At 39.5% G+C, this 71,436-nt stretch overlaps 5 protein-coding genes across 7 annotated transcripts in view; 3 read left to right on the plus strand and 2 right to left on the minus strand.

Moving 5' to 3' along the window:
* Positions 1 to 7,711: 7,711 nt before the first annotated feature.
* rtn4rl2a (reticulon 4 receptor-like 2 a) lies at positions 7,712 to 13,569 on the plus strand. The gene is made up of 3 exons (XM_066679283.1): positions 7,712 to 7,847; positions 8,918 to 9,144; positions 9,681 to 13,569. The coding sequence occupies exons 1-3, from the start codon at positions 7,799 to 7,801 to the stop codon at positions 10,770 to 10,772; spliced, it is 1,368 nt and encodes a 455-aa protein (XP_066535380.1). The 5' UTR covers positions 7,712 to 7,798; the 3' UTR covers positions 10,773 to 13,569.
* Positions 13,570 to 30,839: 17,270 nt separating this feature from the next.
* Positions 30,840 to 53,299, plus strand: zdhhc5a (zinc finger DHHC-type palmitoyltransferase 5a). Of its 2 annotated transcripts, none has more exons than XR_010804039.1 (12): positions 30,840 to 31,183; positions 35,133 to 37,117; positions 38,288 to 38,409; positions 39,524 to 39,681; positions 39,976 to 40,148; positions 40,353 to 40,455; positions 41,016 to 41,107; positions 41,890 to 42,016; positions 43,808 to 43,925; positions 44,569 to 44,681; positions 47,611 to 48,632; positions 51,414 to 51,535. XR_010804039.1 is itself a non-coding variant. In XM_066678617.1 (12 exons), the coding sequence occupies exons 2-12, from the start codon at positions 36,963 to 36,965 to the stop codon at positions 51,643 to 51,645; spliced, it is 2,319 nt and encodes a 772-aa protein (XP_066534714.1). In that variant the 5' UTR covers positions 30,840 to 31,183; positions 35,133 to 36,962; the 3' UTR covers positions 51,646 to 53,299. The 2 variants fall into 2 exon arrangements, 1 of the variants encoding a protein (XP_066534714.1); XM_066678617.1 differs by having other exon boundaries at positions 47,611 to 48,536; positions 51,414 to 53,299.
* Positions 53,300 to 54,118: 819 nt separating this feature from the next.
* tmx2b (thioredoxin-related transmembrane protein 2b) lies at positions 54,119 to 61,505 on the minus strand. The gene is made up of 8 exons (XM_066679070.1): positions 61,213 to 61,505; positions 59,078 to 59,138; positions 57,898 to 58,011; positions 57,298 to 57,374; positions 56,852 to 56,958; positions 55,868 to 55,933; positions 55,637 to 55,766; positions 54,119 to 55,261 (listed from the first exon to the last, which is right to left on the minus strand). Exons 1-8 carry the CDS (start codon positions 61,399 to 61,401, stop codon positions 55,085 to 55,087), a joined length of 921 nt encoding a protein of 306 aa, XP_066535167.1. The 5' UTR covers positions 61,402 to 61,505; the 3' UTR covers positions 54,119 to 55,084.
* A 1,530-nt stretch (positions 61,506 to 63,035) lies between these two features.
* Positions 63,036 to 66,917, plus strand: med19b (mediator complex subunit 19b). The gene is made up of 6 exons (XM_066679122.1): positions 63,036 to 63,351; positions 63,778 to 63,900; positions 64,172 to 64,305; positions 65,563 to 65,659; positions 65,782 to 65,876; positions 66,185 to 66,917. Exons 1-6 carry the CDS (start codon positions 63,141 to 63,143, stop codon positions 66,248 to 66,250), a joined length of 726 nt encoding a protein of 241 aa, XP_066535219.1. The 5' UTR covers positions 63,036 to 63,140; the 3' UTR covers positions 66,251 to 66,917.
* A 1,109-nt stretch (positions 66,918 to 68,026) lies between these two features.
* Positions 68,027 to 71,436, minus strand: part of slc43a1b (solute carrier family 43 member 1b) — a 16,913-nt gene continuing 13,503 nt past the window's right edge. For both annotated transcript variants that reach the window (XM_066679120.1, XM_066679121.1), the window contains exons 9-15: positions 71,363 to 71,436; positions 70,361 to 70,396; positions 70,131 to 70,263; positions 69,903 to 70,023; positions 69,741 to 69,814; positions 69,449 to 69,572; positions 68,027 to 69,321 (exon numbers count right to left, since the gene is read on the minus strand). The exon at positions 71,363 to 71,436 is cut by the window's right edge and continues 73 nt beyond it. In XM_066679120.1, coding sequence (XP_066535217.1) covers positions 69,115 to 69,321; positions 69,449 to 69,572; positions 69,741 to 69,814; positions 69,903 to 70,023; positions 70,131 to 70,263; positions 70,361 to 70,396; positions 71,363 to 71,436 — 769 coding nt within the window. In that variant the 3' untranslated portion in view covers positions 68,027 to 69,114. The remainder of the gene's footprint in view (positions 69,322 to 69,448; positions 69,573 to 69,740; positions 69,815 to 69,902; positions 70,024 to 70,130; positions 70,264 to 70,360; positions 70,397 to 71,362) is intronic.

Here is a 71,436-nt window from a genome sequence, read left to right on the forward strand (position 1 = left end):
TTTCTTCATCCAGATTCACAAAAAGTCTTAAAAGTGCTGATGCATTACAGTTTGGCCCGCCCAGTCATATGACTGCTAATTCATTGATATAATTCAGGCAGAATATGAGAAACCGTATGCTACAGGGTACTAAACGATGGATTTAGGGTCAAATAGTAAAACCGTCTGACACTGATGTTTAGACAAAATGTTACAGTATACAGATTGAAATATACTTGAAAGCATATATTTATTGATGCTGTTGTTCACAAAGTAGAGGAAAGTAGTTTCCATTCTAGAGAAACTTATCCTGTGTCGGAAATGGCTCTATATTAATTAATTAATTCATTCATTCATTCATTAATTCATTCATTATCTATAACCACTTATCCAGTTCAGGGTCGCGGTGGGTCCAGAGCCTACCTGGAATCATTGGGCGCAAGGCGGGAATACACCCTGGAGGGGGCGGCTCTATATTCACTATTTCCTATATTATTCACTATATAATTCACTATTATAGGGAACTGAATTCCAGGTAGTGAATGATTTTGCACACTACATCAAACAACACACTGGATTATGGGTAATCTGATATCTGCTAGTGTACATGGATTGTACACTACTCTTTGCAGTGCATTGTGGGATTGTTTGAGTTCACTGAAAATTGTCCACTATGTTTTCAGACACTACTACAAAATGGCGGAGACTAAAATAGTGCACTATATAGTGAATAGGGCAGAGAGACACAGCATTAGAGTTAGAATTGTTCATATGGTTATGGATTTTAAATGGTAGCCCCCACACAGAAAACTAAGACTCAACGCGGATCCATCGTTTTTTAGTCTTCATTGGAGCAAAGAAATAAAGAGTAGTACGGCTGAATACATAGAGTTCTAGTGAATGTACAGTAGTCTATAAAACCTTGTTAACAGTGTGCTAAATATGGTGTGTTAATTAAAAGGCAGGTGAATAATGAGCAGTATAAAGAAAAACACAGTGTCAAAATGTAATTTTTTTGTGTGAACGTGAGAAATTTTGCCACAAGCAGACAGCTACATGGGAGGTAAATAAGACACCCCCCCCCTTAAGGCTGGATATTCAGGGTGGGTGGAAGAGTCACACATCACCAGCACCAGGTCACACAGGAATTGCAGTTGTTCAGCTTGTAAAGAATCATACTGGTGATTAGTAATTGTACACAATAACATTTGAATGAAATTAGAACAGCATAACCTAAAATGGTGAACCAGAAAGGTAGCACAGACCCCTGAGGTAACAGCACTCTTCTGCTTAACAGTTAACAAAGTGAATGCATGAGAGCAGGGGACAACAGCACAGACCTCTGCTTCGCATTGCCACAAGTGTAAAGAGGTAGTAGGATGGTAGTAAGTCTCTACAAGCCTTTTTTCCTCAGAATGCTCTGAGCTCTTTAAATCCTAATCAACGAATTTTAAACAATTTGGAAATAATCAGTAGAGCTCTCCTTCAGACTAAGTCTCAGTTTAATTTCTTAATTCATTTTTCTGTTGGCTGTGGTGTTATTCCTGAATGAACGTTTCACTCAAAAAAATATGTATTATTCATTTCAGATATGAGATTTCATGTCTGGGTTCCCTCAGCTGGATGTGAGTTGAACTAAGCTGGAAGAAGCTAACTTTGCCACAGCCCCGCATCCTACACATCAAAGCCTCTCGCCCCTCATTTCATTTCATTTTCTCATTCATTTTCCCTTATTCCCACAAACGTTCTCTGTGCATCATGCATACGTATACGAGTGATCAGGAACTCTGGGAATGCAGTATGTTTTTAAAAAATAAAAAATACTCACCGCCCGACTACTGGCAAACATGGACATCGGTATGTGCTGGTCATGAAATTTTAAAAGCTTTTCTTGCTATAACAATGTCTGAAGTTTACTGTTCTGTAGACTCCTTCCCTCAAGCAAAACTGAGGTCTGAGGGTCTGCAGCAAGAACTTTCCCAACTACTTTAGGGAATTGAAATTCCCTTCAGTGTGGTGGCAGGGATTCCTCAGAGGCCAAGTGCAAGAGTGACTTTTTTATTGAAACTGAAAGAAGAGGTTAGATTTCATTTATTGCTCATTCTATTTTATTAATTTCTGGGGAGTCGCTAAATGCTAAGATTGCTTGGCGTATACATTCTAGCCATCTGAAAACTACAGTATTATATTTAACAAATGTTGGATCCAATAATAACAGTAATAATAACCCCTTATGTTTCTAATGTGCTTTTCAAAAGCTCATTTACAAAATTAGTACCAGAATAAAGAACAACAAAAGAGAAACATGGAACAGTGGTGGTGAAAGCAGGCTCCCTCAGCTAGCCTGGCAGACTAGCTGAGGTGATTACAGGAAGCTAGCTAGCTAACAAACTGGGCAGTGAGGTTAAAAACAGGCTCGTTCAGGCAACAAACACAGCAGATAGCAATGGTGAAAGCCAAGAAACCACACTCAGGTATTGAAAGATTCAAAATAAAACAGAAAAGTCTAGACGAAATGTATTTTGCTAAATTCCTGAAGATCTTGGCCACTGGCACTCCACTAGAACAAAATCTGACTTCTGTACTCTGAAGTCTCTCATAAATTCAAAGATTACCAGCGCAAGGCTTACAGTGTCAATGGGTTATTTCTGTTGCCTTCGCTGCACTGCTTTCAATCACCCCACAGTCTGAAATGTCCAAATAGATTTTCTGGATGTTTCTTTTACATATCTGCCACATGTCAGCTCTAATTGATGTTACTGCACTGTTTTGCAGATCTCTGCGCTGACCCGTAACTGACCAAATGAATATAAAGCGTGGCTGTGAAAAATGTTCTAATGTAATAACAAATATGCTCCATTTAGGGAGGCTTTATCCCTCCTACACATTTAAACTCACCGCCCAAAACCATCCACTTCATCTGAAGTTTTATATGCATTTATATTATTACTTTTATTTTATTATTTTTTACTGTATTCATTTCTTTGTGGCTGTGTCACATTGTATCAGTATTGATACATATTCACATATATTACATAGCTTTTTCTTATTAATTTACACATTATTGATGTTTATTGTGTAACAGCATTCATTTAAGGCTCAATTGATTGATTGATTGATTGATTGATGTATTAATAAAGTTGTTAATTATATATTTTTATAAAACAGTTTGTGGGATTTTTTTATTTGCTAATTTATTTATTGTTTTTTTCTAATTAGTCCTGGAAATACATTTGTCTTTAAAAACTTAATGTTTATTTCACTACACATTACACAACACATTTTAAATCTTTATTTTAAATGGAGAAAATGTCCAACATTACATACAAACCTTATCTAATATAGTTTAATAGGGAGTTGTATTATATTATATAGCACTTTTTTAAAGTAAGAGGCCATCTTTAATAGTTTTATATCCAGCCAGAAATGGCTATTATGTAACAGTTATTGATTGATTTGCATGAAATAAGTATTAATATGTATTTAACATAAAATTACACAAATATTTTAATAAACTATACATCACCTTATTCAGTATTTACTGTGTTCACCCTTTGCATTTTACAGCTTCCATTCTTTTTGGGAGAATGCTTTCAGTTTTCAAACCCACAAGCATATTTGTCCAATCCCACAATGTTCAGTCTTAGATGTTGGTTGAATTTTCTGCTACTTTCACTTAAAAGACGTTGAGGTCTGGGCTCTGCTCCATCAGTCCATTGATCACCGAGAACACCAGTGCAATCATTCTTTGTTAGATTTTTGTCTGTTGACTGTCATTAACAGGTTCTTGAAAATGCCCCATCCTTTCAGACCCATAGGAATGATTTGTCTTGTCACAGTGGAACAAAGTGTCTGAAGTGAGAATGGCATTTGTCCTGTTGATCTGATGGTGATCAACTACCAAGTCTTGCATGATTGTTAGGAGTCCCATTCTTTTGACTGGAAGAGAACTGAAGCATGGTCTGTGCATACCTCAGAGTAAAGTACGTCTGCTGTTCGTTGGTTTCTGAAAACTTTGACATGGAGACATTTATTTCTCCAGATTAAAATCATTTAGTCTTTCAAGTATCTTCATTTTTTGGCCTGCCTGTGTGCCTTTTGAAATCCCTGATCGTGCTTTTAACCACCCTGCCTCATTTATTATCACTCACAAGTTCATACACTCGTTACTCCTTCTCATCCTCCGTCTTCATTCACTTTTGATCCATTTGCTCTCTCTCTCTCTCTCTCTCCTTCTCTCCCTCTCTGTCATACCGTCCTCCGTAACCTCACTCGATATGTTTCTATCCCTTTTCTCTTCCTCTCCAACACAGTTCTGGCATCAGCAATGTCAGCCATAGCATGCCTCTGGCCTGGTGATGATACATGCACACACTCATACACATATACACATATACAAAACAACTCCCAGCTGGTTGGTTGGTGTAGGTGGAGCGGGGAAAGCCTGTTTGTCCAGTCATGCAGAGTTGGTGTGGAGGTGGAGAGGGAGAGGGACAGAGAAGGAAAGAGAGAAGGAGAGAGAGAAAGAGAAAGGGAGAGAGAGTGAGAGATGTGGTGTCCAGAACATGAAAGCGAACGGAGGCGGTGTTGAATAACAACATGGACATCCTCAGGCTCTTCATACTCTCCGCCCGTCTGTCTGTCTGTCTCCCTGTCTCTCTCACTCTATGTATTTCTGTCTAATCTCTGAAGGAACTTTAACCATATTTGATCAAGCAAAGCAATTTCTTCTATAACAACCTTTCTCTATAAGGACTGTTTGGTTCAGCATTTAGCGCTAAGGGCTCTACCTAAGGGCTGTAGGTGACCCTAGATGTTCACTTCTAGATTTCCATATAAATGAATAATTTTACGGTAGATTTATGGTAATTAATAAATAATAAGCCTGAAGGATAATGCACTAAAAAGTACTTGCCATTATAATAGACATTTATAATGGAACAAACTCATTGTACATTTGGATATAATATATATATATATATATATTATCTCTGGGTAATAAGGAATACTTTAAATGTCCCTGAACAAGCTGAAAGCTCCAGGCTTCAATTCCCCATCTTGATTATATATTTCTTTCCAGTTTATTGAGTAGTAATGTTAATACACTGAATTATACTGTACTGCATTTTACAATCATTCCCTGTAATTCTATAACATTAAAATCACAGTTAAAGTCAGTAAAACATAGAGGTGGTCATAGTGTAATAGTTGATATATATATATATATAGTACATATTATATTATGGCAAGCCAAACAGGACATATTTAATAAACTGTGATATATATGGAATGAACACATATACAGTACCAGTCAAAATTGTGGACATCTTCTCATTAGTCATTGGTGGGATAGAACTGTTCACTGTATAGAACGGTGTACCAGCCCCTACCTCTGCACAACCATAGGTATGGTCTCAAACACATTAAGAAGTCGAGCAGGTCTACAAATTAAACCTTGATGAGACGAGGCCACAGCTGTTCACTGAAAACAGCGTATCGAAGATCATTCCATATATATTAAAGTTCATTAAATATTTCCTGTTTGGCTTGCCATTATATATATATATATTATAATTATTTTAATTCATCACCTATTAATTTACTCTAGTCTATTTAAAAATAATACACCAAATTACATTTTAGTGAGAATGTGTCTCTGATACAGATGTGCAGTGTGTGATTAAGTATGTAGTTGTATGAGGAGCTATAGCTACAGTATGAATAAAGTTTATAAGTATGTCTGACGGTGCTTATAATAAGAGGTGGAGTCAATAAATTAGTAAATGAGTTCAGGACACTCGTAGGACCACCAAAGACACGTATGATTTGGGTTATGGATGTGCACAACCCACAGCAGTGACACTGATGTGGTAGTGTTGTGTTATGTGTATTGCACTGGTACAAGTGGATATGACACAGCAGTTCTGCTGCCCTGTTAGGATCCAGACAATGGAAGAACATGGTGAAAGGGGACTAACAGAGCAACAAATGGACTGTCTGTAATTGTTGAAATATAAAGTGCTCTTGTGTGGAGCTGGAAGATTGGACAAGGACATGGTCATTATGTTATGGTTGATCGCTGTGAATTATTAATAATGCCATATATATATATATATATAAACCCCACCATAATACACATTTGTCCCAATGTATATCCAAGCAGAATGAATGGAAATTACTTTTTCCAAGTCCCATTCAAAATGTCCCTCTTCCAAACTGTCCCAAATCTCATATTTCCCAGTAACACATGCCATGACAGTTATCCTCTACAGTCCTTTCCTATCCCACATTACCTCACACACCTCTCGTATCTAATGCCTCATAAACCCTGAAACTTCTTGTGAACATGCAACCTTATAAGGTTCCTTATCATGTTTCCTGATCTATGAAATTTGAAATGTGTAAAACTATCTTGACTCAGGTTTCTATTGTGTTATAATCACATCCCATTGTCACCCACTCTATCTGTTGTTTTCTCTCGGTGGGTCCGCAGGAAAGCGCTCCTAAACGCGCGCGAGCTAAAAAACCGGAGCCGCGCGCACGCTCCTGCTGCCTCGTGCTCCGTTCATCTCCTCCTCGCCGTGTAGTCATTACCGGGCGCCGTGCCTGCTCCCCCTCCTCACTCAATAAACTGCCCCCCACCGGCCCCTCCCAGCTCCGTTCATCTCTCCCGTGCGTCTCCGTCTTCGTCACCAATCCAAGCGCGCGGCGCCACTTCCCTCTGGCCTTATCTTAGTTTAACCCATCCCACTGGCCACGCCCCCTTTCCCTCACCGCTACACACACCAGCTTCAGAGAACATACTGGATGATACAGCCATGTTATTACTGAAAAGTCCAGTCACAAATAAAAGATTTGTGTATTTTCTAAGTGAACAAATACGCAGTAAAGTTCCCTGTGACGGTTTTAATTATTTGGTTTCCAATATGTAAATTCAGCAACTACATAGAACACGTGTGTTAAATGTGTAGAATGTTTCATTCATTTCTCGTCTGTAACTGCTCCATTGAGGGTTATGGTGGGTCACCAGCCTACTGGGAACCAATGGTTTCAAGGAAATACAACCTCCAGGTCAGGGTGCCAGTCCCCACTCACACCTGTGGATAACTTCACACAGCAGCCCACCTACTGCCATGTTTATTTAGACTGTGAGGAAAACGGACCTACTGGAGGAATCTCAGATGGGGCAAGCACACCAAACCCTTCAGAGTCTCTTCATAACCCTGGAGCTGTGAGGCAGGGACACCACCTGTAGCGCCTTATTTCATTTTGCTCCCTGTACCGAATGTCTAAGCTACTAGTTTTCCCAAGAAATTCAACAAAGCAAGTTGCCCAAACTTTTGCACATCATATAACTCTCAACCCTAATAAGCCTCAGACGTGAAGGGATTCCGAGCCTCCCAGTGTGGCCCATTTTCAGCTGCCCACTGTAGATATGCCTTCAAAATGGGCAGAAGGAAACACAGTGTGACTGCATAGGCTCATCCACTTCCCTCTAGCCTTTTCTTTGGCTAAAACCATCCCAGTGTCCACGCCCCTTCTCCCAAATCCTGCGCACGTGCTCCGCCCTCTCTCCATTGCCCCGCCTCCTTCCGTTTGACGCCCTCGCGCGAGCCCGTGACCCGGCTGATGACGTAGGAGATTCCGTGGTGCCCACTGCCGTAGGCGCGCGCCTCGCCGCGGGTATAAACAGGCGCCCGGCACGAGCAACCGGCACACACTCACTCACTCACTCTCAGATCCAGCTCGAGAACCAGAGCATCAGCGGAGATAGCAGGAAACAACTCGCCTCCTAACTCGCTCTCGGCTTTGGTTCGGCATGGACACGTCTTCGGTTACGCGGAGCTCCTTTACGCACAGCTTCAAGAGTGAGTACCTGCCTTTGTGCATCTTTTCCATGGGACTTCCAGTGTCCTTTCTCTGAAAACTATAAGACAAGCCAGTGTCTGCTTAATGTAGTCACTGCAGCTCAGTCTAAAGCTTGCTGGAGAACTTAAAAACGCACCAAGTGTTTGAGTCTTGAGCTGATGGTGCTTTAGTAGTCATTTGCTTTGTACTTAACTTTAAAATGAAACATTTCTTGTGGATGGCTAAGTTGGTGGAAGTTGAATCTTTCCCTTTTTAAATTCAAAGGTCTGGTTCTTCTTGTTGACTTTGAGGTAGAAGTCTTTCACTTAGTCTTTACCATACTTCATTGATGCCTTAGTCTTTACAGTTTAAATAGTGTTTAATGGCAATGTCTACGCTAAAGTAAGTGCACATGTATTCAAGCTGTGTAAATGTAGCCTCAGAGGAAAACACTTGTCTTCCCTGAAGATACACTACATTAGGATTCCAACAGAAATGTGAATATTTTTTAATTTTATAGAAAACTTAAATAAAACCTTCAGTTGAAAGAAGTAAAAGATTATAACTTAAAAATACAAAATTATAATAGACTATTATACTGTAATGTTCCCTACTCAAAGGCACTTAAACATACCACCAAGTGCACCACCACAATAGTGTGATTTTTCTGAGTGTAACAGCATTTGTCTTGTTTATTTTAGAAGAAATACACAACTGAAATTGTAATACAAAATATCTCTTGAAGTGCCTTCTCTTAAACTGTTTGGGAACTGAACTGAAGCCGTTCTAAAGAGAATATTTGATGGTGATTTGTAAATGTTGTCACAGTGTGTAAATCAGTGTAAAGTCAGGGCAATGTGGCAGATAATATACTCTTGGCTCTTGCTGTGGAAAAGCTATTTATAAATGCTAACGTGATGCAGCTTGTCTAATGTGACTACACTGAATTGATAATCATTAATGAGAATGAAATGAGCACTGCCTGGTGATTGCTATTTTAGCCTTAGCTGCGCTACCTTGTAATTGCTGTGCTGAGAGATTCTGTAGCAGATTCAGAGATTCAATGTTTGCTCTGTGTTTGCTCTGGCAGGTGCTCTGACACTCTGGCTGATTATGTGGCTGCTGGTGGTGAAGCCGTCGCCTGTGCAGGCCTGTCCTCATCTGTGCGTGTGCTACCCGTCTCCAATGACTGTGAGCTGCCAGGCGCAGAACTTCAGCTCCGTGCCCACCGGCGTGCCCTATGATTCCCAACGCGTCTTTCTGCAGAACAACCGCATCACCGAACTGAGAGTGGGATCTTTTGGCTTTGGGACTCAGGTACGTTTATGTGTATTTGTGACACACACACACACACAGATAGAGACATAGACACAGAGAGATGGAAAAGATGTTTAAATGTGGTTTAATAAGCAACATATTGAATATAGAGTCATATGCAATAATTTGAAATCTAATTACATTTTGTTGAGAGAAAATTATTTAATGCCTCCCTTAAAGGGGAACAGATTTGCATATTCCATTACATATTAATTTCTGATTTTAGTGCATAATCTGTGCTTATATACTATATAATATAATTAAACTATGCCCAGATGTTTGCAAATGACACATTTCACTGAGTACATCTGTTGGTCTGTATCTGGATCTAATTCTCACCTTCTCTTTTGTCATCGCCTCCTCTTTTTCTCACATTTTCTACTTTACATACCACCAAACTCCCTTTTCTCACCTCACCCTCCTCATTTTCCTTCTTTCCCTCTTGCCTTCTTTTATTTCTTTATTCTTTTAACCCTCTGCTGCCCTACTTCTCCTCTCCTCCATTCCCTTCTTCATTCCACTATTCAAAAATCCAGGTCCTGTGGCTGTTTTCGAACAACATCACCTGGATTGAGGCTGGTGCCTTCAGTGAGCTGCGTGACCTGGAGGAGCTGGACCTGGGTGACAACCCTCACCTGCGTCGCCTGGAGGGCGGAGCTTTCCGCGGCCTTGAGAAGCTGCAGAGTCTGCACATGCACCGCTGCCGCCTGGCCGCCCTCCCCCACGACATCTTCCACAAGCTCTACAGCCTGCAGTTCCTCTACCTGCAGGAGAACCAGCTCCACTTCCTCCAGGACGACCTGTTCGCAGATCTCATCAACCTCAGCCAGCTCTTCCTGCACGGCAACCGCATCCGCACGCTCTCCGAGAACGTGTTCCGTGGCCTGGTCAACCTGGACCGCCTGCTCGTGCACGACAACCGCATCAGACAGGTCAACCGCCGCGCCTTCCGCGACCTGGGCCGTCTCACCATGCTCTTCCTCTTCAACAACTCTCTGGCTGAGCTGCCCGGTCAGGCCATGCGCGATGTGGAGTCCATCCAGTTCCTGCGCCTTAACAACAACCCCTGGTCCTGTGGCTGTGAGGCTCGTCCTCTCTGGGAGTTCTTCAGGGCCAACCGTGTCTCCAGCTCTGAGCTGCTGTGTGCTTCTCCTGCTCCCAGACGCGGCCTGGATCTGCGCTTCCTCCGTGAGATGGACTTCGCCCTCTGCCCCCTGCCTGACCCCGGCTCCCTGGCCGGAACTACCACCACCACCTTCAGCACCAAGACCCGCTGGTGGTTCTCCAAGCACAAGCCTGTCAGCTCCACCAAGGGCATCTTCGAGAAGAGCTCTGAAACGGTGAAGGCCCATCCCTACTCTGGCAAACCCTCTATCACGTCCACGTCTACGAAATACGAGCTGGGTGAAGAAGAGGCGCTGCTCCCCAAGCTGGACCCAGAAGAGTACTGGGCCAACTACGGCAACGAGGACGCAGGCATCACTTCCCTACGCTGCTTCGAGCTGGAGTGCCCTCCTGACATTGACACCCTTCCACCCTTCTCTTCTTCCTCTCACTCCTATCCCTCCAGTCTGTTGCTGCTCACCATGTCCATTCTGACTGTCTGTGTCCATCTCCTCTTCGGCTGAACATTCATGTTTTGTGAGGGAACTTAGTCCCTCCTTTCTTTTTTTCCCCTCTATGGAGGAGAGAAAAAAACCCCAGTTTACTTAACCTAACTCTCACATACCTGATTCCTGTTTGACTTCCGCCTTACCTGTATCTCTGTTCTGTTCAGTTTGAGCCTCTAGCACCTCCACGCAGCTAGAGGGCACTACACTGATCTAGGATACAGTAGGGGAAGCAGGGAATAAAGGGCAGGTTACTGCAGTGCAGGCCATTATCACAATGGAAGGGAATGATAGCTAATACCAGAGGGCTTGGTTAGTCAACAGGTACACTGTCCTCCTTCCTTGTGGAAACGTTTACTTAAATCATGTATTATACAGTCCGTATGGACTGCGGATATATGGTTCCATCTTAGGTTTATGTACAACATTTGTATACTTTTGCCTTTTTGGCTATTACTAGTGCTACTTTGGCTAATGTAACCGCTGCTTGTGTTGGTCCCATGACTAGAACTGTCTTTATAATTGCAGCTAATAATACTGTTACTCAAAGTGCTGCAATCAGCACTGTTCATAGTAAACTTGTTAGATAGACATGACCTCTAACACTATAATCTCACCGGCCATAACAGTTCTTCAGAGTATCAATGGATAGTCTGTCCAACATTATCCGTTATATAGCACATATCAAATAGGATCAAGTGGTTCAGGGCAACAGACAGATGGAATGTGAAAGCAGAGAGCAAAACTGTGACGAGTGACAGAGAAATAGACAAAGAGGAGGATGAAAGTGGTGTCTGAAAGGGAGAGAGAGAGAGAGCGAGATGAGAAAAGGGTGAGAGAACATGACAGAGAGTGAGAGAGAGAGGGAGAACGCGAAGGAGGCCAAGAGAAGATGCAGACGAGAGAAATAAGACAGCAATCGTGAGACATGTCTTTGTGTTCTCATGCTCATCGATCAGCAATGACATCATCACTCACCTCTTGTAAATACACCATGATATCACCAAGAGGAGAGCTGTACATAGAGTGAATTCTGTGTGTTCTGAGTGACGTTCCTGTGAGTGATATCTTTTGTGTTGTGAGTGAATGGCAAGGTTAAACAACCAGTCTGAGTGCGTCAATGAACTTGCTTTTTTTTTTTTTTTCTTTTTAGACTTTGTCATGGTCATGCTTCACTTCTGTCACCGTTTAGAAATAGACTTTCAAACAAGAATTTTGTTTTTGCTTTCTGGTTTTTCAAATATAAACACATTTGATTACCAACTTGCTCACTGTGAGACTCTCTTTTCAAGCTCTTTAATGTCTTAGAGCTTCAAAACCCAACTCAAATGAACTCAATTGTACATCAACTTTACCTGGGAGCATCAAACCAAGACAACAACCTTAGTGCTCCTCTGAAGAGGGGACCACCCACTTAACCCAGAAACTGAGCCCTCCAATCAATGGCCGACAAATCTGAACTTGGAGCAGTTCACAAGACAAGGCAATAAGGGAAAGCAGATGAAAATACTACAGAAAGTGGCAATAGAGTTTTGACTTAGACCGACAGTCTGAGACCCAACTCACCCTTTCCAGCAAGGTTGGATAGCAATGGACACCAAAACTCATGGACTGACAGAGGGACTGTGTAACTGTATTGACATTAGTAGGACGACAGATGACTAATAAACTGACTAATTAACTGACCTATAACACATGGAATGAGAAGGGACACTGTTATGACTAACAGGCCAAACAGTGCTGAAGAGTGCTGATTGGTGGAACAATATGCTGTGCAGATCTGGGACTGGCGAACCATCTTAACAGTGCTCTTGTAGGGGTGATGGTGAATATGCTGACAGTATTTCTTCTCCTTCCACTCCCGTTTTCTTTTTTTTCTTGGGAACAGATTTACATCTTATCTCCTCTCCCTATTCGGCTTTGCTGATTACTCTCTATTCCTCACACACTCTCCTACTCCCTGCTCTCTGCGTGAAAAGGAGTTATCAGACATTAGAGTGTGATAAAGAGAGAGAAGACAAGAAAACACAGGGTTTGAGGGGGTTGCTAGTAGTAGAGAAGTGGAGTAGTGCAGAAATGGAACAGTAAAGGTGGGAAGGGCAAGGACGGAGAGAGAGAGAGAGTGGGAGCAGAAGGCAGGGGCGGATGGGTGGATGTGGGTGGCAGAGAGAAAGATAGAGGATTCAGAGATTACAGAAAGAAACGCTCAAGGGAGGACAGAAAGAGATGGATTCCAATGAGAAAAGTCCATTTCCTGTGGCCTTTCATGCTGAGAGTGAAAAGCTGAGGGAGGTGAGCAAAGGAAAAAAGATTGAGCGTGAGGGAAGAGAGATTTTGTTTTCTTAATTTCTGACACGAAAGCCTCAAACTGATGTTTCCAATACAGCTGGATTATTGTACTTTAAGTTCATTTATTTAAACTTTCATTTGAGCAATAGTCTCTTGTATCTGCACCTGGGAAGCCAATGTTTTCTTCTTTTGTTGCAGGATGTATAAGTGTTGCCATGACAAAGTTAGTCCCATTGTATGCTTTAAGGTCTCTGTGTGTGTGTGTGTGTGTGTGTGTGTGTCTGAATCAAGAGGCAGCCAAAAAGGGTAAGGTCAAACTGCAAAAAGGTGCTCTCGAGTGACCATATTTGTGAGGTTGCTCACAGATGACCAAAGCTTAGTTATACCTTTATACCCAATGTGTATGTTGCAGTATGTTGTATGCCTGTGTATGTGTGTGTGTGTGTGGGTGTGTCTTTGTGAGAACCAATGAATGCTAACGTATGAGGAATGAGATGTCAAACACCCTGTCATTTCAGAAAAAGAAATAAATGGATATTATTGGTTTTCAATAACTTTTAGTGTGGGAGTCTCTTTTCTCAATCTGGACACCATCCAGCACCCAAAGGCACTTGAGTGAATTTCTGTCTCTTTGTGTTTCACACAATCACTCCAACACTGATCTGAAGCGAGGTAGTCGATGTTTTTGATACCTTCACAGGGACTACAAAGATGCTCATAGTGTCAGAAACAACAAAAACTTGCTCTCTTTCTCTCACTCTCTCTATCTCTGTAAGTTACACCAGATGGCACTCCCTGAAAGAGCAGCTAAATGACAAGGCCAAGTTTCAATCTCCCACCATGTGCCAAGCTGAGCTGTCTTTCACACACACACACATATACACACACACACAAAGACGTCAGAAGTTCTCAAGGGAGGCTCAAGTTGCCTTTCTCTATATCCCTCAGTCAACACTGCGCAAATGCAGACGATTTGCAGACATTTTGACAAGCTGTGTGCAGCCATTCTGCACCGGTGCTTAACGTTCAAGCAGCTCATCTAGAGAATACAGCCTCCTGCAATGGCTCTCTTTTTTGACAGCTGTCTGATGTGTACCTAAAAAGTGATCAAAAATAATTCAAGGATATCACAACAAAGCTAGACATCTTTCCATGGTGGTCCATAAGAGACCATCCTGCCCTTCTACTATTAACCAATCTGCTTAATCTACATATTCTACTCATGGTATGAATAATGTATATGTGTGTGCTTATTCCTAGACTCGCTTTGAAAAATGCATGACATCAGCTAGCACTCGCCGGATTGGCTACTGTATAAGTGCGCAAAACAGTGCCCCCTCACTAGCCCACTCACCATCTGTAGGCCTGTTGGCTGATAGCCATGCCACTCAACAGTGAGACACAATGGCTTGGCTGGCAGAGAAGGAGGGGCCAGGACCCTGCCATCATCACCACAAGCTGATGGATGATGAATATTAATCAAGGGTGAGTCACTGGCTGAATGAATGAATGGAGTGAGGAGGGGAGAAAGTGAGAAAAGGGGAGGGAGAGAGGGGTGATGATGATCTTATTTTGGGCGCGGAAGTTTGAGCTCGTCAATGTGAGCTGTTTGAAAGATGTGGAGCTTCGCCCCCATGTGAAACATACGCGCATGGGTTGCGTTGTTGTTTCCACACAATAAGATCAGCAGGACTTCACAGATATGTGTGTCACTGCAGTTAATGAGCTCACATAGTGTGTATGTTGGCTTTATATGGGGCTGATAAGTTCACTTGTACTGATAACTACAACTTTTACAGTACAGCGCATTGGGGGTTGGTGTGGGTGGGTGGTGGTCCAACCCTCCTCCAAAATTACATAGTGTAATTTTGGACCCTGCACCCCCCAAAACAATTACATAGTGTAATTTTTTGCAGTGCTGAGCTCAGAGTAGTAGCATAACAGAAGTAGCATATTAGCATAATAACCTATTCTCCCTTTTTAAGCTGTAATATTAAGGCAAAAATATTACATAGTGTAAAGGAATACTAGGTAAGGTTTGACTATTTTGCTTCTGGGGCTCCCTCTAGTGTAATTTAATTTTAAAACTGTTTACTGAAATAAATGGGGAGGGTTTTCTCCAAGAGTTACATAGTGCAGTTTCTGCAGTTCTGAGCCCAGAGTAACAAAAACAGATGCTCTTTTCTCATTAGTACAGCTCAGTGGAGCATCACAATTATTTTGAAGTTGTAACTTTAAGGTAAAAATATGATGTAGTTAAACTTTTAAAGTTTAAACCTTTAAAGTTAACTTCTGAACAACTATGTACTCTGGAATGTTGGTTCGAATAGCTGTATTAACACCTTTGCCAAGTATTCGAATAACATTTATGATCCAGAACTAATCTGTACAACATCTGTACCTGACCTCAGTAATGCTCTTATGCCATCAAATTCTTACAGGAATGTTCAAGCAACTACTGTAAAGCCTTCCCAGACTGCAGCAAAGGAATGTTTAACCCCTGCTGCATGCGCAGGTGTATGTGATATTCCTAACTACACTTTAATAAGAATAATGCAAGGTACTGAAGGCTCCACTCTGTACAGACATACCTTAAGGCGTTTGTTGTTCAAGGTTTCATAGATACATACATAGATAAGGGTATAAATAATCAAACACACAGCCAGTTCATTGCTTGCTGCTGCTGACTTCATCCTGCTGTGTTTGGACGTTAGCATCATTTAGTCATATTTTAAAATCCCTGTCTACGGTACAGATTCAAATTCCTCTTTCTAACACATTCTCTCTGTTTCGCACCCTCCCTCCTTTTGCGCTCTCTATCTGCTTTACGTCATCATTGTCGCTCTCAACATCTATTTCTCTCTGCTTCTGTTGGCTCCCACTTTTTTGTCCACCTTTTATCTCTCTCTCTCTCTCTCTCTCTATCGATCCATCTTTCTGCATCTCTCCTGCTCTCTCTCTCTCTCTCTCTCTCTCTCTCTCTCTCTCTCCAGTTGACTTTTTTTTTAAACTTTTATTCTTTTGTGATGCTTTGTTGCATAGTGCATTACAGTATGACATCTGTTATTAAAGGGGACAAGAGAGGTTTCTGCTGTCTTTCTCACTGTATCTCTGCCTTTGTTTTCAGGGCTTTAATTATATGTGTTCAAAGCAGAATGGAGGGACTGCAGTGCCTTTTTTTTTTTAAAGCCACGAGTCCACATCGATCTGTTTTTGAGCACCTCTGCTTTTGATCACTTTCTCATTATGTGCTGCCTTGCATTTGCCTGTCTGATGCAGAAACACTGCTGACAGAGGGGGAGAGAGAGAGAGAGAGAGAGAGAGAGAGAGAGAGAAAGACCATATTTGAGTGGGTGTTATACAAAAAAAAATGTTCAAAATTGTACCAAAAATGTGACTATATATTTCTTCCCGTTTTTCCTCCATTGGACACACAGGCCTTATCTCCCTATTTCTTCTGTTTAATCCACCTCTAAATTTGACATTGACCAAAATACACTGCACCAACCTGGTGGAAGAAAGGGGTCCACACAAAAAAAAACAGAAACAACATGGGAAAGGAGAGAGAGAGAGAGAGAGAGAGAGAGAGAGAGAGAGAGAGAGAGAGAGAGAGAGAGAGAGAGAGAGATTGGAAAAAAGAAACAGTAGCAGCTGAGCGATGGACTGAAGTAGATGAAGAGAGGGAGAGGAGGAGTGAAAAGAGAAGTGAGAATCTTGAGTCACATTCTTGGAAGGCTTAATTGGTGCAAACATTTGGAGAGCTTATGAAGTGCCAGGGCTGGAGTTGCGCGCACACACACACACACACACACACACGCATTTGTACAAGATAACACATTCTCTGTGCATTCCACTTGTCCTGCAGAGAGGCAGACGGTTTAAAACGGGGTGCGTCATCACTCGTCATTGGAGCAAAGGAGATTTCACGTGGCTCTACCACTCGTGCACCTTACGCACACACTCTCGCTCACACACACACACTGTGAGAAGGTGTAGGGCATTCATAAGAGACCCAGACTTCAGAAATGCAACTCCTACTGAGCAGTGCACCACAGAGTGTTGTTATTCAATACTGGTACCATCAGCCAAGAAAGAATAAACATAGTGCAAACCAATCAGATATCAGTGATGGATATTGATCCACAGCATGCAAGATTGTTGCATGTGGAGCTGATTAGATCTGACCGTGACTTATCTTATAGATTTAATAAACCCATATAATGGGTCTAATCTAGCATGTAAACAAGACTCCCCAGTTCCTACAGTCCATGCATTATTTATTAACTGAGCTGCAAAAACAGCTTACTATGAATTCACTGTTGTTGGGATATTCTAAAAAACGAATGCATTTGCAAGCTTCTGCAAATACAGCTTGCAGCAATTTACTTCACTCTGAAGTTATAAGGTTTCAGCTTGGACTGCTTTTTTAAATGAGACTTGATACAAAACAACCAGTTGGAAGGGACATATACATTTGTGAATACCAGAGAAGTTGGAGATAAAAAATATTTGTAGTACATTATCTGACATAAATGTCCTAATTTAACCTCAGAAGAACAAAAATAGAAGATAAACTTATAACATATTCCCGTTAATATATACTAACATTATACTTTATTTTTGCATTAATTTTCTATTGGGGCGGCACGTTGGTGCAGCAGGTAGTGTTGCAGTCACACAGCTCCAGGGGGCTAAAGGTTGTGGGTTCGATTCCCGCTCCGGGTGACTGTCTGTGAGGAGTGTGGTGTGTTCTCCCTGTGTTCGCGTGGGTTCCCTCCGGGTGCTCCGGTTTCCTCCCACAGTCCAAAAACACACGTTGGTAGGTGGATTGGTGACTCAAAAGTGTGTCTGTTTTGCCCTGTGAAGGACTGGCGCCCCCTCCAGGGTGTATTCCCGCCTTGCGCCCAATGATTCCAGGTAGGTTCTGGACCCACCGCGACCCTGAACTGGATAAGCGCTTACAGATAATGAATGAATAATTTTCAATTGTATGAGCTATAGCTAATTCTAATGATCAGACTAATTTGTGTATAGCTTATATATAGAATTTTTTATGATCTTGGCACATGCAATAATTAACCTTCAGTATGCTAATGCCTGTTTGTTTAGTGCACTCTGAATGTCCCGAGCAATCGATATTCTTATAATTATAACAATAAGACCATTCACATAGCCCACAAATGCATAGAAAACCTTCTGTCACTCCATGAGGGAGACCGAGGTTCAGTTCCCTGCCAGGGCAGGCACAATATGCTATACCAATAATATCCCATGGACAAGACTCCTAACATTGCATTCGTCTATATTTGTTATTTAATCACATCAATTACTGAAGATAAATTAAGTTGCTCTGGGTAAGAACCTCATAAATATAAGCTATTTCACAATATATATTATGATGTTTTCACTACCATTCAGAGCTAGTTTTATTCAGACTTTATGGTGAGAGTTTGCCTGTCCATATGATGAAATCCTTCTCATGTCTAAAAAGGTCAAATAGCGGCTTTGAGAAGAGAAAGGAATAGAGTGGGAAACTGCCCTATATAGACCCAAGCTGAATGTTTATTTTTATATTTCAAATTCCCTGTCACCACCCACCCTATGTGTATGTATATATAAGTATCTTAAACAATGGTACAATTTTTTTAAACAATTTTTTTTCCATTTTATTCATTGTGCTATTTTGTCCTTGCACCATGTATATGTGCAATTGAACATTCACGATAGAGAGAATAGAGAGCTGTGAGCTGTGAATCTAGCAGGGAGTTGTCTGCTGAAACAATGAATAAAAAGTCTGAGGGTTTTCTTGGAACAGTTTGACGCAAGCAATGTGGCTTTTACTATGTTAAAAGAAAACCCTATAAAAAGGCAAACGTGGGCTACCGAATGACACAGTGGTCTTAGCTCATTAGTAGATCATTGCTGGAGTCCCTGGTGATGTTTTGGCCATCCGAGAAAAACTAATTTTCTTGCTGAATAGAGCACTCCTCTTTCTCTCACATCACTAAGCACAATGCTAGCTAAGTGGGTGTTTGTTTGCAAAAACTATGGGAGGGAAGCCGGATCACCTGGAGTAAACTCAAGCAGACACAGGGATAACACATTCCTCACAAACTGTCAGCCAATGCTTGGACTGAGCCCACAAACCCACTGTCTGACTTTGTTGTTGTATTGAATTGCAGTTGCATTAGCATTAGCTTAAACGTAGCTTCAACAGTGCATGTCCACCAACTCATTGATTATTATTTTTTTAGAAGCTGTCCTAGTTAATTGCTTGCCTCATGTGTCTATGGGGATTTAAATGGCAACCCTGTCACTGGACTGTACACTAAGATTAATGATGTTCAGTCTCTCTAGACGAGGATGACGTTTCTGTTGTAATTATCAGTTTTTTATGCTGGGCTTTTTTAAGCCCGTTATTTAAGCCAGTTAATTTTTTCATTCATTCATTGTCTGTAACTGCTTAACCAGTTCAGGGTCACAGTGGGTCCAGGACCTACCTGGAATCACTGGGTGCAAGGCAGGAAAACACCCTGGAGGGCAACAGGGCGACACACACTCACACTCACACAATCACCTATGGACACTTTTGAGTCACCAATCCATCTACCAATGTGTGTTTTTGGACCATTTTTTGGAGGAAACCCACACAGACACAGGGAGAATACAGTGAACTCCTCACAGACAGTCACCCGGAGCTGGACTCGAACCTTCAACCCCAGCACCCTGGAGCTGTAAAAGCAACACTACCTGCTGAGCCACCATCCCGCCCCCTTTGAGTTGTTAATCAGCTTCAAATATCAATCTCTTTCTGAAGGGTTTTGTTCATTTTAAATATGCACTAAAACCATTTCTGAATAATTTATTCATTTTTTGTTACAGACACACCTACACTTTTGGCAGCCAACTATCTGTACATTGTGTCCAACAGTGTTCAAGTACTTTCTTTTATATATATATTTTTTTAATGTTGAAACTTATCCCTATAAAACTTTTATACAGTAGAAAACAAACCTGTAATGTTATCTGGGATCAGGTTAACACATGCAGATTTTTATTTACAGGGTCCATATTCCATATGTAAAATTTTGAACAAAAACAGTTCTTCTTAACACTAAGAGCTAAATAGGGCATTGTTGTTCCTTTAAGACAGATACATGACCTCTATTCTGTTGCTTTGTGGCTCATTCAAAAAACTGTCCAGGCGTAGATACTCTTTTTACCTTCATAATGAGGGGGCAGAGATTAATACTGTAGGGTGTGTTGTTTCTGTCCAAAGAAAACACACACACACACACACACACACATATATATATATATATATATATATATATATATATATATATATATATATATATATATATATATATATATATATATATGTCAATTTTCAGTTTACTACAAAGCATTAAGTGGTTTGCATGTATTATTTTAGGACAATTTTCAAGAGGGCGGCACGGTGGCGTAGCAGGTAGTGTCACAGTCACACAGCTCCAGGGATTCCCGCTCCGGGTGACTGTCTGTTAAGAGTTTGGTGTGTTCTCCCCGCATCTGTGTGGGTTTCCTCTGGGTGCTCCAGTTTCTTCCCATGGTCCCAAAACACACATTGGTAGGTGGACTGGCCACTCAAAAATGTGAGTGTGTGTCGCCCTGTGAACTATGCGAAAACCTCCACCTTGCACCCAATGATTCGACCGTGACCCTGAACTGAAAAAGCAGTTATAGACAATGAATGAATGTATGATAATCACATAAAGAGATCACATCATTCTACTATGTTAATTCAAACTTAAAATGTTTATACACAACAGAGGGAGTGGCCAACTTTGTTGTCTTAGTACTCCCAGCCTTGGATATCTGTGACATCACTGAGGGATGGAACTTTGATTGATAGGTTCAAACACTGTTTAAAGTCACACTCCACCTATGAGCACAAACATTGGGAGGTGAGCTTTAGTATTCCTTCTTTTCATTGGCTCCCTACTGAACATCTGCATGAATGTTTTCTGCATCATAAATGTTTTATGAAAAAAGTTTCATGGATCAGATGATGAAAAGTTTGGACGTCACCCAGTGCAGTCAAATCTGTGCTCGTTTTTACGCAATTTTGTCGTAAAAGTGTAAGTGCATAAAAGTTGTTCAGTCAGTCTGTTATTCATGAATTATTTAGTTTTGCTCTCTATGATCTCAGCTCTTTTTAAAGCGCTTGAAGCTTTAGCCTGAGGTCCTAGAAACCAGCTCTGTCAATTCTGTTTTCTATAAGATTTCACACTAGAGTGTTTTGCGTAAGTACGCGTTCATCTTACTGCTTATAATGTTTAACATCTTTTTTCAGCCTGGAAATGAAGCAGAAAAATGGCTGTACCGCTGACTTTACTGGGGCACCTCTGTCTTGTTGACATTTCTGACTTGACTCTGTTTTGTTTTATCATAATCTGACTAAACATCAGCGGGCTGTGAGATCTAATGTGAGAGCTAATGCTGTCAGCCTCAACTACTGTCACCTACTGTGTTCCACAGCAGGCCACTGTAAGCGGGGCCTATCTCCCGCAGCCAAAGACTGATAGATCCCGCCCTTCCATCAAAACAGGGCCAAAACTCAAAAGCAAGAACTGAAAGCAAGACTGAGAGGCATGTAACTGAGGAAAAGTGCAATGAAAAGCGAAAAACAAAAGATTTTGACATAGGTGCAGTCATGTAAAGTAGTAACCTAGGAGAAGGGGGAGGGGCTAAAGTTATGTATGAATACAGAGTCAAATTACATGACTTTTTATAAACCTATTAATTAATCAACAGATTGCCTTGAGAGTGTTATTTAGAGATGAATTGACACATTTAACACACAAAATATAAAATATAAATGTCATTTTTTCCTCAGAATTAAGAATACTCTCTTAGAGTATATCCAAAATATGCAGATTGTTAAAACATTGGCGTCATTAATCATTTATGTATCATTAGTGTGAATGCATGGAAGGTGTGTACATTGGACAGAGATGCTACCATATTTTAACAAATGTGTGTTAATTTTTATCATGTTACATCCTTATTTTCTATAATATAAAATAATTATCAAACCATTAATACAATTTGTACAATGTTAGAAAAAAAGATTCCGTACAGAAATGTTTTTGTTCATTAAAGGTTGTGCGATTCTACCTTCCACTTGTGTGCCTTGTTCATTCATTCATTATCTGTAACCCTTATCCAGTTCAGGGTCGCGGTGGGTCCAGAGCCTGTCTGGAATCCATGGGCGCAAGGCTGGAATACACCCTGGAGGGGGCGCCAGTCCTTCACAGGGCAACACAGACACACATTCACTCACACCTAGGGACACTTTTGAGTCGCCAATCCACCTACCAATGTGTGTTTTTGGACTGTGGGAAGAAACCGGAGCACCCGGAGGAAACCCACGCAGACATCTCCTCACAGACAGTCACCCGGAGCAGGAATCAAACCCACAACCTCCAGGCCCCTGGAGCTGTGTGACTGCGACACTACCTGCTGCGCCCCTGTGTGCCTTGTTTAAATATGAAATAAATGTACTTTTTATTAAGTTAAAGGGGCTTTTTAAAATAAAACCCAAAATCTTAGAGTTCATTAAGAATGTTTGAAATCAATGCAGCATAATATCGGATAAAATATTCTATGCCAATGACTGTTTAATCTTTTTTCTTCAGAAAGTATAAGTAATTTGGAAAGTATCTGCCTGTTTATGATTAATTTTTGTTTTTTATTAGCACTCAAAGCAGTAATCCAGTCCATTTTATATACTGTAGAGTCAATCTACACGTACAGCCCCAAACCCACCTGAGCCAGCGAATTAGTATTCTGTGGCCTTCATTAGCTTACTCACATTGGTTCAGAGATGAAATAAAGCTGGAGGGTAAAGTAGGTTCACTGATCCCTGTAGTAGGCTCACCATGTCTTACTGCTTTTACTCATCATGTCATGAACTGACATTTTGAAGTTGGTAGGCAAGATAGGCGCAGCCAACTGATACCACAAATGTTTTCTGTCTTCTTCTTCTTCTTCTTTTTTTTGCCTAGAAAATGTGCATTGGTGGGTGGCATCATGCAGATTTTGCTTGTGCCAGGGTTGACTGTGCATTTGTATTTGACTGTGGGTTTGTGCTTATGATCTTGGGTAAAGATGCTTAGGGTGGAAGATCAATCACTACTCAGTGCACTTTGTACGTTAGCATCATTATCTGGAGGGAATGCATGTATGTGGGCCTATGTTTGTGTGTGGGTGCATGTACGTGTGTAGGCCTTTGTGTGTGTGTGTGTGTGTGTGTTATGCAGTGTTGGTACTGAGGTCTGTCAGATGAAGTCATAGCAAATGTGGGCTTCACATGTTTCATGCTGCAGCTCATGTAGTTCTTCATCATCAGCAATGGGGCACACTCCCCTCCTTCACGAATCTGGAACCGACTAATAATAGCCCCTGCCAGACAGCGGAGGATAGGCAAACAGAAAGGGGAGAAACGTCATTCCGTCCTTTCTCACTTATTCTCTGCCAATCCCTCCTTTCTCATTATAGAGTCATCCCCATTCATAAAACATCAATTATACTACGACACATTTACATGAATAAATCATCCCACCCATTCCCCTCATGTTTTTATAACCTATATGCCTATTTATAGCTCCTTAGAGGACTTTTATGGTGGGTGTTTTTGCTTTTCTTAAAATAAAATGAATATGAGTTACTTCTCTTTCAGTTGCTCTCTGAGTTTATGACATTAATTTTAGCAAAACATTGGGAAGATACAAATTATACATCAAAAGAAATAATAGCACAGTTACAAGTCATAGAGTAGAAGAAAAAAGAGACTAAATATCAAACTAACAGAAGAAAGACATTCATTCATTATCTGTAAGCGCTTATTCAATTCAGGGTCGCGGTGGGTCCAGAGCCTACCTGGAATCATTGGGCGCAAGGCAGGATTACACCCTGGAGGGGGCGCCAGTCCTTCACAAGGCAACACAGACACGGACACTTTTGAGTCGCCAATCCACCTACCAACGTGTGTTTTTGGACTGTGGGAGGAAACCGGAGCACCTGGAGGAAACCCACGCGGACACGGGGAGAACACACCAACTCCTCACAGACAGTCACCCGGAGCGGGAATCTAACCCACCGTGCCGCCCAGAAGAAAGACAGAATTCCATAAATAATAACAGGATACCATTCAGGCTCAATTAAAAACACACAAAGAAACATATGTGAGGCACAAGACAATACTTAATAACTGTTAAATTTTAAACGTAAAATAAAAATATAGCCCAGCATATACCAGAGTTCCGATTTTTTTTTTAGTTTAATCTGGTTTTAAAGGCTTTTACTTTTATTTTCTTGCGGCAGCAGATGCACTTGGCCACACATGATATGGTCTCCGTGGCTCATCCCTCTACTTTTCACTGAACTCATCTGCCATTTCTCATTTTTTTTTCTCACACTCATCCACCTTCCCCTTTTCTGTGTCCTAAGTCTTAAGCTGGTTTATTTTTACCTCACTAGCAGAAAGAGAGGGAGTGTAGAGGGATCTCTGTTGGTCAGAAATAGAAGGGGACAGATGCAGTGTTGTGTCCCAGGTTGCTTACTGATCTCAAATCAGTGCTCTCAAGATGGCCGCCTGGGCGATGAGTCATTCACTCTGACTCATTTCATTCAACTGTCTTTATGTCTGTCTGCTCTTCAGACCTCGAAGCCCTATTCACCTTGCTTCTCAGTTTCCCATCATCCCCAATTTGCTATGTGGCAGTCTAGGAGTTAAGGTACCATTTTAGCCTAGAACTTGAAGAGTTATGAGTACTTTTACCCATCAACATTGTTGCTTTTCTCACACAAAAGCGGGATGCTACCAGGCTTCATTACAGTCTTGACGTATTACAGTCTTGACTTGACGCCATAAAGTTATCCCTGAAATAATATTCAAGTTAAGATATCAGACTCTTTCTTAGCAGTTGATAAAAACTTATTGCGGGTTTCATTGCCCTCTGGTGGCTGTGGCACGGAACTGCATGTTGTAACTCACTAAATTTCCTTTTCATAAAATGAATTTATTATTCAAGTGAACATCCTGATTGTGTTATATTGGATTGTTCCCACTAAACAAGGAACGTCCCTGGACGTTCATAATAGGTCTAAAAGTAGCCTGTCCGTCAAGGAAATGTCAATGGGCGTCCAAAATCCATTTTAATAAGTTAATTATTAAGTGGTGACCAATCGATAACGCCAGTTGACGTCCAAAATGCGTTACATCCCAGTAAACAAGGAACGTCCTGGACGTTCAAAATAGGTCTAAAAGTAGTCTGTCCGTCAAGGACATATTTTAAACGTCAATGGACGTCCAAAATCCATCATAATAAGTTAGTTAAGTGGTGACCAATCGATAACGTCAGTGGACGTCCAAAACGCGTTTTATACAAGTAATTTATTTCGGGATCAATTAATAACGTCCATGGACGTCCAAAGTGCGTCTAATAGTCGTCTTTTCAATGTCTGTGTTTGGACGTCTTTTCAACTTTCATTTTCAACCTTAAGAGAACGTTGATTCGATGGCATTCATTACGTTATTTCAACGTTGAATCAACGGCTAAATGTTTACTGGGATACAAGTAATTTATTTCGGGACCAATTATTAACGTCAAAGGACGTCCAACATACGTCTAATAGTCGTCTTTTCAATGTCTGTGTTTGGACGTCTTTTCGAATTTCATTTGCAACCTTAAGAGAATGTTGATTAGACGGCAGCCATTACGTTATCTCAACGTTGAATCAACGGCTAAATGTTTACTGGGTTTACACTGGTGTAATTACTCAAACATGTATGAATATGTACCATTAAAGTAAATACAATATTTTTCAATTTTTAGACATGTACATTTGTTCACCCTCATTCAAACCGGCAATAATTTTCAAGTCTTATAACAACTTAAATACAAACATTTTTGTTGTTGATGATGCTTTAAATAATGCTTCAAATAGATGAAAACAATTTGAGCTGGTGTACATTAATCAAACTAGTTTTTTATTTTAAACTTATTATATAGGAACCTTATTATAATTCTGAAAATATTTAGAAAAATACAGATAGTTTAGAAGTTTACTAGCAATCAGCAGTCAGTCATTTTCTCCAGTGATTCTTCGTCATATTATGACACTGCCGTTAAACTGAACCCAAATGGCCTAGATTTATCAGAAATGTTGTTCTAAACTATTTATACATGACTGTCCGAATATGAGGGACCCACTCTACACAGTGTAAACTGGTTCTATAAACAGTTTGATAGTCTCTGATAGATATTATATAAGTTGTTCTATAGATAAAAATGAAAAATTATAAATAATCACTTTCAGATAAATCATATCTTCATTTTGATTTTATTGATTATGTTAAGTGTGTATAAATATCCTTAATATACATTTAGCCGTTGATTCAACGTTGAAATAACGTAATGACTGCCGTCTAATCAACGCTCTCTTAAGGTTGAAAATGAAAGTTGAAAAGACGTCCAAACACAGACATTGAAAAGACGACTATTAGACGTATTTTAACGTCCATTGACGTTATTAATTGGTCCCGAAATAAATTACTTGTATACAACGTATTTTGGACGTCCACTGACGTTATTGATTGGTCACCACTTGATAACTAACTTATTAAGATGGATTTTGGACGTCTATTGACGTTTAAATATGTCCTTGACAGACAGACTAGTTTTAGACCTATTTTGAACGTCCAGGGACGTTCCTTGTTTACTGGGATGTATATTAAAATATGAGTTACATCTCATTGCTGTCTACCGCTTCTTTTTCACAACGTTAAGAGAATTAGCTGAAAGGCTGAACCAGATGTTTAAAAGTATGGAAAACACAAACTACACAAAGCAGGACCTGTTTTGTAGTTTGATACTTTTAGGATTCTAGCTGCTAAAGCCTGTATTAAGGTTTTACATTCTTATCTTCTGAACAGCTGCTGCCTTCCTGTGGTCACTGTAGGAACTTTGTATTCGCCTCATGAATGATGTCATCACTTAAATAACACTGCTTTGCATCTCCTTTACATACCATTGAAATACTTACAAATATAGTTTCTCTGTTCCAGTGTAGAGCAAATGATGTAAAGCATTGAAGACACTTTACACCTGTTTTACTGGTTGTAAAACCACACTGTCATGTGAAAAACCTGTGGTAGAAATACATATTGAGTTCATTAACTCATTCATTGTCTGTAACTGCTTATCCAGTTCAGGGTCGCGGTGGGTCCGGAGCCTACACAGAATCACTGGGCGCAAGGCAGGAACACACCCTGGAGGGGGCACCAGTCCTTCACAGGGTGACACACACACACCTATGGACAGTTTTTGAGTCTCCAATCCACCTACCAACATGTGTTTTTGGACAATGGGAGGAAATCTGAACACCCAGAGGAAACCCAACCTGACACAGGGAGAACACACCAAATTCCCCACAGACAGTCACCCCGGAGTGAGACTCGAACCCACAACCTTCAGGTCCCTGAAGATGGGACTACCTGCTGCGCCACTGTGCCGTCTACATACTGAGATAATTACTGTTATTTGCTTAAAGTGTAAATAAGTAGAGTTCCTTAATCATCATCTTCTTCTTCTTTTCTGATTAATCCATTCAGGTAAGGTGGTAAGTTCCTTAATACAGAACAAAATAACATATAGTCTTTTTCTCAACAATTTCTATTTCTTCAATGTGTTAATATAGGGCAGCACGGTGGCACAGCAGGTAGTGTCACACAACTCCAGAGACCTGGAGGTTGTGGGTTCGATTCCCACTCTGGGTGACTGTCTGTGAGGAGTTTGGTGTGTTCTCCCTGTGTCTGCGTGGGTTTCCTCTGGGTGCTCCGGTTTCCTCCCACAGTCCAAAAACACACATGTTGGTAGGTGGATTGGCGACTCAAAAGTGTCCGTAGGTGTGAGTGTGTGTCTGTGTTGCCCTGTGAAGGATGGGCGCCCCCTCCAGGGTGTATTCCTGCCTTGCGCTCAATGATTCCAAGTAGGCTCTGGACCCACTGCAACCCTGAACTGGATAAGGGTTACAGATAATGAATGAATGAATAAAATACAGAATGTCATGTAGCCTACTTAATTTCACTTATTGTACAATGTGCAATTTGACCAGGAGTGTTCAAACTATTGCATATGGCTGTACATTTTATTCTGAACAGCAAAATCAATATAGATCTTTTTATATTTATTCATACTTCACATAAAATTAAATACAGATGTGTGAGATTAAGCAACCATGAAAACCACATACATGTCATGATCCAGAACAAGTTCTCAGGAACTAGTTCCAACAGAGTTCTGAGTAATGTGTCCTCACCAACTATTAGATATTTTGACCAATTCCATGTAAGATCATACTGTAAAATCTTCTTGGATGTTCATCGTTTTTAGAGTGAACTACCACACCCCAGTCTCAGGAGATATTTCTCTCCATTGTTTGTTTCAATAAAACACATTTTGGTTTCTACAGAGGATTAAACACAAGGCAAGGAACTTCTCTATGAGCAGAAATCAAAGACTGAAATAAATCTATATTGTATTTATTTATTTATATATTGTATTTTTATCTATTTATTATCCACCAGGCTATAAATCCACAGGATGTGGTTTTTACTGTTTTAAGGTGCACACTTTCCTGACACAGGAACAAATGGCACATGAGCCTAGGATCACTAGACCATCAGAAAGAAGGATATTAAGCCTCTTACTTATGGGCTGTAGAGCAGTGAAACTACATTCTCAGGAGTGATGGAGCTTCATCCAATATTCCAATATCTAGACTACAGTCTTCCAACATCTGGACTACAACAACTTCCAAAGAAGACGTTGTTAATGTATTAAAGGCAGATAATCTTGATGCTCTTAGTCTCAAAGGAGATGTAACACTGGGTAATTCCACTGATTAATTGATTGTTCAACTGGAACTCATTCACACATTTCAAATCAAGGCTGGTCAAATATAAAACACTATGTCCTGTCTTTCTGGTCAATAGCTGACATAAAACTGAACTGAGATCTGAATAAAAAAGATACTGAGCTATATTTTTTAGGGTAGTACAAGTGTAATAACAGACATACACAATTGCAACATAAATACATCATATGTAATGCTACTGGTCAAGAAGCATCCTACATTGGTGGCCAATGAATTTAATGGAACATATTTTGATCTTCTGAATGACGCTGGGGGTCAGTATGGTGATATAAGATGCTGACTGGAATCGAGGCCAGTTGTACTGTGTTGTCCATGACGTATGTATAGACCGTGTACATGGCAACTGACCTTTTTGTGACCAGAAAAGAGGATGATATTTCTCTCATCCACTCTACTACACTCACAACTTCACTCTGTCCCATGCCTGAGCTAATTTTCCAGGATCTGGTTGGTGTGCATTTCCCTTGTTGTCTTTGCTGGGTAGTTAGGTCCATGTAAACATTGTAATCCTTAGGAACAGCCATATTCACAAGCTCCATGCACCTGAGTCTTTCATATATTATTGAAAGGTTGAATCCTAAAACACACACTGCAATTATATTTGGGTAATCTAATCTTTCTGTAATTGCCTTTTGTTGTGAATTACTTTGGCCAATGACACTTCACCGTTTTAATTCGTCCTGGCATCTGTCTGTCATTAAGCTCTTATGCTTTGTGTGTTTTTCATCCCAGTGCTGTAGATTTGTGTTGTTTGGATTCAGGAGGTGGTGTGACAGATGTTGGTCAGCTTTGCGGGGATATTTGGAGTGGGTGTGTGGGTGTGGGTGGGCTTATCTGTAAAACTCCTGCTGTCACTCTAATCCTTGGCGTAAGCATGTTCACAGACACAGACACACACACACACACACACACACACACACACACACACACATAAACAACACATTATTTTTACTGTGTCACTGTGTCAGTTTTATCCTGTATTTGGGCAATTTATAGATTTTTATTCACCATAAACATTATTATTATTATTATTATTATTAATTTTGCAGTGCTGTTAAGTTAGGCCCCCCTCCAGGGTGTGTTCCTGCTTTGAGCCCAAGGATTCTGGGTCGGCTGAATGTTTAGTTGGGTTCCAGGTAGCCCAGTGTATATAGAATGAATTGTTTTCTTTGTCTTGCGCTAGAGTGCCTTATCATTACTCTTTACTAATCAGGGCCGATTGATTTTTCTTGATCAATGTGTTTAAACAGGGGGCATTAAGTTCAATAGGTTGGCTTTAATTCTTGAATTTATCCACTCAAATCACCTTTGAAAGCCTGGAGTATGATTCATCTAAACACCAGACGATCATTCATAGATGGTTGTTGTCTGTAAACCCCAATTGATCAACATTCGCTGCACATGAGGATAAGAGGAGGCGGGCTAATCTGTGGCAGCTCGTGGATTTGAAGTCTGTGCGGTGGGAAAACGAAAAATGTATTGGCTGGGACTGCTCGAGTCCAGAATTTTGAGTCGATTCTTATTCTGATTCCAGGTAATAGCAATCGATTCTACGGATCGATTCCACATTATAACCTTAGTTAAAAAATTATATAAAAAAGTAAAAAAAAAACATTATTCCCTTTAATCAGCTCTTTGTCAATGAAACTAATATTATTTTTTTCCAGGTGACATGTAAAACAGTACATTTCAGAACGTAAAATGTACAGTCCCTGTGTAGAACCAAAGCTTTGGAGTTGATTCTCGATTCCCTCATGCCTTGACTCTAAGAGTCGATTCTTTTACGGGATTGAATCCCAATACTGGCTTTAAACGAGAAAGGGTAGCTTTATGCTAACTGCAGCGTTGTAGAGTAACGTTAGAAAAAAATAGTTTGCTTATGAAAACACAAGTGTTAACATAAAAATACAGGGTTATTGATTTAGCTGTTTGAGAAGGTTATTAGCTGGTATGAACTGGGCTAGTCGTATTTTGAGTCGTAAAGCTACACGCCTAGCTCAGTTATCGTTAGTGCTAGCCTTTCGCTGAGACCTGCCACCCAAAGAATCAACCGAGAGATTAAAGCCATTTATCTGCTATATCAGACAGGATACTCCGCGGTGATCCACTGACTCCTCCTGAGTAAACAACGTGTGGAGACGTGCAGGGACTGACAGGTCAGTTGCTGTGTTATTGAGATATTTTATTAATTAACGAGTCTAAAATGGGATAGGCTAAACTATCTGCTCAGCTTTTGGAGACTGACAGTAAGGTTAATGTTAAAATATTACCCGTTTACCATCAGCTAACGATTCATTCTACAGGCTCTTTGAAAACGTTTTTATGTTTCGACATGTATATGCCCGTTTCGATGTTGATCAGCAAGATATACAGTCAACTGAGATCGAGAAATGATACTACTGACATTACACACACTGAGTAAGAAACGTAGCAATAGCTGTGTCTTAAGGATTTATTACTGTTCAGAAGTGTGAAAACCGGACTTAAATGGATACTACCGAATACTTTTGTCCAAAGAGACATAAACCGAAAGCAAGAGGCAAAGCTTAGCTGTTTTTTTTTCGAATTTTCCCTTCCACCTTAAATAGTGCAGTAACATGAATTCACCGCTGCGCCTATTTAAGGTGGACCTATAAATTCGAACGAGGCGCTGGTTTATAAGTAACATACTTTAGCCTCGAAGGCAAATCATTTTTTACATTATTTTCAAGGCATACTTTGTGTACAACAGATGTGTCGTCGATATCTTCCAGAAATTAAGCTGTGGAGCGGTTTTATACGGAGTGTGTGTTTGTATGGCTTCCCCACCCTAAAAACGGGCCGCGTTTACTCATCAGTGTGTGTCTGAACGCTAAGCTGCAGAGAGTGCGGCGAGGGCGGCCACAAAGAGAGCGCGGCTTCGCTCCAGGCCCAGCAGCTGATCCGAGCTGCGGAGAAACACACCCAAAACACACACACATTCACACACTCACGGTGACAGGATACCCAGCATTTACAGGCTGCACACACGCCTATACACTCGGCACACTGTCTATGAATCATCTAAAGAATTTAGTAATTTTCTGTCTTCGTTTATAAGCCATTGATTCAGTTGGATTAAGACGATTTACCAAAATGTATAGTCATATTGGCCAACAGTTGGGAACGTTTCAGTAATGCCATTACAGATCTTATCCAGATGCACCTGGAGATACTTCATACCTTTGACAAGATGTCTACAGTAAATACAGCTTTTAGAAATAAGCAACAGTCTTGGTGTATCCTGCTATACACTAAGGCATCCGTTGTGTAAGTCAGCAGATTGTCTGCCAGTGTAACAAATGCATTCTTCTGAATCCACTCTCAAAATTTAGCTAATGGTGCAAGCGATGCTGACATGCCAAGTCCATCAAAATATATATTCTTGCGATCCTCAGACCCAGTAGAGTGAAATTCGTTGGTTTCATATACAGAGAGGTTGTCAGATAAGAGACCAAACTGCTTACCAACACTACCCCCAAGATACCTGTGTGAATTCATTGTAAATCTTTCAGTTTTGATTTGTCACTACCCTAGGCAGACTGATGACTGAACTGTTCTAGGTGTAGGAACAAAGGTGTTGATGTTTGTAAGAAAAATCAGTCAATTCTCATATTTGACATATTTTAATTCGTAGACAAGTTAGAAAACATTACTAAACGAACAAAGAAGAATGAATCAGCGGCCTCCATTTGGAAATAAGAGGCAAAGCTATACCACCACCACCAATACCAGTCATTCAAATTTTATGTAAATCTGTTAGTTTTGGTTACTCACTACCTCAGTCAGACTAATGTGATGGAAATGCTCCAAGCATAGCAACAGGGTATTTTTATTAGTATGAAAAGGCACTGGAGTCTGTAATTCTAGATGTAGTTTACTTTTAGTAAAATATTGTGGTATTTTGGATAAAGTGAAAGAATAAATGAGTAATGTAATATAAATTAATATTAATTAGCAAATGCTGATTATTACTCCTTAGTCTCCTTATTATATATACATTGATTCATTTTTTTTTCTCAGTATTTGTTATTAATGTGTATTGTTGGATTAAGTGTAATATTCAATTATCAAAATAAAACACCGCTGCACTATACATCGTAAAATAATGTTTCCTCCATTCTAATGTGACAGAGTTTCAGTGCAACAGTTTTTATGATATCAAGTCATCTTTAAATTCTAAGGGAAATGACTAGTATTGTGAAGCTATTTGGTTATTTCACTATTCAATATATTCTGTAGTCATATAGTAACAAAAATACAATTAGTTGTTTACAACAGAGAAAATCTATAAATGATTCCAATTTTAAATATATATATATATATATATAAAATTCACGTTATTAGTTGGAAGTTTGAGCCAGTCCAAGAAGCCTATTGCTTTTACTTTGAATCAAGTACATCGCTTAAACCAGGGGTGTGCAAGTCCAATCCTGGAGGGCCGGTATCCGGCAAAGTTTGGTGATTCCTTTACTCACACACACACCTGATTCAACTCATCTGTGAATTGTCAGGTTTAGGGGGTGTGTTTTAGCAGAGGAATTACCAAACTTTGCTGGATATCAGCCCTCCAGGACTGGACCTGTGTACCCCTGATTTAAACTGTTGAGTGAAAAAGATCATCACGCCAGAGTGTGTTTGTAAAATGATGTTGAAGTAAAGAGAGGCATGGCGAAGGAGAGAAACAGATGAAGAGGGATTAAATGTAGGTCACTATAAGGTGTCTGGAGATGACCTTTAGCACAGATAAGCAGAGTTTGTAGTGACTGAAATATCCATCGGTTTCTTCCCTTTCACAAGATCAGATCACAATAAATGTACCTATTTAGGTAAGCAGATATTAAAATTTGCATTGCTTCTTGGACCACTTGGCTAAATAATCTTATTTATTCATGTTATTCATGGATACAAAATGGCAAAGTCATTATTATCTGCATGGAAAATAACACACATTGCTTCAGTACTGAAAACTATGCTTAAAAAAGCTGTAATATTAATTTGATGACATATTAATATGGAAATTGTTAACATTTTCCACCCATACTGACAGTCAATGCAGGACTTATCTCACATGTAACGCTATCTTTTGTTCTCCAGAGGGCTCATTGGTGCTATCTTTCACACATTCACACAGAAGCTCATTCATAGGGTTAAGTAACAGCCATTCTAAAAATGTCTAAGAGTTATTTTATTGTATTCATTTTGATTGTTCAAATTACCTTTTTCTGTTCTATAAATATGCAGCTTTCATTTGTGGTCTGATTTTCCTGTCGGTCACAGTCCTATATATAGTTCTGTGCATAGGAAAAATACTGTGTGGGTACTTGGAAAATTTTACCTTCCGCATATTTATTTCTTGGGTGAAGAGAAGCTGCTGTGGTCCAAGAACTACACAAATGTTTCATTGTCAGGAATAATGCAGGCCGATTTTGAACCATGTCAAGGATTCACCCATATAATTGAAATGTATGCAAGGGCTATTGTGATTATTAGCAATTTTATCACATTGTGATATTTTGATCCTATCTATACTGTGTAAACTTACTGGTTTTTCCCTAATTGCTAAAGACATTGTTACTTTTTATCTCATTGTTGCTGTCACAACCCTATGTTGCTTTTTCTTTATTTCTTAATGCCCTTTTTACATTGTTTTGTCTATTGCATATTTATTCCTTGTTTTATAATGGGCTCTTACAAGCTATTTATATCCTAGTATTAGTACACACATTTTACAGTTTATATGGGGAGTCATTTCCAGGCAAAATGGAAAGACAATATGATGCCAAGTGGGCATTGTTGTTGCTGACTCTACACATATATAGCATTTAATATTTGCTTTTAATAAACAGCCTTGGTGTATGGTTAGATTAGGGCTGTGTTTCTGTGTGGACTACTTGACAGCAAATGCTACTGGTGCTTTCATGACCTAACAAAAATCACAGGTTAGTGTTGTCACCTAATTAGTGATGGATATGCCATATCTGTGAGTGAACTGGTTTAATCAGCAGATGTTAGTCTGTTGTCACTGAAAGATGCTTTAATAAAGCTTCTTGATTTTAATAACATCTCATTTTTTTACTCCTTTAGATACAACTGTTTGTGGATTACTATGCACTCTACCACATCCTCAAGAAAGGAGCGTTGCTGCAGCCTAGGATCCACGTTATAACCTGTTGGACATCTTTCTTCTTTAAACGGATTATTATACTTTCTAGCACACAAGCATGCATACACATTTTAATGTAACTGTAAGCATGGCCAAAGTTGCTGTCTTGAGACCGCATCCCTCAGAGGTTCTTATGTAATGATATGTCACCCACCAAGAAACAACAGCTGGCTAAGACACACAAGCACACAAGGAAGTCCCCGAAGCCTCTCAGGGGAAGCTGAGCTTTTATATTTTCGTAGTACATGCCCCATCTCTGCACGCTCCACCTGAGCATTTTGCAATTCTTTGTAGCTCCAGGGCCTTTATTTCACTCCACTGACCTGAATCAACACTCCGGAGGTTCTGGAGTGAACGTTTTGAGACAGAACGGTGCTCCAGAGTGGTTTTAGATGGTAGTTCTTTTAGTTTCAGTTCTTTATAGATGGTTGTCTTTGTGCCCATGAGACAAAAACAGAGACCTGGAGCATCATCTAGTTTTGTTTTTTGCCAATATCTTGCAAACTGCAAGTGAGGATTACCTCTAGATTGGTCCAAGAATGCTACGAGTTGGCAAAGAAAGACTTAAACATGTTTTGTGTAGTGAAGTGCGGCATCACACATGTTGAATAAAATGACAAAAAAATATTTTTGCGTTTTTCAGGTGGGCAAAAATTATTAATAGCTTCTACTTGGGGCCATTTTTGTGCCAACCTGACAGCCCTTCCTATATCGCTGTAAAATAAAAAAGCAGTAAACGAACTAAAATTTGTTTAATATTATTTTTCTTTTTTCCTCTTTTTGATTAGTTGCTCGTCAGGGTTTTTTTTTTCTTTTTAAACCAAACTTCAGACTATCTGGGTAGGCTTTGAAAGTTTTAAATTACACTCAGAGCCCATATGACGTCAGTAAGTCAAAGCTTATAATTTTTGTTCCCCTCTAATAAGCCAACTTTTTGCTAAATACACAAAGAAAATGAACTAGACCAATTCATATTTTTTTTTCTCTTCTACCTCTTTAGTTTTACTGTAATACCAAATTTTTTCACTTAGTTGTGGTCAGAAATTTTCAGATAGAGTGCTGTGCTCCTCGTATTAATCATAAAAGAGAACACACTTTATCTACTCAGACACTATTCATAAGTTTCTTTCACCAAAAAAAAAACCCTTGAGCCATATTCTTTTTTTAATTGTACTGCTTTTTATAAGTACAGCCTTTGGGATTTTACGATGCTTTGTTTTTAAAAAAATTAAAAAAGACCAAAACAGTGTTTTTATATTAAAAAAAAAAATTTAAAAAGTGCTCCAAATAAGTGCTTTCTTTGTGGCTATTAAAAGAAAGCTTCTTTAACTTTGCATAATTTGCAAAGAAGCCAAGAGGACAGGCTTTCAAGATTTGAAAATTTCATCCAGTGTAGTACAAATAAGCCATTCATTAAAATATTTTCTGTTTTTACACTGACCCATAAGGGTCAGGAGATGATATATGGACCTCTGTGTTCAGGTCTTTGTGGCGTAGAACGCTTCAGGCAGTCAGTCCATTTGCAATCCCATTGTTCTTATCCTGTTGTTGTTGTTTTTACATTGATTTACACTATATAACTTTTTCTGCTAAAACTATGCATAGGCGGTGGCATTTCTTTACATTAAAGCGAGGGAGAAACGAGCAACCTCTTCTTCCTTAGTCTCCACACACATCTTTCACGCATTCATACGCTTGCTCAGTTACAAGAGCTGTTTTCTTGTGGCGGATGTGCTGGTGTTTCCTGGGTGATGCCAGGCAGCAGTAAAAGTGGGGGTGTGTCTGGCCCCTCCTCCCCACCCCACCCCACTACTCCATCCCGCCCTCTCCGACCTAGTCGCTATGTCCCGGTATCTGCAGCAACAGCCTTCCTTGTGGGTGCAACCACGCTCTTCTTCTGTTTCACGTGAGTAGAGATGCGCGCACACACACAAAATGTACATAACTCCTCCCACTCTTTTTCCTGCATTTATATTCCGTGCCTTGTGAGGTTACAACGAGCGAGAGTTCTGTGTTATTCAGTTGGTTTGGTCTGAAATGTCTCGCCATTTTTAGATATTAATGTGGAATGTGAAAATCTTGGGAAACTTGTTTACAACTTTGCTAGATATTTTGTAGACTTGTGTTTATTTATATTTATTACCCCCCCCCCCCCCCACACACACACACACATACACACACCGATAATCTGAGTCAGGTAATGGAATGGTTAAAAGATGGCTACAAGGGTAATCCCAGTCCAGCGTTGGGACTGGCTGAGCTTAGCCCCTCTGTATGCCTAAGTATATGATCACTAAAGTATGTCCCTAATAGAAATGCTATCAAAAGCAGGCAAACTGCTTTTCAGAATATTTCTAATTCTTCATGGTTGTATTGTTAGTTGTTTTGTGAGATGGTTCTTCAATAATATCATGCTGCACGTGTGTCACAGTAATTTATAATTGCACACTCAAGTTAATCCATCATGAGGTCTATCATGCTCAGTGCCTACATTAGCTGTGTGTGTTTGTTTGTGTGTATGCAGTCAGATCCAGTCACTTCTCTGCTTCAGACATTTGTTTGCTCTGATCTCTCTCTTCTCCCCAAACCTCTGGATTTAAGTCTGAAAACCAAGAAAAGTAGGCCAACATCTACTGCACAGCATCCAAAAATAAAAGTCATCCTCTGGCCCGCTTTCCTTTTTTCTATCATGTTTACTATTCCTCTTTTAAGTCCTTAATTGGTCAATTCTACATCCTTTTCACCATTTTATTTTTGTCCATCAATCTCCCATAAGATCTCCTCTCTGTGCCTCCACCTCTTTGCAAGTCATGTCTTTTTTCTGGTTCCCTGAGAGTATACTTTGGTTTGTTGTGTGTGTGAGAGATGGAGTAGCCAGCATATAGTCCAAAATATGGGTCAGTGTTCCCATGACAACCAGCCCCCTTTACCTTATTCAAAATTCTTGTGCATCAGCATTCCTAGTAGTCCTGCAAATACTGTCTGTGCAAAGGCATATCTACACATGAGTAAGATTCTCAGACAATGATGCATTGATTTTGACTGCTGTCTGTTGTCTTTTCTGTTCTTTTCTCAGGTGTCCGTGGCTTTCAGAGGAATTTTCAGTTGCTGTGCCAATATATAATGGCATTATGTTCCTTTTTGTGTTGGCAAACTTCTGCATGGCCACTTTTATGGACCCTGGCATCTTCCCTAGAGGTAGGCTGCCAAACATTCATTAAATTGAGTCTATCTATGAAGTGTATTTATTGGCTGTCATGATTAAGTTGTCAGCTAAGCATAATATAGCATACTATTTTCTTCCAGTATGTATTTACACCCATTATATTAAGCGACAACCGTGTGTGAACACTGGTGGTGTTTAGTTTTGTAAATTAGTTATTTTCAAATTGGTTCTTATTTGTATCTGTGTATTTAGAGAACAAATATGTAGACTTCATGGCTGGCACTGTGCTATCCTACGTGTGTCTTTAGTGTTTGTGTATTGGACACTTCATTTCTATATATATATATATATATATATAGACAATGTGTATGGCACTAATCCTGCTGCGCATTATGTTATTATGCCATTGTGAATAATGGCTTAATTTTCAGTTGCTTTATTTCAGTTTCATTATCAGTTCATTGGAACGCGTGTAACACCTGCTTTGCCAGTTTTAATCCAGTGTGCACAGCTTTTAATTTCTTGGCTGGAGATCCACAAGTACAGTAATTAAGAGGCAATGTAATATGCATGCTACATATAATTTACATGTAAATATCTGTGTTTTTCGTCTTTGTGATTGTTACTGAGCTTAGAGCACAGTATTATTTCCAAAAATCCTTTATAAAACCTCTGCTACAACAAATCCAGTGCAAATAGTGCTTTAAGTTCTTACGTTATTTACATACTCCAGTGAAATAGTACAAAAGCAGTGAGTGCCTAGTAACACAGGCTTTGTGACTAGAGCTTGTGCACAGACAGATGTTAGATGATTATTTCTAGATCACAAGTGACAGTCCGGCTCCTCATAATAGCATCTGAGTCCGTTCCATCACTCCAGAGAACACAGTTACACTTCTCTACAGTCTAGTGTTGGGGGATTTATACCAGTGTATCTAAAGTGTACCATGTTGTTCCATGCTTTTCTTTGTAGGTAATACAAGCTGTATTTACACAGTTGAATGTCTCTGTCCACAGTGGATGCTCCTTAAATATGGTTTCTAAAATACATGTATATTGTTTTACTGTTTATTATAGAGCTTGAAATATTCTATGATTTAATACAAAACAAAAACAGATGTATTCATAAGTGTCTGTGTGCTTTAGCGGAGGAAGATGAGGATAAAGAAGATGATTTCAGAGCTCCCCTCTACAAGACTGTGGAGATTCGTGGGATACAGGTGCGAATGAAGTGGTGCTCGACCTGTCGATTCTACAGACCACCTCGCTGCTCACACTGTTCTGTATGTGACAACTGTGTAGAGGTATGGGTACACCAATGTATAGATGCAGTGATACTGTTTCAGCCCATGATCAGCATAAATAGATGCTTGTGCTCTCTTTCTCACACATTCTTTCTTTCAAATGTACACTCTCAATACAAACTGTTCTTGCTACTACTGTGCTGGCATTTTTTATTAGACTAATTAAGTAAATTTAGCCTGATCTTGACCAACAAGGACTTAATCATTCTTGTCTGTGTGAGTGCATGTGTTCAGATGTGCCTACAGTACAAAGCCTTGAAAGTAATTTTTTTATCTCTCATTCACACGCTGCAGGATTTTGATCATCACTGTCCATGGGTGAATAACTGTATAGGCAGGAGGAACTACCGCTACTTTTTCCTGTTCCTGCTATCGTTGACTGCTCACATTATGGGTGTTTTTGGTTTTGGCCTGCTCTTCATCCTCTACCACACCCAGCAGCTCGACAAAGTACACTCTGCCGTCACGTATCCTCTCCTATGCTGTGTGTGCGTGTGGTAGCATGATATTTTGTGCAAGTGAAAGATTTAGGTGGATTTGTTTGTTCATTTTTAAACAGGAACATGGATGGACACGTCCGAGTGGTGCTGTTTATTCATAGTGTGATAGTAAGCTAATATGTGCCGGGGCATAATTGTTTTTCTCCAGTTGTTTCCTTAACTTCACGTCAGTATGGCTGTGATGTGTGTTGCTGGACTATTCTTCATTCCAGTAGCAGGCCTTACTGGTTTCCACATTGTGCTGGTGGCAAGAGGCAGGACCACTAATGAGCAGGTGTGTACGTTTGTTCATGAGAATCAAATGCAAAGTCGTAATCTGTAACAGTCTTTGTTTTGCTGGGCCAGCAGCCGTCATGTGCGTAAGATTGAGATCTATGTAAGGCAGTTTTATTACCCTTGCAAATATGACATTCACTTCATTATGAAAAAATGTAATTAACATTGATTATTATCAATCATTTTCCCCTCATTCAGTCTTTCTTCCATTGTATAATTATCTCTCGCTCTGTCTTTCTCTTGCTGCCTCTGTCAGACATTCTCTAACTGGATTATATACCATTAACTCTTTAGGAAAATATGACTAGGCAGCCACAATTAAAAGAAATTGTTACATGCATGGTTTTTGATTAATAAAAGGTTTTTATTTATTTTATTTTTTAAAAATTAATGTCACCAACATCTTTAAGCTTTTGATAAAATATGCTCAAAGTGTGTTCACATTTCTGACAGATTTTGGACATTAAGAAGCAGGTTTTGTAATGTGAACAAAGGTTCGTGTAAATGTGTGAGTAAATGACACACTAAAATGAGCAACATCCGCTCTTTTCTATGTAGGTGACCGGGAAGTTTAGAGGAGGAGTAAACCCTTTCACAAACGGCTGCTGGCGAAACGTGACTCGTGTTCTCTGCAGCTCACAGGCACCCAGGTATGTCTCCCAGTCTTTCATTTGCACTTTGTTTTCCACCCTATTTTCTTGAGTTCTCACAATAAATAACCTTAATAACCCCAGGTTTTGCCCGCTCCTGCCCTCAAAAGATTTTTGTTGAAGATTCTTCATGGGTGTTTGGTTATTTCCATTTGAGATGTAATCCATGTCTGCTAAAACATATTCTACTTCAGCTTGAGCTGAGTAATAGTCCTGAGAAATGTTATAGCTAGGAAAAATTGTAGCATTGCCTGAACATAACCTGGTTTTGCTGATTTGTGATGAAATTCAGCATATTAACCCAAATTCCTTAAGCCTGGGCTTAACTGTGATGCCCTCTTGGCTTCTTTACAGCTTTATGAGCTGAAGATTAACCCTAAACACTTGATCTTGAGATGAAAAACAGCCAAATGAAAAGTATTTTGTGCACGTGTGTCATTCCTCACCTTCACAATTCATTCATAATGTAATTAATGCTGGGACACAGTCTGTTTCTTGCTTTTAAAATAGTATTGATAAAATTGTTATATAGTTAAAAATGTAATAAAAATATTACAATGAGGTAATACGTTTTAGACATTTAAATTAAGTTAAAATTATGCACTTTCTCACTCAGTCATGTGTCCAGCATAATTCATGTCATCACTGTTATTTTTGTTTGTTTATTTCCTTCCTACACAGAAATATTCCGTTTGAAGCCTAATGACAGTCACAGATTAGCACACATCATAGACCCTTACTGTTGAAGAATCAGTTTGTAAGGCATTCTTTATCCTCCTTAGGTACCTGGGCAGGAAAAAGAGGTCTCAGACTGTGTCTGTGCAGCCACCGTTCCTCCGACCACAGCTCTCTGAGGCACAGCTGGCAGCCAAAGTGCTCGACAATGGTATCCAAGGAGATCTACACCGGGTGGGTCATCTTCACACACTTCCCTTTGTTGGCTTCACCATTCATTTCTCTCTTTTTTTATTTTTTTTTTTCCTTCAAGTGTATTCACAATTGTTACTGCTGTCTATGTCTCATCTGCCAATAGCTGTTTTCTTTTTTTGAAGTATTTTATATTTCCTCAGTTAAATTTGCATCAATGAGATTTTTACAGATGGCCTAACTATGTTCATACCTTAAATAATTTAATCTGGCATTTATATGTTAAATAATATTTACATGTTAAATATTAATATTTTTTGGTCTAATTAAATCCCAATTTATTTATTTTTAATATGACAACACTCTACTGAATGTTGTTTTCTCATACACGTTAGGGCTGGGCGATATGACCAAAACTCATATCTCGAAATGCCTAAAAAAATGTTGATATATGATATTATGAAAACCATAACAAAATATAATGTCAAAATAATAGTGTTTATTTTAACACCGAAAAGACCATACGACATTATCTAACCATATTTATCAAACTATGTCTAAGAAATAGCAATGTCCCTATCACGTTTTTTTGCCCTGATCCCGATACGAGTCTTTAAACATCGATCTGACGTGATACTTGTCTGGATAGTACTGTTATACAGAGCACTATTCAAGTAAACTCGCATTAAGAAACTGCCTGCATCCAAGCTGCTGCTTAATTTTTTTTTATAACAAAGTAAACAATTTGTGTCTTCACAAACAGTTCATACACATCATTTAATATTATTTTGTATCTTATATTAAATGACCCTGGACTGGATGAGCGGTCACAGATAATGAATGAAGCTTATATTAAATGATCTCTTCATTTTTATGTATAAAGAATTACTTTGATTCTATAAGTCTGTCAGTTTTATTGCCATCGCAGGAGTGTTGAGGGAAAAATTAAATGGACTTTCTTTGAGACAAAACAGTACTGGAAAACAGGAAATATAAGATGTGTTAAGCTGAAAAATAAGCAGAAGCATTCTGTGTAGCTCCACCCCAAAACTAGAGTGTATTAAGACCTTTCTGCTGAGTTTAAGAATTGTGAAAATTGAGAACTGGAAGGTTTATCAGTCAGTAAAGTAATGTTAATGTAAACATAGATGATTGTGTGGAACTGTTGTTCTCTCGTTTGTTTCAGAAGCTATGCATCTTTTAAGAACAGTATGTTTGAAAACAAAAGTTGTTTGTACATGGCTAAGGTTTAACTTCTATGTTTTCATTCATTGTTTGAATAATACACAGAATTACCACAGAAACTCGTTTGTAACTCGAGTTATGTTTTGTGTCACTTTCTGTTTACTTTTATGCGGTTAGCAGTCTCCTGAATTTGTCATCAGTTCCACCCTAAGTAACCAGAAACAGCAAAAATAGGCCAATAGTACGCACTTATGGAATAGAGCACCTTTTTTTCATGCTTTTCAACATTTGGAGGTGTCTCTTAGCTGTTTCTCTGCTGTGAACAGATAGTAACCCTAGGATACCTTACCAAGGCCCCTGTTTTTGGCCCTTTTAAAATACGTATTGGCCACAACATATTGGTTGGCCTCTGATTTTTAGATTCTCAGATTCTCAAACCTTTTATGTTCTTTCTTTGTTTTTAAATGTAACACTTTATTGCTCAATATAACAGCTCTAAAATTCTTAAACCAAAGCTAGACGTAATCCATTTTCTCTGTGCTCTGTGACTGTATCACTTGCTTTCTTCCTTTGCCAGCCTTGATTTATTTTTACTCTTTGGTAATCTATTCTGACTCATTAATTTCTCTTGTTCTGACTCTGTTTCAGTCTAAGAGCAGTTTAGAAATGATGGAAAGTCAGTCCGCCGATGCTGAGCCTCCTCCTCCACCTAAGCCAGAGCTTAGATATCCCGGTCTTTCTAGAGGAACTTCTGGACACTCTGAAGGTAAATACGCAACGGCACACACAAACACATTGTAATTCAGGCTTGTTAATGATAGTATTTCTTATAGAACAATTGAATTGGTTATTTAAAATGTATTTATGTTTTTCAAATAAATGTGACATTAACATTTCTCAGTTTGTATGTAGTGTATTGTTGCAGTCCAAAGAAAAACGTGTAACTCCAAAAGTAGTAACTTGTAAGAGAAGGAAAAACATTAACTTTAAAAGAAGCTCAATGTATATAAAAAAGACTGTTTTCCAAGTTATTTTGGAGCATTTCTGTTATTTTGGAGATGACTTCTCTTCACCTGTCCTCCCTTTTGTGTTCCTTGTTTATCCTCGCAACTCGTCATTCCTCAGCATAGTCTTGAATAATTTTATGTATATAAAAAACCACATTGATGAATGTGGATCAAGATCCATTCAAATATGGTGAGTGACCTAATAAAAATCTGAAATTCCTGGAGGTGATTTTAAGCCCAAATGCGAAATCCAAAAATTAGCCAGTGCTTATCTACAACAAGGACTTCTACTTTTACTGGAGTACCTTGAGTATCTGCACCTTTACTCAAATACAGTGTTTGTGTACATTGTCCTCCACTGGTGTCATCTGAACTTGTTGATTTGTTATTGGTGTTTTCCAGAGAGCAGCCTGTTAAATAAAGCTCCACCAACACCTACAATGTATAAATACAGACCTACTTACAGCAGCCCAGGGAAGAATCACACTGCGCTAACACACGCCTATGCCAACCAGGTAACCTGTGTATTTGAGAACTGGTGACGGTGTATACCTCGCCTCACCAGAATAATGTGTGCATAATACTAACCATATATCTGTTGATGTGTATGCTAATCGTAAATGTATGAATCAGTCTGTCATTTCCTGTGCAGACGGTGTTATTTATGTAGATCTGATCTCATTCATCCATCACTGCATGTGTCTAATTATAATTTTCTTTATAGTTTGTTTATTATTATTATTCTTTCTGTACTTTTTTTTTCTATTTTTTTATCCATTCTTCTGCATTAATTTTTTCTTTCTTTTCACTTGGTTGACCCAGTGGCTTTCAGTTGAACAGTATCAGTAAGTTGACACTGTACTTAATCCTTTTGTTTATACATTTGTTTGTGTTTGTTTACTTTTGTTTGTCTGTGTTTCTAAGCCTTTCTCTTACTCTGACAATTATCTCTTAGGCTCAATATGATCTTATATTTAAGGTCATGCTTGCAAAATTTTAGCCTAAAATAGAAGTTGTTTATTACTCTTTTCGCTGATGATTTTTTTAAAATCTTAAAATCATCTTGTGCTTTTGTGTTTGTAATTTTTTTTTCTTTGTTTTTGATTGCACATGAAAAAGAATACAGTAGTAGAAAAGGGCTAATGATCAGCAGCACTTTGTGGATTGTGGAAAATCAAATTAGAAACACATTATAATACTGTATTGTGCTTCATCTCTGCTTTTTGTTTGCTTTGAGTGCACAGCCCTTACATTTGCCAGTGTATAATGATGTCTCTGAACAAAATGATAACTTTTTCCCTCAGTGACATCATAATTGCAAACCCTATTTCCAGGCTGTGCAAAATGTAAATGAAAGCAGAATGTGCTTATTGTGTATATCATTAAACCCTCTGTTTAATTAATTAAACATAGTACAAAGAAACCCTTTCAGATGTTGAAACTGAAACATTTTGTCTTTTGGAAAATATTTGCTTTTTTCCCCCAAAAATTTAGAACAAGATCATCTGTACTGCTCAGTTTTGATTCCTCAGACCCCAAAACACTTTTTTTCCCCATTCTTTATTTCTGAAAGACTTGGCCTCTCTATGATATTCTTTTTAAACTCTGTCTTGCCACAGAAATGTTGCCAGTTGATTTCTTTGTAAAATTACACAGATTTACAGGTTCAAATTTTTGAAAGTGTTGTTGATGTCAAAAAGGCAAATATTTTTAAAAAATAAAACCCCAAAATGTGTCAGTTTCAAGATTTAAAATGTTGCTTTTGTACTCCTTTCATTTAAGTCTAGGGTTTAGATGATTTGCACATTGAGTCCTTAAATTATTTTACTTAAATTATACACTGCTTGCCAACTTTTAAGGAAATGGCGTTTATAAAATTTAGAACTTTAAGAACTTTAACTTTTTCACCAGTTTACACGGTTTTCTGTGGTCTTAATAAATCATTTTTGGTATGCTTTGTTTAAAATGCCACAAGAATAAAACAACCCAACACTTCCCTTTACCTGTTGCTACCACTGCTGAGATAGAGCTTTTTTTTTTAATTCAAGCCTGAGACACCCAGCACTGAGGCACGAGGAGCAGAAAAGCTGGCTTTTAGACACTTTCTTTTAGTTCTCCTTCTTCTCTATTATAGTTGTTGCCATATTTATTTATATTTGTGCACTCCCACATTTACATGGGTCCAGTGCTGTGATTGGAGAGACTCGGGCGAGGAGGCAGGATAACTTTAAAAGTATGTTAATTACATAAGGACAAAATCAGAATAACTTGTTATAACCTATGTTCAGAATTAGGCTTTTTAATCTTTTGTGGAGGCATTGAATCCGGTTGAACACTGTTGAAATGTGTGGGTGGAATCACTGTGGTGGCAGCGATTGCTACAGACATGAAGGAAATATCACAATATATTTTTTGCAATATCCCTGTTCCCATTTATTTCAAATGAGCCTTTTCATTGTTGTAAATGTGAGGCTGTTGTTTGTTCCTAGGCATTATTTTAAGCTCTACCCAAAAAAAATGGAAAAATATGGTCAAATGATTTGTCTTCCCTTGCTTATAACAGTCATGGGTGCTGTTTGGTCTCCCCTCAAACATCATCCAGTCTGATATGAGCTCATCATTACCCACTTCAGTTTTCCTTTACTAATACTTCAGGAAAATATTTGGGCAGAATTTGAGCCACAAATAAAAGGAGATTGATTTTAGGGTCATGCCTAAAAATACTGTTTAATGTCATTAATTTCCACAAGTTTACTGTTTGTTAGCAGTTATTTTGCCTAAAAGATATTCTAAAATTGACACGGTGCACGGACTAGAATGTGTTTCTACATTTGCCCCGTGACACCAGGTTGGCACTAGACCAACCACAACTGATCAGGAAAGACTGGAATGAAGGATTATTAACGTTGCATATTGTTGCTAGCATTATTTTTACTGTGCATACTGCACACCTGCATGCCTGAGGTTACTCTGAAAGTCGTCGCACAATTTTTCATTTAGCAAATATTTCTAGTTGGCTGAAGATTAAATCTGTATTTGCTTTTTGTATACCCATTAATGTCTTTAAATACAGAGCCATTCTCTTTGTTTTCATAAGTATTTATCAGCAGGAACAAGACAGCTGTGTACCACGTGAAAAAGATGTAAGGGTGACAAAGAGCAAATACTGATTCTGAAAGCATTTGTGCTTTGTTTGGACAAATTCTGCCCATGTCAAAGAGGTTATGGTGGTAGTGAGCAGGACAAATACTAGTGGACTTCACTAGTGGAAGGGTTTTTTTTTTCTTTTTCTTTTTTTTAACTGATGTCCTTTTCACCCACAGTGCTTATGCTTTAGCTACTTTTCCAGTGTTACTGCTTTTCCTTCTCTCTCCTCAACTTTTAATCCTCCCGTTCCAATTTCCAATTCATGTATTTCTAATATCTCTCTCTCTCTCTCTCTAGATGAGTCGTGGGGACAGTCTGAAGGAGTCCTCCTCCTCTCTCCTCCAGTCCAGTCAGCAGCCAGGCTACCGCTCAGAGCCCAGTCTGGATGGCCGTGAGGGGGGAGGAGGAGAGCGTGGGGTTGCTGAGCGACCCACAGGAGGCCAGGGACCTCCAGGCCCTGGGATCCCTGGTTACTCCCTCGGGGGACGCTCTTACCCCTCCTTTTCAGACCCCACTGTGCTCTCTGGAGGTGCCTCCCGGTCCTCCAGTGTTCGCTCCTCCCACAATGCACCGCCTTCAGAAGCCACCACCTCCACCAGCTACAAGAGCTTAGCCAATCAGACACCGCCGCCAGCCCCTCGTAACGGCAGCTTATCATACGACAGCCTGCTCACGCCTTCCGAAAGCCCAGATTTTGAGTCTGCTGCTCCAGAGTTGTCGCCAGGGCGGCCCCGCACACCTGTGCTTGGATACAGCTCTCCATTCCTGTCTGCTCAAATCGCTCAGCAACGTGAAGCGGAGCTTCACCAGCCTTCTGCCTCTAGCTCTGCCCTGCTTGCTTCTCCACACCGTGCTGCCTATCTGCGTGGCTCCCCTTCTTCCCCTCCCCTACCACCTGAAAGAGAGCGGGAGCGGCTGCTTCACGACTCGCAGCCCCATCATCATCATCATCACCATCATCACCACCATCACCATCACCGACCACCCCGCTTCTCACGCCCACCACTTCTGTCCGACTCAGGATTGTCCCAGCCTTCGTACCCTTACCGCACTCGCTCCACAGACGCTCCGCTGCCCCCCTCCACCCACCCGCCTCGCTCGCCTCACCCCCCGCCCTTAGGGAAGTCCTTGTCCTACTCCAGCGCTGCAGCTGCTGAGATGCAGTATCATCTGGTCCGCAAGACCTCTGCTTCTGTCGGGGGAGGGGGCATCCAGGCACCCAAGTGAGTAACACCCCGCCCCCTCAGCCTTTCGACGCTCTGCACAGCCTGCTGCCTCCTTCCTCCTCCTCCTACTCCTCCTCCTCCTCCCAGACTTCTGTGAGTGTATTTCTCTCTTTCTCTTGGTCTTTCTTGTTTTCCCACCTTTTTATTTCCTCTCATGCTCATGTCGCAACAAGTAAATTGCTGCCTAGACTTGATGCCAAAAGTCCAAGCTTGCTTGCACAACAATCTAACTGCATTTTGTGGTAAAAATCATAACTGCACACTCTTCACTCTCTTCCATGGTGTAAGGATTTTTCATTCAGATGAGAAGACCCAGAAGACGGAGTAATCCCAGTATAACTTTTTGAGACTGATTTTATATCTGTTTTTGCCTTTTAGGTCACTCCTGTGTGAAATCACCAAAGGCCTTCTGCCTGATCATCTCAGCTTTGCTTAGTATTTTCAGGAAATATTGTCATTTATTTATTTATTTTTTTAAATCAAATACAAAACTAGATTTGAAAAAAAAAAAGTGTCCGTAGGTGTGAGTGTGTGAGTGAATGTGTGTGTGTGTGTCTGTGAAGGACTGGCGTCCCCTCCAGGGTGTATTCCCGCCTTGCGCCCAATGATTCCAGGTAGGCTCTGGACCCCCCGTGACCCTAAATTGGATAAGCGGTTACAGATAATGGATGGATGGATGGACAAAACTAGATTTGTACTTCCATTAGTTTCTGACATAAATAGTAGGGGTTCAAAATCTGAACATCATTAACAGATCTTTCATTTTGTACAGTATGTATTGCGGCTAAACCTATACCAAAACGTTAGCCTTATTATGCAGGGTTTATTGAGCTATGTGGTCAGTTGTGTTCAAGGTTCGGTGAGTTTAGCACTTTAGGTATTAAATTGTTCTTTATACAGAGGTCTAAGATGTTAAGTTTAAAAAAAAAATCCTCTCCTTGTGGGTTTTTTTTTTTTTTTTTTTTAATAATTGCCTTTCATGTCTTTAAATGTGTGCAGAAACAGAAGATGGAAAATGACACAGTATTGTAACAAACCATTTATTTAGTTATTTATTTTTTGAAGAATTTACCTATGGAGTCAAAATAGGGTCAAAAAGATTTTGAGTTTGTAAAACAATACTCACAAATGTAACGGACTTTGTAACTGCGTTTGAGCAACTACACACACGTAAAACTAAAATCCATAAATGTATTGGAATGCAGAAATTTAAAACAACAACAACAACAGTAACAATAATAATTTAAAATCACAAATGTGTAAAAAAAAAAAAAAAAAATTTGCATTTGTAAATCAATTGTGAATCTGTGAATCAGTAAAATGGTTTAATATGTGCAAGAGCAAACCTTTTTAAGGTTCCAAATGTGACCGTGGGAGTTTTTGAATGAGGTGGAAATATTCACACATTCGCCCTCTCTGCTGCGTGTGCGAATCTCTTTTTTGCAGTTGTGGATTTAAGACCCTGTTTTGACGGCCAGTTGATGGACCAATAGGAAAGCTTTAGCTGGACCAATCAGATCTCAAAGTTTGTTTAACCAATCAGAACACTGATTTGTTGCTGATTTGTACGTTTAAAGGGGGACCAGGAATATGTCATGAGCGGGGAACGCTGTGGCCGAGTTCAGAGGTGTCCTGCTGACCTTGTGACCAGCGGAGAAACGTAACCAGGAGCTCAGAGCTTCAAATACAGCGTTATTGCCCAGTGGACCTTGACAGGGTCATTTACGTTTCATATAAATAAATAATTGGACAAAAACAGGAACAGTTTTTATGTGTCTCTGGTGCACTTAGGCGTGATGCCATGCGCGTTGGTCAGAGCCGCGGCTCTTGGTTACATTTCTCTGCTGTCCGTAGAAACGTGGTGGTTCACTGGAAAGAACCAAGGTTCCAAGAACAGAACCGGTTCAAGAACCGGAGTTCATTTTGTGGAAAAGCGCTATGGCTGACAGCAACAAATCAATGTTCTGATTTGTTAAACAAACCTCGCGATCTGATTGGTCCAGCTAAAGTTTTCTTATTGGTCCATCTATTGGCCGTCAAAACAGGGTCTTAAATCCTTGCTCTTGCACATTTTAAGCCGTTTGAGAAGGTACTGATTCACATATATATAACATTTGATTTACAAATGCAAATCTTTTTTTTACACATTTGTGATTTTAAATTATTGTTGTTTTAAATTTGTGCATTCCAATACATTTGTGGGTTTTAGTTTTACGTGTGTGTAGTTGCTCAAGCGCAGTTACAAAGTCTGTTACATTTGTGAGTATTGTTTTACAAACTCAATCTTTTTGACCCTTATTTGACTTCATATTTACCAGATTCCTTATTTAAGGCTGTAAAAAGCATCACTAGGAAACTAACGTGTAACACTTTGGACACATTGGGTGACTAAGGGACAGGATAGATGCATGGGCACAGGGTAAATGTATTTACAGGAGAGTTACAGAATTATTACATAATACTGTGTTTTTGTCTGCGCTTTAGGACCCTGTCCACGCAGGGCCTTGATTCAAAACATAACGTTCCATATTCCAGCATCGAGATTTCAACCTGTCATACTGTTTTGCGTTAGTATTTCAACTAAATTAACATTTAAGGCCGTACTATCATTTAAAAGCCTCTATATCTCAAAACAATGTGCCTAAAATAGTGCAAACTATCTATATTGGACATCATATTTCCTGCAAGTATTTCAAAAACCTGAGGTGATCAATTAAGATCTTTGAAGTGATTTGATTTTGCTCTTTGAAAATTAATCAATCCATTTCCCTTTTTTTTAGCTCATGAATCGGAATTCGTCTGTAACATTGTCAAAAATATGTGAGTCAAATTAATGCTTCGATATTTTTTCTGTGTGTTTTTTTTCATGATCAGGGACGAGCTTCAGATGAAATCTTATAGTCGGACAAATGGGCAGCCCAGATCCTCTCTCCCTCAGTCTCCTTCTTCTACCCCTTCTTCTCCCTCCCATCCAGTCAGTGTCTCCGCTCGCCCAGGACAGGCTTATGCCAGTGTTGGTTCTTCGCAGAGCCCTGCCCACAAGCCTGGAGGTGGGGTGAAAAAGGTGACGGGTGTTGGAGGGACAACTTATGAGATATCAGTCTGAGTGATATGTGGCTGCTTCCGCCAGCATCTGCTGGGCTATGGACCTTCTTTTTCTGCCCACTCTGACAAAAGGGCCTCACTACTGGAAGCGAAATATGTCAAGTGCACAGACATTTATTTGTGCATGCACACGATGGAGTAAAGGACATCCTACCTATCCTGTCTTACAGATGAGAAAAGATTGCTAAATCTGACCAGGTTTAGAGTCAGATAAGACACTCAGGAGGAGGAGGAGTAGATTTCTGTTTCCTAAATACAGCACCTTGTCATACAATCCCCTCAGATTTTGAGGGTGGATTTCCTGACTTATCACTAATGAGGAGGTGAAACACTTTAAGGGTGGGTCAGATACTTGGACATTTTTATTATTGTTTTTGTTTTGTTTTTTTTTGTTTGTTTTTAAACAATCAGTGTAACAAAGATTGCTCTATGCGTTTGTAAGTGGTAAATTGTATGTTCTGTATAGAAGAAATGGTTTCAGGTTTTACCGGGGCTGGATTTCAACCAGAGACATTATGGCAAGCCATTGCCATTTCGGACCACTGTGATTGGCTTATGACCATTCTGCTTCTGTTTATTGACCAATCAGAACTCGAGAAGCAACGCAGTAGGAGCTTGGAAATGAAATGGCATTATTTGTTGTTTGGATGAAAAGCCTTTTCAAGATTGTGTTTTAGAGCAATGGCCTTGGAAATCAAGGAAAATGTTTTATTTAATTTTAAAATGTTATTTTATATGAATTTATAAATAGCTAATGATGAGATCAAGAATTTGGGGGCATATTTGAATAGTGCTGATTTTATGCAGGCTCTGTGATCGACACATCATATCGAGCACTTGTGATTTGAAGATCAGAGAACCTGCTTGTGCATTACTTCAACGCACCCTTTGGTTTTCTATTAAGGCTGATGAGATTTATGTCCAATCTGGATTTTTAACCAATTAAACGGGTGAGGAAACTTGCCTGCTGTTGATTGTTGGCTGCTATAGCCAATCAGAGGAATGAGCCTGTGTCTTGAAATCGGCCAGATGAAATGTGTGTAATGCACATGTAGCATCTGAATGCATCTGGCACACAGGCATCATTCAAAATTATCTTGTAAAGTATGTCTGCCTCTGAAAAATGTAATTTTCTGGTTAACAGTTAAACATTTTGAAAAGACACTGTCTGGTGGCCTTGCTTAGCTGACCACTTAGGATTAAAAAGCTAGCTGGCCAGAGACAGGGACGTATTGGTGCAATCTGATTGGACAGCGACTGGACCGATCAGTATGACTGCTATAGTTGCGAATTATGAAAAGCCTTTTTTTTATTATTTAATTTTTACTTTAAAAAAAAAAAGGAATTTTTGGACCTTTTGCAGGGCTTGTGTTTTAGTGATTCATTGAATTGTCAGTGGCATTGAATGGACATTTAGATCAAGACTGGACTAAACATATTTTGTCCTTTCGGACAAAATGTGTTTTGACAGTCAGTTTAACATCCAGTGAATGCCCTTTCCGAAAGCAAGCGAGAAATATGTTGGGTCTGGATCAGTAGTTAAGAAGGAAAACAAGTGTACTGTATAGCTCAGTGTGAGTGAATGTAGTATGTTTGTGTGCGCGTGGTTGAGCATTGGTAATAAACTCTTTATTATAAAGCACTTTGGCTGGATACTTGAATTAGCATTACCAACATGTTTTATCTATGACTGCAAGGTTACAGTATCCTATGTTTTGGCGCTATAGGTCCCAAAGGAAAATAAAACTAGATACCACACTCCTTGCCCTACATTGGCATTAAAATAAACTGTATAAATACACAAAGATGAAACAAAATCTTTAGAACATATCGGGATTATGCTGTGTTTTGTTGTTATGCTGTGCTGTAGGGGCCACATTTTATTTTTTTTTTATTCAGTCCAAACTTTTACTTATTAAAACAGTTTATATTTGGAAAAAAAAAAATATATATATATATATATATATATATATATATATATATATAACTAACTCCAATTAAGCTTGAACACTGCTGAGTCTGTGCTGTGTCCAGTATTAACCAGAACTATTAAAAAGGTGTATACTGTAAATACAGGAGGTCCTCGGGTTACGTCAGTCCCGAGTTACGATGTTTCGTAGTTACGACACACCTCCCATTTACTGTATAAAGCTTTGTTTCAACTTAAGTGGTTTTACGTCGTAACGCGAACTTCGTGTTTGGTGTGCGCGGCGGAAGAATACACGGTTACGCGGCTCGGGACCGAGGAGGATAGGTGTTAGGATAGGATAAGTGCGTACAGTATATTATTTACGTACAGTATTTACGTATGTTCCAACTTACACCGAAAATCGGTTTACGACGCGACGTAGGAACGGATCAACGTCTTAAGTCAAAGACCCCCTGTATAGCTTCATCCTAATAATACAGCACTTAAACTTAATGCCTAATTTATAGCCCTTGAGTACATAAACACAACTTGTTTTAAACACTTTTGCAATTTATTGGCATGGCAAAATTTTCATCCAAAATCTCAGTCATTCACATGCACAGTACAGTTTAGTTCTGTCTCTGGGCCACATAACTGAACGCAAGATGTAGATTTTAAACACTGATATTTACAGATACATGTAGACCTAGGGGAAAGTAGCCAACAGTGACAGTGGTCTGCAATGTTCAGATGTGCCTGTATCCAAATGCAAAATATATAAAATAACTAACTCAAGAAAAAGAAACATAGTGTAAGTACTAAGCTAAATCGACAAAACGTTTAAGACGGCACCGAGCGCATCCGACTATAAGTGAGGTGTGTGAGAATGTGAGGAATTAGTATAGTTTTGGTCATCCTTGCCTAGTAATAAAACTCTTGCAAAACCTTAAACCCTTTTTTGAAAGTATCCTTTGCTGCTGGTACCACAAGAGTAATATTAGGGAAGAAAAACACATTGGTAAATTACATCAAGACTATCAAATAATAAAACATAAAATAGGAATGACTATTAAAAAAGGAATGAATATTGGAATGCCAAAATTCTGCAGAATGAGTTAACTACAGTACCCCCCTCCCCACGTCCCCAAAATCTATAAATATCCTTCCTGTCATCAACTCTGTTAGAGGTAGGAAAAAATGAAATGTTTAATTTGGTTAAAATATTAACAAAATGCTGTCAACAGGAAGAGAGACAAAGTAAAAGTGTCACATTTCGCCTCTCAATGATAGCTGTTGATGGCGAGACGTTTTATGCAGCAGTAGTGGATGCTTTTTATTTAATTTATTATAAGTACGGTGAGATTTAGTTCAGTTTATTTCTTAGCTAAGTTGATTAAGTTACCACAAAATAATTCACAATCGATTGTTTCCATCAAAACCTTGAGCTTTCCGCATGTCACACGAAGCAGATACGTTTGCATAAAGCCCTCCAGGTGCGCAGGGACCTCACGCTCCTCGCCGGCTGAGCGTTCTATTTGTCCTTCTTGCTCTCTTCTGTTTCTGGAGTCTCAGCCTCCGGCTCCTCTTCCTCAGGCACAGGTGGGAACTGCGACTCGTTCAGCTTCTCACTCTTCTCTCCTTTTGTCTTATTCAGTTTCTTTGATTTCTGATACAGCTCGTTCAGGTTAAACTCTCTGATGATGTTCTCCTGTAAATTTTGGTTGTAACAAGAGCAGGAAAAAGGTGAGTATGTTTTTATGTGTAGCGTATGCTGTCAGAATAAAAGCTTTTATCTTACATTCATTCATTCACACCAGCTCTTCTTCACACTGTGGCAGTTTTCATAAACAAACTAGTAACAATATTCCAAAATGACCAAGAATTAAATCTTTTTACAGTGACTATGCTGAAGGTTCAAACCATGTTTCCTTTCCCTGTAAAGTTACATACAAACTTTCATTCCAGCAGAAATTACTTTTAAAATTAAACACTTCCACATGCACTTGAAAAGGAAATGTAATTCCAAACGTAACTATTGAGATTAGTGACTGTAATTACATGTGTTGTCGATATTATTCCTCACCTCAGTGAAAGTCCAGGACACTGCTCTTCCTTTCTTGTCCACTTGGGGGCGCCTCATGACTTCTTTTCCTCCCTGAAAGAGCACTAGAGACGGCAGCTGCTTGGAGAGAGGTGATGTGCTGACTTTATACCTAAGAAAGAGGTTAGAAGATGTAGAGGTAAATTTTTATTAACACCAGATCTGAACATTTTAACCCATTACTTCAGAGAAAACATGTAAAGTGTCACTTACTTTTTGGATACTTCACCGTAACGGCCGATGTCCACTTTACCAAATTTCAGCCCAGCACAGTTGTACCTGTAAGTGAACAGAATTTAGTGTGAGGGACTTATAGAGCTGAGTGAGGATTTGTTATAGTAGCAAAGAAAGTCCTCTAACCCATGTCTAAAATGATCATTTTTGGATTTGTCAAGTGTTAAAGAAACACTAGGTAGTATTTTTACCGTATATAGGGTGACCAGACGTCTTTTACCCGGACATGTCCTCTTTTTTTAGACTTTTTTCTAGAGCTTACATAGAATTTCGAGAACTTTCGTTCACAAACTAGTCCCGCCCTCCCCTACTCCGATTGGTTCGCTTGAGTGAGAAAGGGGAGTGGTGAAGTAGCCTAAAATCTTCTGATTGGACGGTCTGACAGTAGAGCTACCGTTATTGGTCGAAAACCTTCTCTGTAAACATTTAATTGGTCAGTCTGCACGTCAGTAGTCCTTGTTTACGTCAGGCAAAGCTAATGTACCTACCCTCATCTCGAGCAGCTATGCTGAAACGTAAATGTAAGTTCTCAGATGAATTAAAAAGAAATTTCCATGTTTTGTGTAGCAAATAAAGGTGTAAAGAACCTAAAAGCACACATAGGTTCAGCTAAGCACACAACGGCTAACCATACGACGTGTCCTCTTTCTCACCATCTCAGATCTGGTCACCCTAACCTTATAGTTACAGCTTCAAAATCAGTGTGATGCTTCACTGACCTATAGGAACAAGACCTTCTGTCGTGACCCCTCCAGGTTCATAACGGCAGAAACTGCGCTGTGTAAGGTTTGGGGGAGTGTAGAAAGTGACCTACCCCCTCCACATACCCCTTTGATTTAAAGACAGTGCTGTAATAGTATACTCTGTAACTGTCGGAACAAAGTATATTAAATCCTACCCAGTATTTCTTTAATGTGTTAAACTAGTGTAATATAGATGTCTTTAGGGGTGATTAGTTTTTACTTCAGTGACAGATCAGCGTAGACTGAAGCAAAAGACTGGCACTCTGGGGACCAGTTAGCAAAGAACTCCACAATCCAAGTCACACGGTGGTCTCTTTCCAATTCCTCCTGTAGACCAGAAGATAAAAATTTAATACATTCATTATTACATTAATATTAATATGAATTAATTGGCTAATTGTATTATCTGTAGAAACTTCACCCTACTGTTATTGTAGTGACAGAACCTTGAATGAATGAGCAACTTTAAATTAATGTACAGGGTTACTTTATTATGACCAATATATTATGTAATGTTCCTACTTTGTAAAAGGAAGGTGGTATTTTTAAGTTACAAGTTTTTATAAGGTGAGAAAAGCCCTACAACTTTGGCTATAATCAGTTTATGTTGACTTTGAGTGGTCTTATCTATCTGTGCTGGACAGAGTGATTAAAAAAGGTTCTCACGTCTATGGTCTTATCACTGAAGTATTTGATGTACTCAGGGCCCATGTAGAGTGGGGGCTTGCAGGTCATGAGGAACACTGTAGGAAAAGAACACAGTGGGAGCATCAAGATCTGTGATTACGGATTATGCATCTGATCTAAATAAATAATAATCACCTGCAGTTTAAAGCAAGGACACAAAGTGTTTTTGATGTGGAGCAGTTTTTAAACTTGAGTGAGTAACAAGCCAATTTTAAATGACACTCTGAGCATGATGCCAACATGGATCTCATGTAAAACTCATGCAATCTCTATCTGATTATAGAATCTACTTTAAAGTGATTTTCTCAGCGCTTGGATATAACTTGGCTGTCCAGGGACCTGGATAGGGAAAGACCATCACAAACATGAACTGGAGAGTTATATGCATGTATGGTTCGCTAATTCCTACATACTTTACTATGTACAGTTCTTAATGACCTGAAAACAATGGAGACATTCTACATTTAACCACACTGTCACTCCATTTTAAATCTGCTCTCTCGGTATAGAGAACCAACCAGAAAAAACTGTCTTTTTTCAGTTAGCTAAGGCCTTCACTGTAGGAGCAAGTATACTCACCAATGCACAGAGTCAAGTAGAGCAGTCCCATGCGAATATCCAGTCTAAAAAACAAAATCACATTGGCCACTTTACAAAAGAGGATGATGTTCCCCACGTGCTGCTCCACCGTTACTGAAAAAGAGGGAGAGATACAAAGATAAGTTAAACATACATAGGCCATTTTAGCAGGTACAGGGGGTCCTCGACTTACGACGTTGATCCGTTCCTACGTCGCGTCGTAAACCGATTTTGGGTGTAAGTCGGAACATGCGTACATACTGTACGTAAATAACATACTGTAAGCACTTATCCTATCCTAACACCTATCCTCCTCCGTCCCGAGCCGCGTAACCGTGTATTCTTCCGCCGCGCACACCTAACACGAAGTTCACGTTACGGCGTTTACGACGCAAAACCACTTAAGTCGAAACAAGGCTTTATACAGTAAATGGGAGATGTGTCGTAACCACGAAACATCGTAACTCGGGACTGACGTAACCCGAGGACCTCCTGTATATATGCACAGGAAGGACACAGTTTGACAGATAGTTGACAAAAGAGTGGGAGAGTGAATTACAGAAAGATTTTGCATTATTTTACAATGAAAGTGAAGAATTTTCCTTGTTTTACAAACAGTGAAACAATATAAAGCATACAATGTAAACAAACAATCTCATTGTGTGCACATTTATTGTTCCTTTTATCACATCTAATTTCCATATAAATGTACAGTTATAAAATTGCAGACTGTAGTCCAGCTGTTGCTATGTATACATTATTAGCACCCTTTCACCTTTTAGAGCTATGGCAACACAAATTTAATATGGCCATACGATAACATTCCGTTGAGCTAAACTAAACAGATCTGAATCCAGAAAAAATAAGCATCACCTAAAGAGGCAAGAGTAAGAAATAACAAACACAGTAACCAGCCTGACAAGAACTGAGCCCCTTAAACCCCACCCTTAGGGACTAAACTGCATACAGTAAACAAAGCTATTGTTCAGGTACGGTTAAAATGGGATCTGCCAGAAATAACTTCCATCCAGCCACAGCCAGCGATATGCAGACTGACCACATGTTGTCTAGGTGCAAAACTGATTTAATTTAATCAAGCTGTTAAATATAAACTGACTCAGAATTCATTGTTCATGTGGTGGCTGTGAATAAACAAGAGACCCCAGCAGATAATACTTACTTGCTCTTCTATTCTTCATCATGACTATAGCACTTAGAAACATGAGTATCTCCACTTCTCGCTGAAAAAAATCAAATATAGAGATTAAACAAGCCTCTTGCTTCAGGGTTGCCAGGTCTAACAATGTACAATAAATAAATGCTGAAAGGCTAGACAGAGTTGGGTAGGAATTAAACAATGTCAAATATTCAAGCAAGAGTTCAAGAGTTCCTTTTAGAACTGCAATGGAGCTTCATGGTGCATCCAGAATTGATAGGTGCCATTCTTTCATTTCTGGCCTCGTCTTGGTCTAAAATTAAATGCTAAAATAGTTCTGTAAAATGTGCTTAGGGGACAAAGCCCTTACACAATACTATACATGTGTCTTGATTCATTCTTTAACTCAACGGAAAGTGAAGCTGAGGTACTACACCCTGTCTACCTTTACTTCACTCGTGGAGTCATTCATTCATTCATTATCTGTAAGCGCTTTTCCAGTTAAGGGTTTCCAGTGGGTCCAGAGCCTACCTGGAATCATTGGGCGCAAAGCAGGAATACACCCTGGAGGGGGCGCCAATCCTTCACAGGGCAACACACACTCACACATTCACACCTACGGACACTTTTGAGTCGCCAATCTCACAGCTCGTGGAGTCAGTTGATGTAAAACAAGGGGTCACTAACATTTTCTGTTACTTTTACAATTCCAGTGACAGTAACATCCAGGACTGAATCTAAATTAACATTTGAACACCTCTGATATTGGCTGACCAAGTCTGTGCCCAAGGCACCGGGGATTCAAACATACAAGGCCAAATGTAGTCTAAATACAAAGAAGAATTTACTGAAAATTACTAAATGAATGAAAAAAATGCTTTCTGTCTTTAGACCCCTAAAGTGTTATATTAGTACTGATTCTGATGCCTTTCTACTATGACATGAAATATTCTGCAGATATGTATTACTATAAAAAAACAAAATGAACAAGCTTCTGTTTTCCTATCAAATTATAGTCACATTGAGTATTGAGTATTTGAGTTTTTTTTAGTCTAACATTATTATAAATATGTTAAAGAGGACTTCATCTTTATCCTTTGTTACAAAAAGGAAATGTTCTCAGTTAAACCAGATAACTTAAAGACCACTTCAAATGAAAATAATTTTTAACCATGTTAGAATGTCCATTTGGTGTTATATGATAGAAGACAAATCATGTGCAAAATACATACTCAAAGCCTTGGCTGAGCATTTCTGCTTTGAAACTGCACTGTTTCAAAGACATCCAGGCCTTCTGACCTCATAAACCTGAGGAGCCAATCCTGTCCATTTGCAGGGCAGGGCTTTTGTGCTGCAGCTCAGTGGTGGAGGGGTGTGTGGAGAGAGAGGTGGGGACTAATTGCATATCATTGCTGTCCAATTAAAAACATGTATCTCCATTTTTGTGTTATTTTAGTTTACTCCATCATTTGAACACGGCAGCTGTCTTTCACATTGTGTGACAATTTCACGATGAATGGACTGAGTCAATTGTTACATTGACTTCCATTGAAAGTTAAGGTGCCCCCTCAGGGTGGCTCTTCCAGGGGGCGGCTCTCTTGCGCCCGGTGTTTCCAGGTAGGCTCTGGACCCACCACGGCCCTGAACTGGATAAACGGTTACAGACAATGAATGAATGAATGAAAGTTAAGGGGTTTTTCCCCACTCCTGTAAAGTTAATATTTTGAGAGATACATGTTTTGTGATGAAGTTGTAAATTAACATCTATTTTCATGGAAATAAATTCTAAATATAACATTTTTATAAATAGAAATCCTTTTACCAGATAAGGAATGTCCCATACCATAGTATCTTTTTTCTAAATCTGGCACATTTAACATGACGTTTAACTTATTTGACTAAACTTTGTGGAATACCCACTGCTCAATTTGTGTTGATGTTGGAGAGTGAGGGGGCCCCACAGACTTTGGCATCCAGGGGCCCTCTAACCCAAAACCGAGCAACCAGAATGAGACTGCTGCATGATTTAAGGTGGAAGGGAGAATTCAGCCTCGTGCAAATCCGTAAACAAAGCCGCATGGCAGCATTTTCTGACTGTTCCAACACGCCATATATTTGGAATAAGTTTAATATTAGCGTTATTGAGATGTGATACTGACCCAGTCGAAGTCGCAGGGGTTCCCGTCCTCTCTCTGAGTTGAGAGATGTTCGCAGATCCCCGGGGTCTTGCGGACGAGCAGGAAAGCTACTGACATAAACAACGACGCTATATAATACGGTTTCAAGAGCCATTTATAAACCTGCGGTAAATGATAGAGAAAAGCGAAGAGAGGAGTCAGCAGCGCCATGTTTCAAAATACACAAATAACGGCGTAAACCCGGCGGTGGACTGCGGCCGGTGAGACTGCAGCTCTTCTCTCCGCGAGAGGAATTCACGTCGGCCAAATTCGGTAACGACTGTTAAAGGGACAGAGGTCACTAAGGACGAACGACAAATGAGACACGCCTTTTTCTCACACGCGCGTTGATTGGTCAGTTCTGCAAAACCAGAGCTGTCATTGGCTAGTGCTGTATCATAAAGGAGAGTAGTGCTATGTTTCCATTCGCGTACTTCCGTTTTCCATGCTCGTGCCCTACCTAGTGTAAGAACACAGTAAGCGCGTAACAAACAGTGCGACATTGGTCAGAATGAACTATCAGAACTAGTTAAAACGTTTGCCTTAAGTTGTTAATATATATTCAGTTCAGCAGGCACATTCACAGTCAGATAACAAACACTGTGTATTTCAACACGTTCAAAGTTCATAGAACAGGTGTTTGTATTTGTACTATAGTCTAAATGACAGCCTAACTCAGACAAAACTCAAATTCAGACACTTAGTAAGGTAGTTTTTACCAGTAGAAACTCTCATTTCAGATATCTATGAAATAAAACCGTGATATTTCCAAGAAGACGTGTAGTTTTGACTAAATTTGCATTTCACCCTTCTCTGTTATTACATTATTATTATTATTAATAAACGCCTCAGTTAGATGTTCTTTAGTAATAATAGCATTTTTTTACACAAAGTACCTTCATAATAAAAGTCTGAATTAAATTACCTTACATTTAAGGTAGGTGCCATTTCAAATATCTAAAATATATATATTTTTTACATACAGCCCAGTTTTGGTTACCAACTAATATTGGTATCTAAGTAAGAATTAAAGTGTTGATATCTATGTAAACTTCACCTATGCATTTTTAGACAGTATGCTTGTAAATATTTTAACGCCTTCCTCGGGTTATTGATTAGATCCCTGCAAAATTGGTGTTAATCAAAATTACATATGTAAGTTATTACATTTACATATTTAAAATATTGTAATTTTTCATATTATATAAGTATATTTACTTGACGTTCTGTGCTCTCCAGGTACATTATTCAGATTTGGCCAAGGCTGCACATTAATATTTTGACGCATACACATATACACAGATAATGGATAACATGGTATACATACTCGGACTATACACTAGGAATGGCTACCTGCCTCTTTAGGCACCCTAGTAGAGCACAAGTGTGAGTATTAGAACGCCCTTCATCAGAGGAAGGCGTCGCTTGTGTTATGCCGTTATACGTGGAAAACAGTGAACCCAAACAGTCAATGTTTTTATGTTTTAACCACTAACAAGACAAAGAGGCTAGAGCATCGTGTAGTATCACGTCCTGTTAATCACAAAAGGAATACAAAAAGCCGTAGCTACCTTATTAACCTGCTTCTTATTCAGATTTACCATTCCACATTACAAGGTGTAACAGTTGCAAACCTAACACAGCTTTAAGCACAGGCTTGAAATTATTAATCATAAAACGTCAGGAGAATACAAAGCACAAAGTACAAAACATTTGCTCACAGAGTATGTGAATATGTAAACAATAAATGATGTAATAATGATTAGTGAGTTCTATGGGAGCAGTATTCGGTGATTTACGGTAGAACGCTGGCCACAGCAGTCACAGGAAATCATTCTCATTACCAACAACGTCAACAAACTACCACAACACGTCCAGCAGATCTAGACTCCGCGCTGCCTTTCTCCACTATGACGGATATGTATTCGTCTCTATACGGACAGGCAGACCCGCCGGGACCCTCGGCACTTGGGTTCGGTCCCGGAAAGCCCCTCGCTCCGCCGTTAGTCCAGAATCAGGCTCACATGGTGGGCATCCAGCACCAGCTCCTGGAGGAAGGGCCTCCTCTCAGAAAACCCAGCGCTATGAATGAACCTTTTTATTTACTGAGAGAGCTACCCAGTGAGTGACCATCTTGCTTAAACCTTTACTCTGATTTCCTCTTTTATAGGACTGTAATAATGATGTAAAAAATGTGGTTATAACAGCAAAATAGTAGTATCAAATTAATAGTAGTGACCGTAATGGTAGCAATAGATAGATAACTTCGGGTTTGTTATCAGTAACAGTAGTAGTGATAGAAATATAGTATTTATTATTCTGAGTGTAGCCACCTGGAATGTTCCATAACGTTTGCCCAGGTCACAAAATTAATTTTTAATTAGAATGTGTTAAAGTTTGCTTTCCTTTGCAGTGTATAATTTGGGAATAATGAAATATCAACTTATATCTAATGAAATATGTTTATATTAGTATCTGTCTGTCTGTCTATATTATTTCATCCACCTTTTAGTCATACAGTAAGTGTAAACTTTGTTTTTTCCTAAGTGGAGAATGAACTGACTGGGAACACAAACCTCATCACACACTACAGCCTGGAACATGCATATAACAAGTTCTGTGGCAAAAAAGTGAAAGAAAAGCTCAGTAACTTTCTCCCAGAACTTCCTGGTAAGTCCGTAGAACTGTATGTCCATTAACACGTTTACTGTGTCTGTATCTGGTATTAAAATCCATGGGTCTGTGTGTTCTCCAGGTTTGTTTTGGCACAAATCTGACGAAATGTGATCAAGGCTACAAATTGTGTTTTGATTAGTTAATTAATTAATTAATTTATTTATTTATTAAATGCATTCATATCCTGAAAGGATCAACTTGGATTGTTTTTAGGTTGTTTTTGTGAACTTAGACGAGTATTCTGCTTTTCTCTACCTCTGTCTAGGTATGATAGACACTCCAGGTCTTCAGGATGGCAGTTCTTTACGCTCCCTCATCGAGAAACCACCAGTGTGCAACAACTCCTTCAGTCCTCTGACTGGAGCAATGCTGACAGGCTTCAGACTCCACACAGGCCCTGTGAGTGTGTGTGTGTGTGTGTGCGTGTGTGTGTGTGCGTGTGTGTGTGTGCGTGCGTGTGTGTGCGTGTGCGTGCGTGTGTGTGTGTGTGTGTGCTGCTATATTAAACTTCATCAAAACATAATCCATAAATTTCTCATAAAACAGATGTATACTGTTAGAAATTCGGCATTGAAGAGTCAGGAGACTGGAGTTCGGCGTTGACTGGAGTTTATTTACACATACACAGGACCATGTATGAGTACAGCTGGATGATCTCAGTCTATCTCAGGATGATCTGAAGTTTAGAAACTGGAGGTTCAGACCTTCAGTTTCCTTCACGTGCATGCAGAAAAGCACGGGCACAGCTTGGTCATCAGTTTGTCACCAGTTCAGTCTGTTCCCAATCCAGTCTGACACCAAATATTTTAGGAGGGCCTTGGAGCATTGGAGTAGTGGGGGAAGGGAATTGGAGGAAGACGAGGAGTGAGAGTAGGGGTATGTAGAATGAGGGTGATGAAGAACGTGTAAGACAAAGGAAGGGGGGAAAAGGTGAGATAAAATGGAAATCAGGGGAGGGATAGGAGGAAGAATAGGGGTGAGAGGAGGGGTAGGTGTGATAAGGGTGATGGTCAAGGAAATAAGGAACAAGAGGTGTGAGGGGAGGTGTATGATTAGACATGAAACTATGATAGTTTCTCTCAATACCAAGAAGGGGTTGACACTTTAACTCAGTGATTTCCAGCCTCCCAACTCTCACTGCTGTAAAATGTTTTCTTCATGAGCTGTGGAAGTCTCTGCAATAAAGCCATGTTACATGTACCACGTGGACCTCAGAGCAAAGCACACACCCTGTGATTTTTGGAGGAACCACCTAATTAAGCCATTATTCTAAGCCTATTATTTTGCAAATGGAGAATACATATGATAGATGTGTTACACATATTATCATATATATGTGACATTATTTTGAATCTTCACACACTTTTATCACACACCTATTGCCCACCCATATGTACATTTCTAGTGCAGAGATATAGTAAAATATACAGTGATAATTATGAGGTTAATCTGTGTAACTACAGTGTCTTTCCTTTATATGTGCACACTTCTATTGGCTTTAATTCTAATCAGGATGCCGATACATTGGGATTAGAAGCAGGCCTTTTTTGAAGGCCACTTTTATTCTTTACAAATCTCGTATATAAATTGGAATTGCACTACATTTGAAAGATTGGAAGCAAAATGAATTCACACTTTGTCATTCTTGCCTTCAAGCTTCCAGAGCAGTACAGACTAATGCACATCCAGCCTCCCAAGAAGAAGAGCAAACACAAGCACAGACACCATCGACCCCAGGACCCCTTACCACCAGGTACATATAAAATACTTCAGTCCGTTTTTCTTACTCGATCTCCCTAGATAATTTCAGATTAAGACGCACTGCTGCTGGTTTAACCTGATAATCTCTTGTGTACTTTACACTCCTTCCTACAGAAACGCCCTCAGACTCAGACCACAAGAAAAAGAAGAAGAAAAAGGATGATGACCCTGACAGAAAGAAAAAGAAAAAGGATAAGAAAAAAAAGAAGGTTTGTAACACATTGTGTTCAACTGAGTTTAACTGAGCTCTGTTCATCGTTCTGGACCTTTGTGACATCATAATTGTTCACAGCTTTCTATACAGTTTAAAAGTTTTGTTTTAATGTCAGTACAATTAAATAAATATGCACATATTGACAAACAAATCACTTTAAATAAGTGTTTCTTAGAGGGCTCACAATGTGAAAATGACTACAGTGCATTTCCCAATAGAAGAATTAAATATGAAATATACATTCAATTTGGCGTATTAAATTTGTGCAAGTAAAATGTTCTGCTTTTTTGTCTTTGCTCTCAGAACCGCCATAGTCCTGACCACCCAGGTATGACTGGCACTCAGCCCAACGGCAGCAGCCTGAGATAGAAGTTAACAGACGAAAGAGAGAATTCATTGTACATAGCATTAAAAAGTGGTTGTTTTTAATGTATGTATGTGAGAGAGACTATGAAAGGATGTGAGAGTGACATGCGTTTTTATTCAAGTGTGGCATATCTACCTGTGTGAGTGTGAAATGTGGGAGAATCGGCAGCAAACTGTATCTGTTACATCCGTTCAAAAATCATATAAGTGCCTCCATTTTTATTTATCTTAAAATTGAACAAACACCTTGATATCTTTATTAAAAAAAAACACAATGTTTCGACTTGTGACTCATGTTTTCACTTTTAATCTATTCATATAAGATATATGCGAAGATAAGCACACATCAGAGCAAAAAAAAAAAAAACAGCACCAAGGTTTTATAAATCAAAAAACCTGAATTCTGCATTTAATTACCTGTGATGTTGCTGCTAATGTTAATCACTTTTGGTTCATGAAAATCATGTAGTGTAACCTTAGACAGTAGACACATTGCGTTGTCCTAATCTTGACTTCGCCATAAATCCCTAATATCATTTTAAGCATAGCTTTCATACTCTACTGGCTTAAGGGGAGTTTTTTGATGAGTGTTTGTAGCAGCATTAGACAAAATAAACACAAGTGTCAACTTTAGCAGCACAGCTTTCACAGAAATCATGGTGATATGCGTTTATTTTCAAGAGCCTACCTGCCCAAATTGGGTGTTTACAGCAGTACAGTTCTTTCAAAGTACATTACATTACTTAATGTTTTAAAACATTAACTTTAAATTGTTTTATAGTCATACTGAGTTTAAGGTAGCAAACCACTCCATGTGTTATAAATAGGGTGACCAGATCTGAGATGGGGTGGAGGACGACTACTGACGTGCAGACTGACCAATTAAATGTTTACAGAGAAGGTTATCGACCAATAACGGTAGCGCTACAGTCAGACCGTCCAATCAGAAGATTTTACGCTCCGCTTTACCACGCCCCCTTCTCACTCAAGCGAACCAATCGGAGTAGGGGAGGGCGGGACTAGTTTGTGAACGAAACGCTTCTTGAAATTCTATGTAAGCTCTAGAAAAACAAAATCCCGGACGTTTGTGAAATTCCGCCCAGACATTTTTTAAGTCTAAAAAAGAGGACATGTCCGGGTAAAAAAGGACGTCTGGTCACCCTAGTTATAAACTACTACTGAACTTGTCTGCATGCCTGCTAGTATGCAGGCCAAAGCCTACAGCACTACACAAATAAAGGTGATGCACCCCAGACAATGCAATTATTTACAAAACAGATACAAAAAAAATCTTTACAAAGTGTGCATAACTAGCTAATTAGTTTGCTGAAGCTAACCTCGCTGAAGACAAGTGCCTTCTGCTTTAATCAAATTCACCCTTCACTGGTCCCTCCTCCACTTTTACTGTGAGTAAGCTGCTAAAGACATTATACAAATGGATGTCTAACCTACGACCTTAAACCAAAGCCCAGACTAACTAGAAAGAGAAGAGGACACACAAAATTAGGTAATTCACCTAAAGTTAGCATCAAAGCTATTTTACTTGAAGAATTTGTAAAGCTCATACTCACAAGTGGTGGCAGGGTCTAAAAGCCGCACAGAACGATACATTCCTAATGGCATAAGCACATTTTCTAAATGTATTTTACACTAGACTTATGCATATTTTACATACATATAAATAGGTATACACGCGGTTACTCCACAACTCACACAGCTTTTGAATTAGATTGAGTGGTGTTGCGTTTTGTTTACTACACGTTTATGCAATCATACAAAATAATGACACTTTAGGACATTCAAAGTGCAGTCAGCAATTGCCTCTAACACACACATGAAAAAGCAAATGTCAAAGCATCATTAGAATACTGTAGGGCAAATATTTTAGATGCACACAGTACATTCCATTATTATATTGCACAGTTCATGGCTTATGACCATAATGGCATCCAGATTTACACCACTGCAATATTTTTCTCAACAAATACTCAATAAAATAAAAGCTTCTAAATGCCTGCCTATAATGCTTTTACAGTAATTATATGTTCTAAAAATCCTAGTACAGCAACACATCTTGACAAAACCATGAATAATTCTGAAATCATGAAAGTAAATCTTGTTTGGTGATTTAGTGACTAGACAGTGCCCGCACACAGTCAAAAGCCATGGGGAGGCAAGCAATGGACACGAAACAAAGAACCAAAACCCTGTCTAAGTGAGACATATATTATAGAAGCAAAGACTGCCATGCACACATTTAAAAAGAAAGCAATACATTTTGAAGAATCTACCTGAACATGTAATACAAATGCACTATAAAATACACACATACCTTCTGCGCCAATAGACTTGATTGGCCACAATGTCTTTAACTGTAGAAAGTTGAGATTTGACTGGAGGAGGTAGCAATATTAGCCAGTCTGAAGCATCACTGATGCTATTAAATACTCCACGGTGGTTCTGATGGTGGTTATCAGATAGTAAAAATAAGCATGATATCCATGCTCTTCGTTTAAATGGTGCATGTGCATTACTTCTCTGCTTTTATTTTACAAGCTGCAATTTGGTATCCAAAGCTGACGTTTTGATGTTTGGATTTTGGTCAATCAGCAGCAACACTGATTTTTTTTTTTGTTATTTGGACCTAATTTGGTCCCCACAAAGGTCTTGATTCTACATACAGAAAATGTCTTGTAAAAAGCTTTATTTACCTGGAGGACAGTTCTGTTTTGAGAAAAGGACATTAAATTATTCTGGAGGTCTTTACAATCTGAAGTAACAGGAAGCCGCCAAATGTTTTGTATGATATTTAATATTATCACACTCTCTATTCTGTTCATGCAACACTTTTGTAAGTTTTTTTTTTTCTAAACCTCATCTGGATCAAGTCCATTGCTAAGGTGTTTTGCGGAGCCATTTGCTGGTTGGTTGAGGGTGACCATCTCATGTGCTAACTGGCCTGATGCTGCCTTGTCCCGAACCTTCTTCTCTTTAATCAGCTGTCTGCGGTAGTAAAACAGGTATCCTGGCAACAAGAACCCCACTAAGGAGAAGATAAGGAGCCCGAGGTTGATCTGTTGATTGAGGAGGAAGACAAGAAGAAATTTGTTAAAGGTGTTTTGCAGTTGCTTTTATTTGTAAAAGAAATTGAGATTTCCATGGGCTCATTGAACACTTGAACTGTGAATTTGTGAACCTCACCCAGTAAGGGTCTCCCTTCAGTGTCCCCAACATGCAGACAAAAAGCGGTTGCTGGAGAAGGGCGAACAGAGCACTCAGTAAAGACTGCAGACCTGTCAGAGTCCCAAAGTGGTTCGATGGATACCTGACCAACAGAAAGGAGAACATTATCTTGCAGGTATTAAATAATTAATTATTCATCATATCAGTCTTACCCTGATGCCTGCACTCCTAGAACCACAGGTGAGGTTTGGCTTAATATAGCCCTGTATTTGAAACATTTATTTCTAGCCGATACATCTAAAATACTTACACAGCAGCATAAAGTCCTCCACAGCAAGAGTGAACGAATCCTCTTACCATGGTGTGAAGAACAAAAGACAGCAACTACATAGAGAGGGAAAAATGAAGTGCAGTTTTTTATTGACGTGTAAATTGCTGAAACACAAGTGCAAATTTAAAAATGATGTATCACCTGTAAAGGCAGGTTGTCTATTAGTGAGATGACCCCAAACCCAACCAGTAGCATGTTGGTGAATATAAAGGCTCTGATCGCGTTGGTGAGTTTCTGGATCTTTCTGTCTCTCTTGGGAGGCCTGATGGAGATGTTGTAAATGTTATTAAATAATATAAACTATTCTCTCTCTCTCTCTCTCTCTCTCTCTCTCTCTCTCTCTCTCTCAATGTCTCTCTCTCTCCATACCCTTGCTTTCCATCCACTATGCTCGTCTCCTCCTCACACTCCTTCATCCTCCAATCCATGATGTAGCCAATAAGAGGACAGGTCACCAGACACAGCAGCTGCAGAATGCCAAAGATGGACGAGTAGAAACTCACTGAGGAAACACATACAAATTCATATAAACTCTTATATCACAATCAATTATTATATTCATACAAAAACATCCGTAGATTTAGAAAATATACTCTTACCTTGGTTTTCTGCCTCTATAACCAAATCCTCTGGAGCTGGAGCAAACAGAAGGATAAAAAAAGATTAGTGAATGTGTAAATGCACATGAAAACACAATCATTAGCCTTTTTTTGTGCTTTGCTGTCTGTAGTGTAAAAAGATGCATCACATTGCTGAGACCCACGGATAACTGAAAAGCTCTCAGCTGTCGACAGATGCATTCTTTAAAATTTTTTGTTGCAAAGCTGTGTCATTTTGTGAATTTGATCTTATTTATTGGAAATGTATGGCTATAATTCTATAATCTATGTTCCTACAAAATAACATAAAAAATATTTAATAAATAATACAGCAAGAACAATATATAAACCATAAATAATATAGCAATCTGTACTACTCGTTATATGATTAATCTACTCAATATATTCTGAGCCTTAAACTCAAGCAGAATGGTTAAACTAACACGTATCTGTTCAACATCTTTGTTATGAATCAATAATATGAATCCTGAGGTTGTAGGTTCGAGTCCCGCTCTGGGTGACTGTCTGTGAGGAGTGTGGTGTGTTCTCCCTGTGTCCGTGTGGGTTTCCTCCGGGTGACTGTCTGTGAGGAGTGTGCCGTGTTCTCCCTGTGTCCGCGTGGGTTTCCTCCGGGTGACTGTCTGTGAGGAGTGTGGTGTGTTCTCCCTGTGTCCGCGTAGGTTTCCTCCGGTTGACTGTCTATGAGGAGTTTGGTGTGTTCTCCCGGTGTCTGCGTGGGTTTCGTCCACCGGTTTCTTCCCACAGTCCGAAAACACATGTTTGCAGGTGGATTGGCACTTCAAATGTGTCCGTAGGTATGAGTGTGTGAGTGAATGTGTGAGTGTGTGTCGCCCTATGAAGGACTGGCGCCCCCTCCAGGGTGTGTTTTCGCCCTGCGCCCAGTGATTCCGGGTAGGCTCCGACCCACAGCGACCCTGAACTTGATAAGCATTTATAGACAATGAATGAATGAATGACTGAATGTATAAGTAAAATGCTCACGGTTGGGGTCATCGTGGATAATCAAAAACTCCAGCATCTTGTTCATTGCTCCCATATAGAAGATAATGCGGAGC

This window comes from Hoplias malabaricus, chromosome 8 (assembly GCF_029633855.1).
Source record: "Hoplias malabaricus isolate fHopMal1 chromosome 8, fHopMal1.hap1, whole genome shotgun sequence".
Taxonomy (NCBI): domain Eukaryota; kingdom Metazoa; phylum Chordata; class Actinopteri; order Characiformes; family Erythrinidae; genus Hoplias; species Hoplias malabaricus.

Bases quoted from the DNA above. Each gene is read 5' to 3' on its own strand.
- med19b (XM_066679122.1), top strand. From the start codon at position 63,141: ATGACGGATATGTATTCGTCTCTATACGGACAGGCAGACCCGCCGGGA. The intron at 64,306-65,562 runs GTGAGTGTGTGT...CTTGCCTTCAAG, and splicing joins TCAGACTCCACACAGGCCCT to CTTCCAGAGCAGTACAGACT. The intron at 65,660-65,781 runs GTACATATAAAA...TCCTTCCTACAG, and splicing joins CCAGGACCCCTTACCACCAG to AAACGCCCTCAGACTCAGAC.
- tmx2b (XM_066679070.1), bottom strand. From the start codon at position 61,401: ATGGCGCTGCTGACTCCTCTCTTCGCTTTTCTCTATCATTTACCGCAG. The intron at 57,375-57,897 runs GTGAGTATACTT...CTTTTCCTACAG, and splicing joins CTACTTGACTCTGTGCATTG to TGTTCCTCATGACCTGCAAG. The intron at 55,934-56,851 runs GTAAAAACTAAT...GTTCACTTACAG, and splicing joins TACGCTGATCTGTCACTGAA to GTACAACTGTGCTGGGCTGA.
- zdhhc5a (XM_066678617.1), top strand. From the start codon at position 36,963: ATGCCAGGCAGCAGTAAAAGTGGGGGTGTGTCTGGCCCCTCCTCCCCA. The intron at 39,682-39,975 runs GTATGGGTACAC...CACACGCTGCAG, and splicing joins TATGTGACAACTGTGTAGAG to GATTTTGATCATCACTGTCC. The intron at 41,108-41,889 runs GTATGTCTCCCA...TATCCTCCTTAG, and splicing joins TGCAGCTCACAGGCACCCAG to GTACCTGGGCAGGAAAAAGA.
- rtn4rl2a (XM_066679283.1), top strand. From the start codon at position 7,799: ATGGACACGTCTTCGGTTACGCGGAGCTCCTTTACGCACAGCTTCAAG. The intron at 7,848-8,917 runs GTGAGTACCTGC...TTGCTCTGGCAG, and splicing joins CTTTACGCACAGCTTCAAGA to GTGCTCTGACACTCTGGCTG. The intron at 9,145-9,680 runs GTACGTTTATGT...TCAAAAATCCAG, and splicing joins CTTTTGGCTTTGGGACTCAG to GTCCTGTGGCTGTTTTCGAA.